The 72089-nt window shown below is 32.2% G+C and overlaps 6 protein-coding genes and 2 long non-coding RNA genes across 8 annotated transcripts in view; 2 read left to right on the top strand and 6 right to left on the bottom strand.

Moving 5' to 3' along the window:
* The window catches only part of LOC142637340 (uncharacterized), a 1207-nt gene extending 315 nt beyond the window's left edge, over nt 1-892 (top strand). Inside the window, exon 2 of the long non-coding RNA XR_012844609.1 lies at nt 545-892. This is a non-coding gene — a long non-coding RNA (uncharacterized LOC142637340). The remainder of the gene's footprint in view (nt 1-544) is intronic.
* Nucleotides 893-1845: 953 nt separating this feature from the next.
* Nucleotides 1846-3545, bottom strand: LOC142637043 (uncharacterized). The gene is made up of 2 exons (XR_012844509.1): nt 3156-3545; nt 1846-2283 (listed from the first exon to the last, which is right to left on the bottom strand). It is a non-coding gene; the product is annotated as an uncharacterized LOC142637043 (long non-coding RNA).
* A 913-nt stretch (nt 3546-4458) lies between these two features.
* LOC142636485 (anthocyanidin reductase ((2S)-flavan-3-ol-forming)) lies at nt 4459-7916 on the bottom strand. The gene is made up of 6 exons (XM_075810722.1): nt 7548-7916; nt 6053-6219; nt 5758-5958; nt 5472-5631; nt 5127-5340; nt 4459-4820 (listed from the first exon to the last, which is right to left on the bottom strand). Exons 1-6 carry the CDS (start codon nt 7672-7674, stop codon nt 4676-4678), a joined length of 1014 nt encoding a protein of 337 aa, XP_075666837.1. The 5' UTR covers nt 7675-7916; the 3' UTR covers nt 4459-4675.
* A 9037-nt stretch (nt 7917-16953) lies between these two features.
* LOC142635729 (uncharacterized) lies at nt 16954-18571 on the bottom strand. The gene is made up of 2 exons (XM_075809838.1): nt 18070-18571; nt 16954-17582 (listed from the first exon to the last, which is right to left on the bottom strand). The coding sequence occupies exons 1-2, from the start codon at nt 18569-18571 to the stop codon at nt 16954-16956; spliced, it is 1131 nt and encodes a 376-aa protein (XP_075665953.1).
* An 8444-nt stretch (nt 18572-27015) lies between these two features.
* Nucleotides 27016-30497, bottom strand: LOC142635080 (protein HEAT-STRESS-ASSOCIATED 32). The gene is made up of 5 exons (XM_075809294.1): nt 30243-30497; nt 29047-29238; nt 28745-28955; nt 27470-27693; nt 27016-27374 (listed from the first exon to the last, which is right to left on the bottom strand). Exons 1-5 carry the CDS (start codon nt 30363-30365, stop codon nt 27264-27266), a joined length of 861 nt encoding a protein of 286 aa, XP_075665409.1. The 5' UTR covers nt 30366-30497; the 3' UTR covers nt 27016-27263.
* A 2473-nt stretch (nt 30498-32970) lies between these two features.
* On the top strand, nt 32971-34205 carry LOC142637016 (protein DESIGUAL 2-like). Its single transcript, XM_075811308.1, has 3 exons — nt 32971-33198; nt 33313-33518; nt 33878-34205. Exons 1-3 carry the CDS (start codon nt 33100-33102, stop codon nt 34125-34127), a joined length of 555 nt encoding a protein of 184 aa, XP_075667423.1. The 5' UTR covers nt 32971-33099; the 3' UTR covers nt 34128-34205.
* A 151-nt stretch (nt 34206-34356) lies between these two features.
* On the bottom strand, nt 34357-35201 carry LOC142633327 (putative histone H2A.3). Its single transcript, XM_075807554.1, has 2 exons — nt 34914-35201; nt 34357-34832 (listed from the first exon to the last, which is right to left on the bottom strand). Exons 1-2 carry the CDS (start codon nt 35100-35102, stop codon nt 34620-34622), a joined length of 402 nt encoding a protein of 133 aa, XP_075663669.1. The 5' UTR covers nt 35103-35201; the 3' UTR covers nt 34357-34619.
* A 26675-nt stretch (nt 35202-61876) lies between these two features.
* On the bottom strand, nt 61877-63610 carry LOC142635079 (GLABROUS1 enhancer-binding protein-like). Its single transcript, XM_075809293.1, has one exon. It carries the CDS (start codon nt 63471-63473, stop codon nt 62145-62147), a length of 1329 nt encoding a protein of 442 aa, XP_075665408.1. The 5' UTR covers nt 63474-63610; the 3' UTR covers nt 61877-62144.
* Nucleotides 63611-72089: the final 8479 nt, after the last annotated feature.

Genomic DNA, 72089 nt, shown 5'->3' with positions numbered 1-72089 from the left:
AGATTTTCTTCTCCCACAAAATTTTCTACCATAGGTATTCTTAATTGTTTATTATCTAAAATTTTATTTGCATTTGCTTATCTTTGATTTCCTTTGATAATCATATTCATCTCTTTGATGATTATGGTTAGTATTTGAGGGACTGATGTGTCTTGAATTATTTTTGTACTGGGTATTTTAGAATTCATGGCCAATTGACTTTACAACTCTGGCTCATTCCTTCTATACTCCAATTGTTTGATAAAATTCCCCAATGTAAAGACTGTCATTTTTAAATAATTTTGGTATAGACCTTCATGAAACTTGCTTATTACCGTCAGAAAAGCTTGATTTAATTATCTTAACTCATTCTTGGACATGTTATTGATAGTGCTTAGACATATTGGAGTTCACCTGTGATGTTTATTAATAACTATAAATTTCACTTATGCTATTTTGTATTAATCGTGTGATGAATATATATATATATATATGTGTGTGTGTGTGTGTGTGTGTGTGTGTGTATTCATGCATTATTTAGTTTTGATATTCAATAATTATGCAGAAGAAGTTCGGACTTTAGAGAAGCAAAATGAGCAGAGGTTGAAAGAAAGGTTTCTCAAATACAAAAATCTAGAAGGATATTTCGATGGATAGCTGAAAAATAAGTCTGATGATGCTTGCATTTGTGGAAATAATTATACTTTCTACATTGAAGCCTTGCTGCCTAGCTTTCTTTTAGGAATCCTTTGTTTTTACTTTTCGGTTTTCATCTACCAAAGTGAATTTGTTTTTAGATTGCTTTAGTTTGAAAGAAACTACCTTTTGTACTTACAGATTTACTCAAACTTGACTTGGAGCCCATGGAAAGTTATGTACTAATTTTATATGCTTAGTTTCTTGTTCTCAAGCATTATTTACTTTATACATTTTATTTATTTATTTTTCTTTAAATTAGTTTGTCAACCACATAGAAAAGTTGCAAAAGTAAGACATGGGCAATGGCCACTATGAACTAAGTAAGAGGGTTCATAATGTATTTTTTATTTTAATTGAAGCCAAGTAAAACTTATTATTACAACTGCTCTCCACTTTAAAACCAAAATTGCAATGGTACCAGTAAAAAAATTGTTATGAGAACACTAATTCTTGTAATGTATATGATTTTTGAACTAAAAGAATGTCTCGTCTTATTTGTCTCTTGTAACTTTTGGAAGCATTTGGAAGAAGTGCATATTATTGTAACACTTTTTTGATGTGGAATTGTCCAATTTTAATGTAATAACCTTCAAATACATTTAGAAGATTTGTTGAATTCCATGATTTTTTTCCCCCAATATGGTATAGAAAGTAAATGTGAGAATTGTGTTATTATGGTTAATGGTCTTGCTTTATAGTTATGACCAAGGGAATTAACCTTATAACCAAATCCAATAATTCTTAAAAATAAAGTCAGCAATGAAGATACAAACTCACATTACATTAAGTATTATGAAATGACAAGAATTTACAAATTCACATTGCATATGTACTTGAAGTTACAAGAATTTGTACTAGACATGGAGTAGAGAATTTTGGAAATAATCTGAATGCTTTATTATTCAAATTTCATCCTTAAAAACAATGTTTGTTAGTAATTGTTACAAGCTAATTATCATCTGCATCACAATGACATAAAGGAACCACTCCAACTAGGTTATTTAAGTTGCTATTTGTCTGGATCTTCTGCTGCAAAATATTCATGCCACAAAAATAAGCAACACTTTACAACATTATATAACAAAGGAGGCATAAAACTCAATCCAAACAGGAATGACAAAAATAAAAGTGAAATAATGTAATTTTAATTGACATAAGGACAATAAATTCCATCAACTTATGATTTTGACTAACAATTGATTTTGATACAGCAACAAATACACTGTTATTGAGGCACAGAAATATAATTTACAATACAAGCCCTCAGGTAATTCGCCTGCTTTACATGAATCCCAACTATACCTAAATGGAACACAAGGCACCAATATCACTCTCCATTGATCATAGCTGACTGAAAAGGGACTCTCTTAATTTCCACAAACGTCAAATAAGAATTTTGAGTTTACACAAGGCTGCATGTTAGCACTTGAGTAGTCAGAACTTTACACGAAAGCATAAACAATAAGAATTTTGAGTTTGATGCTGCACCGAAGCAATGTGTTTGGCAGAGATGAGTTAAACCATAACAAAAGATGCATGCCACCCTTGCTTTAGGCCAAATATTTCTAGTAAACCACCATCAGCAAGGGCCTCATCAAAGCCTCTCTGGTAATAAACCCAAAAACAAAAAAAACAAAAAAAAAAAGAGTAAAAGTAAGCATCCAACACTTGGAACCAACACTCTCTGAAAAGTATACTTTCACCAAGTAACCACCAATTTGACATTTGACTGTAGAACATACTTGCATATACAAAGTAACAAAGACCAAGTGGTTGAGAAACAAAAGAAAAGAAATAGGCATTTACCTAAAATATAGCTCCAAAGAAAAATAATAAAAGAACTTCATAACAAATTTGTATAAAAAATAAAATCAATAAAGAAACAAAAGCTAAGCATTGCCTCCTTTCCAAAGGGAGGAGGTGCAATTCGAGTACAACAGAACAGATGCATTTCCATGCATTGTTGTAGCATAAAAATATAAGAAGATACATCCCTGAAAGGGCTGATAAGCTACATAAATTTACTTACGAATTCCAGTAATGCTCTCACATGTACTTAGGCTTTAAATAAATGGAAACTACTAAATCAATATTAGATTCACTGCAAAACAGCAAATACTTCACTCAAAAAAAAAAATCTTATAGCACTGCAAAATAAGGATTTGGCTCTGTCTCGGAAAGCTGGACAAGGATTTGGCTCATTGTGGCCTAAGAAGCATTTAAACAAACACTTTATATGCAATAAAAAACATATCATGAGCCATGCTTTATATAATGACCCACCAGCCACAACTTACACGACAACATTACAGATCCAAACACCGAATTGGGTAACAATTGCAAATCCAAATCACATTACAATCAAACCACCAAACAGTAGATTTATCCCAAAAATATGAGATTCAAATCATCAATATTTACAGTATAAGAAATTTCCACAAAAGATGATTTTTTTTTTTTTTTTAAATTGCACTCACCGCTTACGCCTTTACAAGCTGACGGAGATGAGAGAGGAATAGCCCATGGTACTTGAGCCGTTGTTCATGGGAGAGGAAGAGAGGAATCGTTTGTGAGAGTTTGAGAGAAGGAAGGAGCGCCCCTGTTTTCAAATTAAAAGTGGAACTAAAAATTTTTAAATGTTAACAGAGCACCTGAGCTGCCAATCCCGCTGAGGTAAGCAGGTTTTTATATGCTGGCATGCTCCTATTGTTAGTGGACCATCCAATAGGATGAGATTGACTACTAGAATTGGCCATGGCAGTAGCAAATTGCATTTAACATGGTCACTTTGTCTCATGTGTCTATTGTCACACAAAAATTAGGAAATATACTACCATTTGACAAGAAATTATTAGATTTATGGGAAAGACTTCTAAAATGGTTATCCCAACTAATAAAACAATATCATTATGTAAGTGTGTTAGTCAACTTCCTAATCAATATAAGAAAAAAAAAAAAAAAAAATTTGGGATGCCACATTGCACAGATGGTAGTATTTTATTAGTTGAGAGAACTAACTCTAGTGGGCCTAATAATATCTCCAAGTTGACAAACAGCGTAAAATTTGGTAGTTCAGATTCTATATGAAAGTTTATTTTACCAGCAAAAGTTCCTTTGCAAGCTCTTCTTTCCCCGTTTTCTCTACTTATTCTGTTCTTGCTCGCAGCTATATTTTTATTGTAAATAATTAATATGGAATATGGGGATGGTGATGTGGTTCAAATGCCAATCAACCTATGGAGTCAAAGCATGTTGGGACAATGGTAATCATAGATTATGACTGAGCCGTTTGGCCAAAATCTGACCATCTACATCCTATACAAAATCAATTTTCCTTTTTAATGCAATTTATTGTGCCTTTGTTGGTGAATCAAGATTTTTGTATTTGGTATAGTTGATCTACAAATGAGATGGAATCCCGTTTAATGCCCCCAGTTTAGGCTAGTTTTAGTGGTTTACAGTAAATTGAAATAGAAATATGTGTTAGGAGGAGATAGGTCCAAGCAATTTGAAATAAACTACAACACTTACCAAGCATATGATTATCTGCCACTGGTTTGGTTGGTAAGCAGATGCAATGTATTTCAAAAGCTTGATGTCTTCAAGCGTACTTACTAAATTGCTTTATTTTCCTGACATCTTCCAGCTGAGTTGCTTGATTGTTTTAGATTATTGGTAAATGAACTATTTAGTATTTGTTTGGACACCGTTTATTGTTGAAAACTAAAAACATTGTAGCAAAATATTTTTTAAATGTGTGAATAGTGTCATGGGACCCAATTTTAAAGAAAAAATTTGCTGAAATTCATTCTTGCGAGTCCCATGAACCGTACACGGGACCCACACAAAAAATGCAAAATGCAAATTTTTTTCCCTTTTTAGTGCAATCCAAACGGAGGCTTAATTATTATACTGAACTCAAGCAAATTTAGATGTTATTACACAATAGGGCTAAAAACCAAGCCAGAGCATCGCTGGGCTCCTAATCCATTAGGTCTTATATCTGCAGCAGGCCCTTGGCTTTGAAGTACTCCACAGTTTGGTCATAAATGTCTTCAATCCCATACTTAAAACTGAACCCCTCTTTGATAAGTTTGTCTGAAGATAAGGTCAGCTTGGCCTTAGAGGGGAAATCTCCAAAACTACAATTTCCAAATGACACAAGTCAGACAGCACTTCACCACTGAAGCGAGTCAGAGAGATATCTCAAAACCATAATTGAAATAATTCAGTAACCAATTCAATTCTTCTACAAGCTAATTGCTCATTTGAAGCATGTCGCCACCAAATTTAGCTTTTTGTTTATTCTACATTGCTTCAACCTCATTTACTTGGTAGCAGTTTTGACTTTTATTTCAAGCAGGACCGTTATGCATACAACCTTTTTTATTACCCAATTTGCTAATTTGAAAGACTATGTGCCTTGATTAATAAGATTAGAAGCTTACTCAGTTGGGACTTTGTACTGAGGATATCTTTTATTGAGGAACTTTGCAAGCTCAGGAACACTGGAATTGATACCACAGCATATGTATCGACCAGAAGCAGATTCTTTCTCAGCCAAAAATATATGAGCCCGGCAAACATCCTCCACATGTGTGATAGATATTGAACCTGAAAGCATTTGCATACCTTTCAATGCATTTATGAGGAATTCAGTGCCTGAAAAATTGTCAAAAAAGCCATCAAAACACTAATCTGTCAATTCAGGTATGGTGCAAGCAATTTTTCGTTCCAGCCGCACAGCCTAAAGTAGAAATTACAACATATTATGTAGTCCAGCTTATTTATACCTGTAATTAAAGACATTGCTAGACCAATACTGCTAGGGACGTCTGGAGTGAGAGATGCACCAGCCATGAGAGTCGGGATCACAGTAATGAGATCAATATTATTTTCTTCAGCAAATTTCCAAGCTGCTTTCTCAGCTAATGTCTTGGAGGCAGGATAACCCTGAAAATTAATTCAGAAAATATTTAAATCGTATTGTTAAAATTGCTTTGACATAGGCCGTTTTTCTTGCTAGAGCTTAAAGAGAAAACATTTATTCTTAATGATTTGATGTAATTTGGCGATTACCCAAGTAGGTGGCTTCTCAGTACTCAAAAACTCAACATCAGTCCATTTGCTTTCATCCATGACTAAACCTGTCCCATTGAGCTTGTTGATTGTTACAGCAGCTGCTGAGGATGTCAAAATGACACGCTTAACAGTTTTTGCTCTCACACATGCTTTCAACACATTATGTACCCCTTGGATTGCTGGCTTTATCATATCATTCTATACATGTCACAAAATTAGCTAACTTTGTTATTAAAAATTCAAAAACTGTGACATTACTGAAATTACTGATGCATTTCTTTATTTTTTTTACCTCTGGATCTTCTGAAGCAAAGTTAACTGGTGTAGCAATATGGAAAACAAGGTCACATCCTGCTATAGGAGCATCGAAGCTTACTTCATCTGTTAGATCTGCTCCAAAAATTTTTAGTTCCCCCAAACCTTGTAGTTCTATGAGGTGAGAGGTCTTTTTCTTATTTTCTGCACATTAAAATACTTTCTTAATATAGTTCATTCTCATCTATAATTTAAAACATAATGCACCTTGTTAAAGATATTATGATTTATGAAGAGGCAAATTCATGCTAAGCCAATTATCTATGGTAGAGACAAATTGGCCAACAAGTACAAATTCATTGTAGATCCCTCAAACCTGGTAGTAAAATAAAAATTATTTACTTTTACTTAATAACTAGTCGGTAACCCAAGTAATGCACGGAAAATTTAATAAAATATGTTTTTTTTTTCTTTTTCTTTTTTTGGTCTAAATATGAACATTAATAATTACAGTTATTATGAATATATATTTATTATGATCGTATTTGTATGTGAAACTATATATTATACTATTTAAAGAAAATATAAATTCGAAAAAAAATTTAATGGAATATTTAAATATAAATTATTATTTAAACTCAATTAAAATTTTATAATATAATAATAGCGTGTAAAATTATGATCTCTCATAATTTTACAGGTTATTATTATACGATTAAAAAAATTAAATATCTTCAATTTTATATATATTATAGATAAATATTATTGTTTGATGATACTATTACTGTTGGTGTTGTGAGATTATATTATGATGCATTTCGCTGATTTGATGATTTGATTTAGAACCACAAATTTGCCAACAACCTCGCAGTCTAAAGTCTCATCAATTTAAATGTTCTGTGAAGTGCAACGCATGTGGGCTAACCAACAAAAGTGGGCTCTATGTAACATATAAGACAAAAGTTTCCCATTTAGGAAAACAAAGCCCCTCATTTTCCTTCTGTTGTTTCATTTTCAATCTATATATTTTGTGACTATCAAAGTTTTATTTTTATGGGGCCAATTATACCATTTGGAAATATGTAAACCCTTTAACTTTAATTCCTATATTAAATAAGGAAAAAAAAAACCTTTGATTTGCATATATGTTTATGAAAATGCCGTTTAATCTACTTTATTTTGTGGAGTTACAGTATGACGGCAGGATGACTTCATCACTTAGCTTTCATACATAGGCATTCAACTTTATAAGCAGATATCTCAACAAAATGCAAATAGCATGGGAAGCAAATACAAATCACTCACATGCAGGTAAATATATGTAAAATGTAAATATGCAATAGTAAAGGGACCAATGCAATCACAAATAGGTGGTGTCAGGTGTATATGTTGTGGAAGACAAAAAGTATATATTTATAACATAAAAAAGTTAAATACGGAGAGCACGAGTGTCAGGGTATACAAAATAAATGAATAAAAAATGATAAAATTATTTTTTATTAAAGAAAAAAGGGGAAAAAACAAAGACTAACCAGGGTCTCTAACAGTGGTGTTGACAGCATAGCCTTTCTGAAGCAAAAGCTTAATAAGCAAAGAAGCGACGAACCCGGTGCCGCCCACAACACACGCAGTCTTCTTTCCGAGGTTTTGGGTGGCCATTTTCTTTGATTTCAGTGACAGTACTTTCGAATTTCGTTACTCAGTTTTTGTGTATATATGAGAAGCCAAAGGACACACTTATATATGGAAAACAAATTTAGTGTTAGATAAATATATATAGTCTTTAAATTTGAGTTGTGGGGTTTGGCTTTTTAAATGGAGTTACTCTCGTTGATTTCGAAATTGGGAAAGAAGAAGAAGAAGATGAAGAAAAAGAAGCAGGTGAGCACGTGATACTGCTTGTGCGCCACCAACTACCTTGAAAACCATTTTTAAGGAGTCTAGAGAATTTTAATTATCACTATTTTTTTTTTTGATAAATTAAATTATCACTGTTGAAAAATTATTATATACTCTTATAATATCATAAATATGTATTTTTTTTCTCTCACATGAATGATAAATCCTCCTAATTAAACTTATAATAGAACCTATCATTTATGTAAAAGAAAAGAGTACATATTTAGTACTTAATAATTTCCCATCACTATGGTATTGTCTATCTCACTCACTGGAATAATCAAAACACCGTTGACTTCACCAAACAACTTGGGATGGGTAGATAAAGCCTTGCACATTATTTTAGACATTACCATCCACATTGCAATCTTAAATAATATATGTATATATATATATATGAATGGTCTAATTCCCAATCCCATGTTTTCATATGTTTGATTCGAAGAATCTTACATTAGATTCTTTTTTTTTTTTTATGCGGACCAAATAGTAAATTAAAAACCCCTTAAGAACCCTACAGAGACAAATAAGACGTGTACAAATTGAGTGATTATGTGAATTTTCATCAAGGGTGTTAACGTAAATTAAAAAGATTATTTTACTTTCATAGGTCCAATATTTCTTTTTCTTTTTCTTTTCTTGGTGAAAAGAGAGGAGGTTTTATCTATTTAATTAACCAGCAAGTACAAAAGATGGTCCCTCTAGTGCTCCTTCAAAATGAAGATTTCTTGTTCTCGATCCCTTTTATTTTTCCCTACAGGATTGAACTAATTAATATCTCCCATATTATCGCATTAAAAAGGGGAAATAAGAAAACCCCCATAAAGAATAATAATAATAATAAAAGGAGGATGTTGAGGAAGTGAATTTAATCATTTAATTATAATTATAAAAAGTGATTTTGAAAATCAGTAACAAACAAGGTGTTCTTAAGCTAAAATACTAGAGTTACTTTCTTCTCTTTTTTCTTTTTTTTTCTTTTACATAAAGTAAGGGGTATAGACATTTGGGTTTGTTCTATTTGGATATTGTGTTGATTGATTCATGGACATGAGCTTCCCATTAGAACAAACTGGTATTAGAGCTTTTGTCCTTTTGCTATCATAATAAACTGGTATAAAAAATTTTATTATAACAACAAATTCTCACAACATAAAACACCAAGAATTGAACTCTGGCCCTTCCCATAGGGAAAGGCCAAAAGTACAAACGAGCTTTTGAAGCTCTTGGCATTATAGTTGGTTAGTCCTTTCACCAGCTTTAACTAGGAAAATAAGTTCAAGAAACACAAAACTTTTGATGCCATGCTAGAAGCCTAGAAGGTACAAGCTCACCCAAATTCTGGAAAATAAAAATAAAAATTGAAGCAATATTAAGACCACAACTTTTTTGTAACTTATTTTATAATTTGTAGAGATGATAAAATGTGATTGATGCAACAATACTTTCAGACCTACCCATCACTGACACCACTTTTCATAGAGTAATACTACAGTCAAACTATTTTGCAACGTTTTTACAAAATATTGATATGACCAAGTTCTTATTGGTTTTCATTTAGATTCATCATTAATATCACATTTTCATTTACCAATAATCACTCATCACATAATCATTTTATAAAAAAAAATTGTAAAATAGTTTGTATCTCTAGCATTATTTCTTTTCTTATATGCCAATAACAACATATCACTTTAATAATTATGAGAATAAATGTAAAAATTTGTGTCACTAAATCTATGGGTTTTTTTTTTTTTTTTTTTTGGCTACAAAACAAGGCACTAAATCTATGAATTCATTAACAAGGAAATATTAGGTATAATTGAACATATCTGCTGGAACATTACAAAAGACTTTTTTTTAATTTGAAATGAATTAATTTATAATTGATATTAGATATTATAAATCTAAAAATATATTGAATGTTTTTATTATATGATATCATGTTTTATTTAAAGGTTGTAAATGATGGAAAGAAAAATGAAGTTAGTGGTTGGTCCATGTAAATAAATATGATTGTCTATCCAACTGTGGATAAATATGATTGTAACCAAGCCAGAGCTCGAAATTAAGTAATTAGCACTAAATTCTCATAACCCAACAACCTAGCTTAAGCTGAAATAAACCAAAATTAGCAAAACCCAGAAGCCAAAAACCCTAAAACTGTGACTTTCTATTTCAGTGAGCTACTTAAAAAACAAGACCCCCAAACTTATAAACAAACATAGACTCATCAACAGTGATCCTCGGGTATGAACATATTCCAATAAAGCTACTAACTTTATCCTACAAAGAAAAACACTATTAGTCTATTACCGGAATCCAAGGGAGTGAAACAAGGAAAGCAAAAAAACAAAAAGCAAAGTGACCAGATCTTGTCACAAAATTCCAAAACGAAAAGTCCACTTAAAACTCTTACTACTTCAAAGCCATCAACACCACAAGAAATATCAAAAAAGAAAAAAAAAAAAATATATATATATATATATATATATATTTTTCTCTCTCTGAGATATGGGTATGTCTTATCCTTTACCTTTGGCTCCAAAAGTCAAACTGGTTTTTCTCACTGGGTTGGATGGGAGTGAGTGAGTTTTCGGAGTGAGTGTGTTTTGATTTGTTTGAGATTTGATTTTTTACATATTTTGTGTTAGAGTAACGGCTGAGGGAGAGGTAGGTTACGGCAAAGTAATGGTGGGAATCACAGATCGGTAAAGTGTCAAAATTTAAATCACAAATAGGCACATCAAATTATATGCAAACTACATGTAGGTAAAGTGTAATTATCTTTAAAAATAAAATAAAAACCACAACATATCACTTTAGCAAGTTACAAAAAAAAAAGTTGTATTTGAAACAAATTGTAAAAATTACAGCAATATCACTTTAGCATATTGCAAAAAAAATTGTATTTATAACAAAATTGTTAAAAATTACAGCAAAATAATCTTTCGTAGCAATAGGGCTAATGCATAAAACAAAAAGATATCTGTAATTGCTTTTGAAAAAAAAAAGGTGTTAGTTGGCTTCTGCAGCTGGTGCATCACGTGCGGCACCTGTTAGGTTGGTGCTGGAAACTTGCAATACAACGTGTCCTTTTATTCTCTAATGAATGCAATTGCTTGCAAAACTCCACGAGAGAAAGTTTCGACCCTTTTGAATTGAATGGTTAGCACACATTCTCATCAAAAATCTTAAAAATTTTAGCATTGAGTATTTAAAAATCAATTTTATAATATATAACACATCACTTTACAATATGTCTTATATCAAAACTTCTATTTTTATAACACTTCATTTAAATATTCTTACTTTATTATTTTTTATTCTTCCTCTCTCCGTGTCTCTCTCTCCTCTGTCTCTCTCTTTCTCCTCAACTCATTCTCAGCACCATGGACTACCACAATACCAACAGTCACCACAAAACCCACCACCCACCAAAAACCCACCACCCATACCACACTCACCACAAACCTACCACCCATGCCACAACTAACACACAAAAAAAACCCCCCTCCACATCCACCCACCACATGGCCTCAACCCACGGCACAACCCATAACAACCAACCACCAAAACAATCAACCCACACCCATAAGCCAAAGCCACCCCAATCAACTCACACCCATGACCACAAAACCCCTCAAGGTTGCCGAAACCCACCCACAACCCAGATCCGATTCTTCGACCCAAACTAGATAAACCCACACCCACAACCACAAAATAACTCAACCACCATAATCGTGATGGACAACCTCACCTTTACCGATTGCGGAGGCTTGCTGAGTGAGCTGAGTATTAGCAACCATCCGTTGATGGTTTCGCTTGAGAGGATTCAACTAGAGAAGATGGGGTGGGCCAAGGCGATCTTAAAGAGTGCGAGGTTTGCAGTGGCTCCGGCGAGGCAAATTGTTACTACAAGAAAGAGGGAGACGAAGAGCATAGAGAAAGAGGGAGACTAAGAGGACAGAGAGGCAAAAGAGAAAAAGAAAAAGAAACCGGAGAGAGTGAGAGTAAAAAAATACTTTTTTTTTACAATCATGCTACAATGAGTTGTTATTAATGATAGCTCACTGTAACTAAATGCTAAAATATTTAGCATTTAGCATCTTTATTGTAGGGATGTTTTTATGATTTGAGGTGTTAAAAATGCTAAAAAATAGCATTTAGCATTTTTAACACCTTGGATAAGAATGCTCTTAAATCATCCACCAAAGCATTCTCATTGGTGGAGCCATAAATTTAGCAATATACCTCTACAAAAAACTACTTTATCTATAAATCTATATTTTTAGCTAATTAATTAAAATAATATAAAAGAGATTTTATATTATTAAAGAAGTGTGAACGTAGAGAGAGGACAAATGTAGTGAGAGGCAAAACGGAGAAAAAGAAAGTAAAGAGAAAAAGAGATTTTTATTACTATTATTATTAAAACGCAATGTGTGAACACAACATTTAATAATATTTTTATTTTTACGTATGAGTTATAGTACACAACCAAAAGCAGTTGTGCACTGTAGTTGTAGAGCCAAAAAATATGGCTTTAGCTCCACCAATATAGCCACATTTTAGTATTTGATGGTATTAAAAAGCTACTAAAAATAGCAATATAGCTTTTTATTAATAAGCTACTAAAAAAAGAGATTTTTTTATATTAAAAAGCAGTGTGTGAACACAACATTTAATAATATTTTTATTTTTACATATGAGCTACAGGACACAACCAAAAGTAGCTGTGCACTATAGCAGTAGAGCCAAAAAATATGACTTTAGCTCCACCAATATAGCCACATTTTAGTATTTGGTGGTACTAAAAAGCTACTAAAAATAGCAATATAACTTTTTAGCACCACCAATACTAGTGCTCTTACCTTATTTATGGGAATGAATTTTTTTTTTTATCTCTTTCGAAATGTATGTACGAAAATATGACTCCAAGACCTTGAACTTGTATTGGTTTGAGCAATAGTCTAGTAACAGTGACATTTTATTTTATTTTTTGGTAATGTTTCATGTTTGTAGTTCAAATCTCGACTTCTTTTTTTGTTATTTATTCATCTAAAAATATATAAAAATATCTTTAAACTCATTTGAGGGTAGATGGAAAGGCTAATGAGTAATGGAAATGTTTTTTCTTAAGATTTGCCACAATAGTAGAAAGCATATATTTTGTTAACTTATAAATCTAGCCTTCTAACTTTGGAATTGATTTGTTTTGTTCTAGAACGTGAACTTTCCAAATTACACTATGAACATTTTCTTATTCAGCAAAAGAAAATATACTGTTGTAAACCTTTTCTTAGTCCTCTTTCATTCAATTCAGTGAGCATATACATGATGCAGGGGTGGACTCACTTACCCCTAAAGTTTTCTATGTTTATACAATTACCCCTAACGTTTTCTAAATATTTCAAATAATATATGGTTGGCCGCTCCAGACTTCTTAATTATTAGATTTTGACCCCTAAATTTATCTAAAATTTTCAAAAAAAAAAAATGATTAGCCCCCAAACTTTTCATATTTTTTGTATGACACTATTAAATTGATTTGATTTTATATTTATCATTATTTTGGACCCCCATTCATAAAATTCTAATTCCGCCCCCTGATATGATGATCATTTTGGCTAAATAGTTAATATAATCTTGAATATATAGGTGTGAAAACTTATATTAATTAAGACACTAAGAGAGATATCTTGCGTACATAACAAGCATATTAACATCACTCTTGTACGAATGTCAAAAAAAAAAAATCACTTTTCTATGCTTGTGGGAGTGGGATTCATGTGAGTCTCATATTTGTTGTATAAGGTACAATGTTGAGACCACAAATCTCTCCCTTTCTTAACATTTGATTAGCAATCTACTTGTTCAACAATTAAATTTAACCATAAATAATCCCTCCAAAAAAAAAAACCTAAATTAGTCTACTGACTTTTTTACCTTTTCACTTTTCTAGTCTAAGCACTATGGTAAAAAGTTATTTTTAACTTTAAATCTCATCCTTGGTTGCTATTGCACCCAATAGGGCCAATACAATATCGTAAGTATTACACAAAATATAAATTCATTAATTGTTGTGCCAACTATTAAAGTCTTTCTTAAAGAATTGTGTTGTTCATATAATTAAATGGATAGACTCTCTTACTCATGGAAGTGGTAAAACACCCTCTAAGGCTCTAACCCTTTCAAGGCAGGTTCTCGGGTTAGACCATTTAGGCCAATATTGATTAGAGGTCTCATTAGGAGGGGGGAAAAAAGCCCCAGATTTATAGACCAATACAGTTTTAACAGGGGGAAAATAGTGGGATATGTACACTATTTCCCATTCCCCAAGAATTACACTAAAATTGTGGGCAAGCAAAAACCCAATCCAATCGATATTTTAGTACTTAAAAATAAAATGTTGTGAATATACCAAATCATAATTAAGAATAAATTTCCTATAACTACCAAAGGCTTCAATGGGCCTGGACCTGCTGTCTATTAGCATTTGAGGTTTATATTTTAAAGATAAGAAGAAATAAAATTGATTTTGCTACGCACGTATTAGTTGGCCACTTACATTACATGTTACACAGGAAATACCATGTATATGTGTGTTAATTCATTCTCGATATACACATGTTGATATATTTTAATATTTTTGGGGAGTGAAACCAACAAGAAATGCAATATTATATTTTTACTTGGCCACTTAAAAGTGAGACAGGAAATACCATGTATATGTGTAATCATACTCTATATACATGTGCTAATATTTTAATATTTGTAATGAGTGAAAGAAACAAGAAATAATAATAATAATAATAAATAAATAAAACACAAGAAATAAAATATTATTTTTATGTACAAATAGATTGATCAAAAAATAATAATATTAAAATGTTGTCTTTATGATTTATGTGGCAGACAAAAATAGCACCTGAAAAGAAACCACATGGATGCTGATGTGTTATTTTTGCGCACACAATATATTTTTAGAGGTGGAAAGCAAGATCACCCTTTTAGTACCCGACTCCTACACAGCAAATAATGAACAGTTCAGTTTATAGTATGTGGATTTCAAATTGAAGAAAGCAAGAAAACCCTATATTGGTTAAGTGTTTATCCTCGGATTTAGTCCGAGGAGGAGCTTTACAGTTGGCCAATTCACCTCTTGTTCCCCCCTCTTTCTCTCCTATTTCCCTTTTTCTATCTCTCCTTTCACCTCCCTAATCCAGACATTTTTTGGCTTTATGTAGTTAGCCAGAATGCATTTGGACTCTACATTTGGAGGATTAGGATTTCACTCCCTTGATACTTGTTCCATCAAAGGCTCACTAGCAGGCCTATACACTGAACTTTTAGTTGTGTGGTCACTGTTCCAGGTCACTTCCCTATTAATGCAGACAGGCAAGCAATGCATTTAATGCGAAAGGGATGGCTTTTGTGTCCCTCTTCTTTCTTCTTTTTTTGGTTCAGTGCTAGGTCACTCAACTCTCTTTCCAGGCTGCACTGTGCTCCCCTTACCATGGGTCCTCATCCCCCTAAGGTGAGGTGGGAGTCCTCGGAGCCTTCGTTATATGCAATAGCTTACCTCCTCTACAAGCCGCATAAGCTCTTCTTTAAGGAATCTTCACGAGGTTTACATCCTCGGAAAATCCCTTGTCCATTGGATTTAACAGCTTTAGACCCTCGTCCCCCCACAATTTATGTAGAGGAAAAAAGAGAAGATAAAATAACGTTGTATCTATGATTCGCTAGATGAACCAAAGACGCTCTCTGAATATTGTCAGTCAAACGATAAATCACACTTTCTAGTGTTCTCCAAGTTGAAGTGCAAATGTGCTAAAGTTAGATCAAAATTTCAAGGCAAATTACAGGCAAAAAAAGAATGAAAAACCTTGTAAATGTAAATGCTGGCTAACAAATATTATTATTCCTGGTTGACAAAAAATTAAAATTAAAAATAAGCATTCCTTGGTAATAGTTCAGTCAATGCCGCTAAATACAGTTTGCGGTAAAACTTAATAACTTTAAATTAACATTTTTATATTTAAATAATATGTATTTTTTTTTAGAAGAATTTAAATAATATTTAGTTAATATTCTATTTTTTAAAATTCATTATTCTTACTCTTAAAGTCTTAATAGTCAATTCACTTAATGTTATTAATTTGGGTCGAATTTCTATTAATCCAGAATTTGTTTTTGGAAAAATGCTAAGTTTACTACAAATGCAACCATGAAAAGCTTTTAAATGTAATTGATGACACTTCCACAATGAGTATTGTAGGGATAAAGGGCCCATAAGTGTATATTGAGTCATGGGCCTTGGCCAAGGACGTCTATTAATCCGAGGACGAGGAGATAACAGGGAAGAGGTACAAATTAAAGCGTCACTAACAGTCTTTTAATGGAAAGACTCAGGAAGGTAGTCCGAGGAGGAGTGCCTCCTTGGCTAAATAAGGCAGAGATCAGATGGATTGGTCTACCCTTAAGAGAATTGGTCTACCCTTAAGGGAAACATTTCGAAGGGTTCTGTTGATATTTGATAAGGATAAACATCAGGGAAGCAAAAGACAGAAGGAAGCTAAGAAATATCTAAGGAAAAGTTGCTACCACTGCATTGAATGTTCTGCAGCTAACTCTCTGGCTAAATTATCACAAAAATATGTAGCATTTCTAGTATCACTCAATTTTTTGGGCCTTCTTACAAGTGGAGGAAAAAAAGTACAGCTCAAATATTCTTTTTATTAAAAATCAATCATTTATTTCCCCCCCCCCCCCCCCACACACACACCAAAAAAAAGAAAAAAAAAAACCAATTTGAGGGTCAAGGTCTATGCCATGGCATAAGTGGTCCAGGCTTAGGGCCAACCCTAAGTTTAGTTGTAATTTCTTTGGAAAATGACTAACAAATTATATACGTTGTGTAGGATTAGTTTAGGGCAGTGTTAATTACACACACACAAAAACAACTAAAAACATGTGTGTACGGACGTGTGTGCGCGCGCATCAGGCTTTAGACTTAGCATAATCCCTTCTCAATCAGGGTTTGTAGATTGCCACAAAGCAAGGGAGGATAGCTATGGGATTTAGTACATAGAGCTCCTCAATATTCGAATGACTACCCATTGTCCCATCCAATGAATCGAACTTTGGACTAGACAATTCTAGAGTTCTTTTTAAATGTCCGTGAACACTTCCAGCCACTACTCTGCACAGTATTAAAGCCTTTCTTAGAGACTGATCTTCTTCATATAATTCAATAGATTGGAATGCTCTTTTACTTGTGGAAGTGGTAAAAACTCCTAACCCACCATTGAATTCCTTCTTGGTGAAGTATCCATGTCTTAAAACTTGACATACACCACAATTATCCAAAGTGCACAAGCTAGAAGAGCCATTCATGCCAGGAGAGCACACAAAAGTTGTGCCATAGAACCTCAAAAGCTCATTACCATCAACCAGGCAGCGTGGATGCGTTTTGATTTGTTTGCTAGCTTCACTCTTCACCTTTTCTCTATATTCTTCAAACAAAGCAATGGTTTTTTTTGTGTTGTGGACCTTCAAGACCCTCTCTATCCTCCTGCAACTGTTCTCAGACTTTAACCAACTCTTTTGGCAAATCAATTCTACTATCTTCCTTGATGAGTCTCCTTCACCAAGTTCAATTACTGCAAACAAGATACGACATTGTGAGATCTCTTTAGAAACTAGGCAACCTCAAAATTTGTAAACATTTCTCACCAATATGAAAACAAGAAGAAATTAATTACCTCTATGAAAACCATTTTTAAGTTTGGATATTGAGCTATATGAAGGAAACAAAATATCTTTTCTTTTTAATTGCAAATTTAATAAAGATTTGAATGCAGATAATGACCTATATGAAAATCATTTGTAACTAAAAATGGAGTATGGACATGATGAAAAATAAACTTGATGTAACATAACAACCAACTAGTGAAACAATGATGAAGCCTAGATAGTAACAATGACATCAACCAGGAAAACAATGAGTGCCATATTAAATTAAACAAAGGAATTTTTTTTATCGAAGGTCCTTTATTTAGTTAGTGAAGCATGATTAGGCCTTAAACAATGGCACAACAATTACATTAAACTTATATATGAGATGGAACTTTGGATATTGGCGTTCACCTGAAGGCTTGGAGAGATGTTGTGCTCGAATAGCATCCAATTTTCTGAGCTTTTCACCACATATCTGGCAAATTAAATTTGAAGAACAATAACAACCTGTCTCAATAGATGTCCTTGATGGAATATCACTGCTACCACCATCATAAAAGATAATAGAGCCACCATGGGTTTCAATGGGCCTATAATGGTGCCCCGAATTGTGGCCTCTATTATCAGTGGTCTCTGGGCTTACTTTGCCCAAAAACATTGGATCATCCTTTTCTCTATCTTTGCCCTTACTGCAAAATTCACTGCTCCCTAGTGATTTTGTACTGCAGCCTAGTGGCTTCTCTGTGTCTCTCACAATATCTTTGAAATTTGATGTGTATCTTGAGCGCCTTAACCTTTCTCTCTTTATTGTCATAGTGCTTAGATTACCATTGGCCTTTGGATCAAACACATCTGATTGTACTCGGGATTTGCAGTCCCACGAACTCTTAAGACCACAGCAAACTACTGGCATTCTGTATCTCTTTCGTCTGTCTTAGTATTTCTTTGGTATTATATATGACTTCAATCTTCAAAAACGCTTTAAAACTTAGATAGGAAATTTATTTTTGCACCATTGGAATATAAAGACAATAAAACAATCAAGGAAAGCCAGTTTTTGCCAATAACATTGTTCCTCTTTTGGCATACTATACTGAATCAAAAATTTATTTTCTTCCTAGCTTAGCCGAACAAAATCAATTATAGAAACATTAAAATAATCTCATACCAGATACACAGTACATACAGGTTATAAATTTGCATTCTTACCTCTAACTCGAATCACTTCCAAGTTTGAATTGAAACACTGTATGCAGACATGGATCATGTCACTTTAAAAATCTCAAATGGGTAATAATTTTTGAATGTGACATGATCCTAAGAAAAAAAAGAAGGACCATGTCACATTGTAAAATGATTTCCCAATAGAGATTTCTAAATAGTTAAAAAAATAAATAAAAAATAAAAAATGTTTTTCCATCAGAAATGAAAGTTTTTATTCATATAATCATACAAAATTACAAATATATATATATATATATATATATATATATAAATGATTTTCCGTGCAAGCCAAAAAATGAAAAATGTTTTTGACTTAATTTGAAGGTCACACATAACAAGTCATTCTTCAAAAAAAAAAAATTCATCAAAACATAGGAAGAGGAAAGTTCATTATTGTTGATGAAAGTGGAGTGATGGGTTTCCCACATTTGACTTTCATGGAAATTTTTTAACCAAAGAAAAAAAGTGACTTACCATCTATGCAATGAAGGAAACTAAGAAATTATTCAATGCATAAACGATCATATCAGCTATGTTTAATGATTCTCTAATGCAATAATGCATCGCCAATCATTCTCTAACACAATAATGAATGACATATTTTTTAATTAGTGGACTCTGATTGTTCTTGTGGATAGAGAGATAATTCGACCAGTGATAAATAAATTTGTCCTTGAGAGAGAATTGAAAGATTCAACTGGAGGGATCCTTTCTCTTCTACAGCAACCACCATACTCATGCAAACTAATTTTCCTAAAAAAGTCGTTCAAAAAGTTCAAGATTTATCTTGGATGCTGGATTTATTAGGATAAGGATTTATTTTATCAATTATAAAAGAAAAACCATAAAAGGAAAATAAACTAAAAGTAGGTCAAAATTTTCACCAATTAAATTTTTAATATCATTTTCTAAGATTTATTTGAGAAACAATTGAATTTTTTGTTATGTGAGAAACAATTGATTTGAAATATGGTATTCTTGCTCAAATTTACTTGTTTTTGCAACAATTGAAACAATGTCTAACAAAAAAGAAAAAAAAAACTAAATAGATATATTAACACACAATCAATAATTGAAGGATATTTGCATTTTTTAGTAGGCATGAAACATGCATATCTATATTAGCTACTATATCATACAATTTTCAATTTGTAAACACACACATATATATGTATGATAAAATCACCATACGCTACTCTTAGTGTCTTTCTATGTTTTTTTTTTTTTTTAAATAACTACGCTAACTAGAAAATTTTCTGTAAAGATAGTTTTTCACATTTTCCAGTATTTGGCAACATAAAAAAAAAATTGATTAATAGAAAATTATCTTTAATCAATGAAAAATTCTAATAAAATTGAAGCTTATTTTTTATAGGTTTTTTTCCAAAAATAAAAAATTGAAAACAGTCTCTTTTTTACACGGCGCATAACTCTTATAAATATTATCTTCTTCTAGCCATGGGAAACAATATTTCTTTTTGCACCTTCAGTCTTTCTCAGGGTAAGCTCTCTCATTTATTCTCTTTCCTTTTTTTTTTCTCTCTTTTCACACCTCATTGTCTATTGCAAAGATTACAATTTTTTTAGAAAGAAATTTATTGAAATTTTTTTTTTATATATCAATATTTGGGATGGGGGATTTGAACCCTGGATGTCTCTATTAAAAACAATAAAAGGTGCCAACCTGCTAAACTACAAGATTCTTACCAAAACTTATTGAAATATTGGAAAAAACTAATAATAAGTTACACCACACATTATGCAAGAATTCATCTAGTTAAAATAAATTATAAAGCATAAGGGTGTGTTTAACAGTATTTCTCTATCCTTATTAAGCCAAGTCTTAAAAAAAAAAAACAAACAAACAAACAAACATTTACTCATGCTTTTTGCTTCCAGCTATAATATTTTGAATCTAATCACTACAAGAAAAAATGCTTGTTACAACGGGAAAAATCATTGCAATAACTACAAAGTCATTGCAATAAGGTGTTATTGCAACGTTGAAAAATTTGTTGCGAGCCGTTGTAATAAACTTCGAGGCAATAAGTTTACACAACACAAAGATCTTATTGCAATAAATTCTACATATTGTAACAAACAAGTTGATGCAATAACATCTTTATTACAACAAATAACTTTGTGGCAATAGTTTACTGTTTCAAAGGTTTTGTTGTTATATGTCATAGCTTATTACAACAAACAACCTTATTGCAATAGGTTGAGTTTTTTTATTTATTATTAATATGTCGATTACCCTGTGTTGCAATATACACACAATAAGACAATCTAAACATTATATTGAGGGACTACAATAACAAATTAAAGATACAAAATAAAAAATACAAAATTCAAAGTACTCCATTAAATTAATATGTCCAAAAACACAAATTTATACATAACATGTTGAGTTTACGATCAAACACATGTAACAACTCTTTTTTCACCTATTACAACAATACATTTTGATGTGAAATAAGTGGTTACTTATTGCAACAACATATTTCAATATAAAATAAGGTTTAGTTATTACAACAACACATTTAGATGTAACAAGGTAATTCTTGCAACAATCTTAATTGATGTAATAATTTTAAGTTACTATTACAACAAAAAACAACCCATAGATGCAATAGTATATATATTAACCCAATTATTTTTGTTGTTACAATATTACTTGTTGTAACAAGTCTTTTTTCTTGTAGTGAATGTCCTTGGCTGTAAGCAGTATTGTACAACAATTGGGATTGAAAAACCGAAATGAAGGGGAACCAAGCCAATATGGCCAGTGGCAAAAAGAGGACCAAGCCCATCAGCATGTCCTAAAACAAAGCAAGTGAAACAGCCGCTTTCCACATTCGAAGGTGCATCTGTGATGTCCTACTTACCAGCAATATCTATTCATATAAAAACAAAGTTAATAAAAAGATTAAAAAAAAAAAAGGGATATGTAGAGATTTAAATATAACCCATTTTAAATGGTAATTGAGTGAAACTTTCATAAAAAGTAGACCCCTAAAAGCAAATTTCAAGTAGGAGTCATCTACCAGTAGAATTGCTAATAATGTAGATATGAAGGCACATACATGAGGCAAGACAAAAATGATTGACATCATAAAGTGGAGAATAATATGGATAACAGTTCTCAATATCTCTGAGATATTCCATTAAAGATAGATCGGGAAGTTTAGGAGAAGATCCAAAAAACCTAATCAAAAGAAGTGGAAAATCATAAGAGAAACAAGAGAAACTTTGAATCAACAGTTTACTATAGTTTAAACCAACTAATATCATACCAAAAAGCTTCTCAAAAAAAAATATCATACCAAAAATCAGACGAAGAACAGAGCTTGTGACAAATATGCTAGACAAATCATACAGAACATCTCATCCAAAAAAAACAATAGCTTATTGCAACAAATCATTGTAATAGTTTTATATAAATTATTTTATAACCTATTGCAATGATATCTTAATTTATTGTAATAAGTGGATTCTAGTTAGTTCAACTAGTAAAGTCTCTGATGGTTGTATAAGAGATCTAGAGTTCAATCCCCGCCTATAACAAAACTTATCGGTGTTTTGGTCTGATGATGAAGAGCTATCATCAGGAGCGAACGCCATAGGTTGAAACTCTCTCAAAAAAAAAACTTATTGTAATGACAATCATGAAATAATTATCTATTACAATAAATATATCATTGCAAAATTTGATCTGAAATATTTTTGTCAATTGTTATAATTTTCGATTGCAATAACTTATAATTATCTATCACAATATAGGCTTTAATACCTTACTGAACTATAAAAATTTGTTGCAATAACTTAAAATGAAGAAATCATTCAATAACTTTATACCAATTATTTTTGCAATCTATTGCAACGAAAATATTGAAATGATAGCTTATTGCAATGAGATTATTATTACAATAACATTATATAAACTATTTTACAATTTATTGCAATGATATCTTAATCTATTGAAAAACGTGATATAATTATCTATTACAATAAATATATTGTTACAAAAATTTAATCAGAAATATTTTTGTCACTTATTTACAATCTATTACAATAAGATTCGTGAAGTAATAGTTTATTAGAGAAATTATTGTGTACTCTTAGAGTACTATAAATGTATACTCCCTCCTCTCACATAAATGGTGGGTCCCACTAATTAAATTCATGGTGAGACCCACCATTCATGTGAGAGGGGGGAGCACGCATTTATGGTACTCCGGGAGTACCTAATAATTTTCCTAGTTTATTATTACAAAATATTTGAAACAGTAAATTGTTTATTGCAACAACATATATATTATTGTATCAAAATTATCATTGATTTAATTTTTAAGAAAAATAATTAATCAAAAAAAAAACTTCATGTCATACTCACATTGTGAAACAAAAAGTATAGGCACTCAAGCAAGAACATAAGATTTGCTACCTCTCCCTAAATTAAAAAGTATAATGATAGGTACAAAGTTTCCTCTTTACATGATTCTCCCCCTCAAATTGTTGCAGCCTATCAAAATTTAATAATATGTTAGTTGCAACAATTTTTTTATTTTCTTTTCTTGAAAATTTTCAGCATAAACACAAATTTTTTTTTTTTTCCCCTTCAAGCCGACATTATAATCTAGAATAAATGTAAACTAAAATGTGTAAAATGGATAAGAATTCTCAGATTACCTTAAACTTAATTCGGGGCCTAAGAACTGGCACCATTGCATGTAGTTCTCCATTACTTTCTCATAGACACCCTCCATAGCCCTTAGATCAATCTGTGGCCAAATAAATGTTGTATTTTTTTAATGTATGTATGTATGTATGTATGTATGTTTGTATGTATGTATGTATGTATGTATGTATTATTATTATTATTATAGAAACTTAATTAGGAGATTTTATTAATAATTTTTTGTTTGTAATCTTTTTGGGTGGACAATTTTCAGATTTTGCAAAGAAAATAATCTCAATAGATTATCAACAACAAATTGTTTCCCTAATTGGTCTAATTAATAATTTTTAAGCAACGATTGATACGACATTCTGTTTTGCAAAGCATCTTCATATGAGTATGTTTTGATTCAGTATATATTTATAAATGTATTAATGTAAGCACTGTATTCAAGAAGAAATATTATGATTTGACTTTGTATACTTTAAAAGAAATAGATTGGTTTATGATTAAAGATAAGTTGAATTTTTTTTAATGGTGGAAAATTTTTATTTTTATCATTCATTTTTAACTATCGCCTTTAGAAAACTAAAATCTATCATGTATTCTGTCACTAGCAAATTAGCTCATAATATGAATAGATGAAAACATAAAAAGAAAGTAAAAAATATATATAATTTTTTTTATTTATAAAGAACACAAAATTCAGTATTTAAAAAAATAAAAGCAATATGACATTTTTTATTTTAGAAAAAAAAATCGTTGCCCTTTGTTGGTTTGGTAAGGCACTACAAAAAAAAGTTCTATAGCCGCATTTTAAAAACGCGACTATAGCTCAAAAAAACACGTTTTCAACCGTGGCCTCAAATCCGTAACTATAGGCTGAGGGGTCTATGGCCACATTTTTTTCAAATGCGGCTATAGGACCAGCCCAATGGCCGCTTTTTTATAAACGTGGCTATTGGAAATACTCTAGCCACATTTTTTAAACACAGCTACAAATCCTCAACCTACAGCCGCATTTAAAAAACATGGCTATAGACCCTTATATTTTTTTAAAAAAAATTTTGATTACCAAAAATTAATTTTCAATAATCAAAATTTAAAAAAAAAATTTAATTTTAATTTTTAAAATTAATGCTTTCAAACTTTAAAATTTAAATTTTAATTAAATTAAGAAATTCAAAACAACAATACAAACTCAGCAAATTCAAATTCAAACAAAAATCTAGAAAATTTCAAAATTAATCAAATACAACATACTCTAAAATACAAGAAAACAGTGCAAGAACACAAACAGAACATCTCCTTCAACAAAAGTACAAGCTCAAAAATACAAAAATCCCTATAACAGAAAAAAAAAAAAAAAAAAAAATGGACATGGGTTAGAGAAAAATTAAGCAAACAGAGATAATTTTTTGAGGCACTTTAGCTTCATTGATTTAAAATCTTCAAGTCTATAGTAAAGAGAAACTCAACCTTCAGATCTACTGCAAAGAGAGACAAAGCTAAAGGGAACAAAACTCAAAGAACAATGAACAAAACCCCATATTTTCACAAACCCATTCATACAGCATCAGTGGGAAAAATGGATTAACAGTGTGGGTCAGCACTTTTTGGATCTCCGGCATCATAGATCGATGACAGCATGCACATATGAGAGAGAGATTGAGAGAGTTGTAAGATTAATATAAGAGAGTTTTTTTTTTTTTTTTTGAATTACTGAGAGAACTTTCATTTTTTTTCTTTTGATGAGAGGGAGAGTCTAAGATTTCATAATTTGAAATCGTCAGATTCCATTTTTTGTTTACGCTGAAGTCAAGCCATTCAGCTAGTTTTTTTTTTTTTTGGAACATTTTGGAATACGCCATAGAATATTCTACGGCATATTTCATTTTTGTTTAGGCTGAAGTGAACTCGTTTGGGTTTTTTTCCTTATAGCCACATTTAAACGTGGCTATAGGTCCTCCTTTAAAATATATATATTTGGCTGGACTTATAGCCACGTTTATGACCGTGGCTATAGACTTAACCTATAGCCACGTTTTAAAAAACGTGGCTATAGGTCCTCCTTTAAAATATATATATATTTAGCTGGATCTATAGCCACGTTTTTTTTACCGTGGATTTGGACTTAACCTATAGGTTAGCTATAGCCGCGGTTTTGCAAACGCGGCTATAGACCCGCATGTTTTGTAGTGAGGGGTTATAAATAAATAAACATTTCTTAATCAATAGCAAAACAATTTATTATACTGAATCAAAATTTATTTTGTTCCTAGCTTTTAGCCAAACAGTGTCAATTATAGAAACGTTAAAATAACCTCATGAGAGATACACAACATATACAGGTTATAAAGTTGCATTTTTACCTCAAACTCGAATCACTTCCAAGTTTGAATTGAAACACTGAATGCAGACATGAATCATGCATGCCACATTAGAAATCTCAAATGGGAAATAATTTTCTAATGTGACGTGATCCTAACCAAAAAAGAGGACCATATTATATTGGAAAATTATTTTCCATTTGAGACATCTGAATAGTTAAAAAAATGTTCCTCCAAAAAATTAAAAAATATTTTTTATCAAAACATATGAAGAGGAAAGTTCATTATTGTTCATGAAAGTGGAGTGATGGGTTCCCACATTTGACTCTCATGGAAAACTTTTTAAACAAAATTTTTAAAAAAAAAATGGTAACCTACCATCTATGCCATTTATTTAATGAAGGAAACCAAGAAAATTTAACCACTAGAAATTGGTTGATGTAAAATATCCAGATTTTCAATGGATCATTGCGTAAATCCGCCCCACGCCTCTTTTCATAGTGGGCTTGGTAATGGGCCGTAGTACAGCACAAAAACATAAGTGATTTCGTTCATTTGTGACCTCGACAGACACTTTGGATTTGTGAAACACTCAATCAGTTGGACCAGTCTAGGATCTGAAAGAGTTTAATTTAATTTGATTAGAGTGCAATAAGATGAGTCAAGCAATTTTGTTACTAAAGTTTATAGAGAATTACCAACAATGGGTTTTTATATTATCAGGAGAGGTTCAGAACAAAATTAAGCATCAAGGTTGGCACCCTCAGCATTCTACTGGTCCTCTCTAATGCAATAGTTGGTTAATTATTCCACCACTTTCATTACAAGCTCACTAGGCCATCATACAGAATTCAAGCTTAAGTTCACTTATGAGCCTCATCTCTCCCTCCTCTCCCTTTTACAATTAGTTAGCACACACACAAACATGTATTCGCCATCCCTCTTCCTTGCCTTCTTGCTTCATCACTTCATTGCTCTACAGTCTCCCAATGACATAAAGTAGCTGCAAGCTACATGTTGTTCTACTTGCCTGGTTGTGATACAATGCAGGAAAACTAGATATAGAGCATGCATTACATTCTCATATGATGATTCAGACACATTCAGTGGTTCACGAGGAAATGAATGAACAAAGATAAGCTGATTATAGCAAATTAAAGATTAATGATGAACACAGGTCCAAGAACTTACTGAGCACACACAAAATTTAAGTTTCATAGCTATGATGGGCATTACAGCCCGAATTACTTGAGCTATTACTCATTGGTGGACTGAAGATATATATATTTAACCTCAAACGGACATACAACAGCACAAATTACAACATAACCAGTTCATACAAGTGATATTTCTCTACAAGTAACACCAGTTCAGAACAGAAAATTTGAGGAGCCAAGGACAGATGCATGGTTTTTCCCCAGGTTGTGTCCCCGAAGGCATTCCAGATCCAGGACTTGAGAGTGATCCACATAGAGGTTCACCTGGAAGAAGAGGGCATCAGCAAGGATTTTAGAACATCCAATGCAAGATCCCAAATTTCATAATGAAGAGAAGGGTGAAATAATGAGCATCATACCTTGGGACCATACTGTTTTATAAACCACTCAGAGGTTCTGGGATTTGATGCTTCAAACATGGTCTTCTCAAGACCAAGACGCCCAATGACCTTAGCAATTATGTCTGCCCGTACAGAATCAGCATACTTGCAGACATCATCTGCATCAATCATTATCATGTCTGCTCCAGCTTCTAAGCATCTCTCAGCCCGTCTGATCAAAAGATCCACATCTTCAACAAATTCTGTGAAAGCAAAGAGAAAGCTCATTGTTATAACAATAGAAGGGATCCTCTAGTACTACTTCCTCCTTTCTAGTTTAATCAAAAAAAGTCCAACATTTCTCATTTGTTCTCATGTTCAATTGTTTCTATGTAGTATGGTATGTACTGAGCAAAACAATTTAGAATGTGGGTTAAAAGAATGCAGCACTTAAACACCAATGTACTCCCAACATTGGTATCCAGGTTAAAGTAATATACAGCAATGCCACAGAGCAATGCTCATAATTTCAATTTAGGTCTCCCTAATGTAATATCCATGTTGCACACACATAATTGAACAGAAAATGTTAACATAGGAAATTCATGAATTATAAAAATAATTTGACTCCTTCAACAAATGAACCAATGTTTTATGATGAGAAACTACAAATTAAACATGCAGATAACCTTCTAACAATGTATAACTGCCATCCCAAATGTATAGTTATAAAACAACTAATTTTTTCACAAGTTATGAGGTCATCCTACAAATAAAAAGACATAACAACATGTTTCATGTATGGTCCACCAGCTTTGGCTAAAGAGACAAATGGTGTTTAAGAACTATTTTAGTAGTAGCATTAATCAGTGCAGTTAAACAGCCACAGATACCCCATCTGGAACACAAATGCCAATCAGCCTAGATTATACTTAGTTTCACTAATACAATTTATTACACATTAATCCAAGATGGTCTGAGATAAGGATGTTAAATGCGTAATTTACCAACCAAGCATTTCTGGCTCTTAAGTTTATATGGACGGCAAAAAAAAGTGCCCATATCAGATGACCTCATTAGTTCATCAACTTTAATCTTGAATATTATATTCATAGTTTATCCTTCTTTACAAAAAAGACTAGATTCTTTGTTTGTTTTATTTTGTTTATTTGTGTAAAAGAAAATTTGTCATTAAAAAAAAAGTATAGTTAAGAAATAAACAAAATAAGCTGATGCAAATAAGCTCATCCAAACGAGTAGGGATTCATGATGATAAACCATATCAAATTTATATCTAGTAAGCAGCTCATATACCAGATGACCGAGGTCTTGGAACAATATAAGCTCCAAATGCTCTATCACCACCTATGGGAATGTCAGACTTGTTAAACTTCACTGCAAATTGAGGCTTGGCTTTCAGACCACCACTCTTAATCAAGTGCACAAATCTTAGTAGAGTTTCTTCAGGGACTTCAAGCGATCCCACATTCAGCTCAATTGTGTCAAACCCCAAGTGCTTGCATTCCTAAAGTGATCATAGCAGGGCATGAGTAAGAACTGTAATAAACATTAAAAGAAAAATAACTTATAAATATAGAACCTCTAGCATGCCTCACCTCCACATACTCTCTAAAAGCTGATGGACCTCTGCGAAGCAAATGTTCAGCCCAGTCACCCGTGCTAACATATATATCATGTTGGTGAGCCATGTTAGTCACTTCTTTAATGAAATCCTTTGACATCAGGCTATGAGATCCTCCAGAAAACTTCAATCCATCAACAAACTGCCCCATAGACTCAAAAATATCCTGCAAAACAGAAATTTGCAATTGTAACTTATCAGGAAACCCCATCTGCTCCCTTCATCTTCCAAGTGCTGGCCTTCCATATCAAATGAAAAAGGAGGAGAATTGTAACAGTTCTAGACTATCGGTTAGCCCACTGCAGATGTATGAAAGTAGGTTGACTCACAATGTAGCTTTGAAACATATAAAACCCTCATGCAACTCACTCCTTAGCAGTATGGGACGCACGGTCAAATAAGATCCTAAAGCTTGGGGTTAATCGCACTTTCCCTCTTAATGGTGAAGTTGCAATGTTCCTATTCTTTAAAACTGAATAATTTCCCTACTTAATAAGTACATTTTCTTTTTCTTTTTCTTTTTTTCCTTATAAAAACGATAGCATCTGAAATCTATGACATCCAATCAATGATGATCACTCTTTATCATCAAGTCAAGAAACCAATGGATTTCTTTTTGGGGTAAGTGGGATTTGAACTCAGGTCCCATATTCGACAACAAGAAACTTTACTACTTAAGTTAACCGAAACCTATAACTACTCTATCCTCCACTGCTAAAATTTTCTTTTTGAAAAATATATCTAACAATAATTTGAATTTTCTATTATTCGACCGGAATCCTACTGACAAAGTACTTATTACCAATTGACAATGGTTAAATTGAGACACTGCTCGGTTACAAAATTATGGTAAATTGTAAAAGTACCACATTTAGAGGGGAATAAATGATGCTAGAATTACTACAATTTTATTTCATAATGCTTATAAACCAAGGTGTCAAAAATTATAAAATAAATCAGTATTAGTTCCAAAATTATCTTCCCCTTCAGTTTCCAAGTTTGTACTCATCAAATTCTATAAACTCATTGTCCCTTTTTATTTCATTTTTTAATTTTGTTTGTCTTTTACATGCAAAGTAGTATTAATTTGTTACGACAAATAATAAAGATGATCATAATATTCAAAAGGAATTTTATTTATGAGAAGAAGAAAAAAAAAAAAGAAGGTACCTGAAGAACATTTTGGGTTAAGAGTGTGTAATGGGGGCCTCTCATCTCGGTGACTCCATAGCGTCGAGGCTTGTCGGGGCGATCCTCGTTCTCCGCGAAACTCTTCCATCGGAGCACCGACATATTAATTCCGAACTGAAAATAATACTAGGATCGATTTCCTGGGCTGTCCTTTTGATTAATTTGATTTTTAGATAAAATGTTTGTTTCTCGAAAACTTTAGAAGGAAGTGTTGGACTTGGACATGTTCCAGTTGCTTCCAGACAATGTTTCACAGTTCATATTAAATTCATCTCCTGACACGCGTCCTACACCCAACGTTTACTTATGCCCACGTGGACGCATCCTCTCGTTTCACACAAAATAAAGGTTATTTGTATCTTTACTTTTTTACAAAATTTACGTTATAAACACAGGTAATTGTTTTCTTTTTTCTTTTTTGGCTAAAAGAATTTTATATTTATATTTTTTGCAAATATATATAATATTTGTTACTTTTTACGTGTTTATAAATTGTTTATAAGCCAAATTTACATTGTATAGTACAATGTAAAAGAAAATTTTTCCTAAAATAAAATTCTCAATTTGTTTCACCTTAAAATTTTAATTTTATATAAGTGTCCATTAGATTAACTTATTTACCCATTTGTTTATTTCCTGATAGGGAAAATCACAACACAAATGATCAAATTTATTATAATAATTTTTAGTTTGCAGATATTATATAGATATTTGTTGTTCGGTGGATTTCAATTAGTTCAACTGGTAAAATTTCTTATAGTTGAATAAGAAATAAGTTCAATCCCCGCATATATCAAAAACCGATTGGTGTCTTGATTTAATAATAAAGAGCTATCGATAAAAGCAAACACCATATATTAAAACTCTCTTTCAAAATATATATAAATATATGTATATATACACACTCACACTTGTCTTCATTGACTAATATAGCACAAATATTATTATCTTTTCCAAGAAAACTAAATGTTATTCAATGATTTTTTTTAATTTTATTAAGGACAAAGTTTTGTTACAAATTTAGTTGTAACTTAATACTACAACTCACACTAATAAAATTAACATAAACATATTTTTAAAATTTAACCATTGAGTTACATTTTTTTTTTTTATGTTCTTAACACACATATCAAATTTCGCTCTAATCGGATCTTATTTCTTGTACAATCTATAAATTTATTTTTTATGCATCATTTTAAACTATACAAATTTAAAATTTAAATATTTGATTGATAACAAAGATTTTGATCTTTGATCTTCTAAAATTTTTACAAATATGATTGATATAAGAAAAAAAACGTAATTTGATGGTGGGTTTGTCAAATTCACATTCAATATAAAAAATAAATAAATAAATAAGTAGAATTGTAAAACTTGCCAAACTTGCCAAACTTTGTCCTTTTATTAATACCCTAATATAGCCTAATTTTTATCCTTATGGACCAACATTCAAAGTCGTCAAGGACCAAAGCTATATAGGCCTTCCCTATCAAAAAAATTTAATATAATTTATAAAAATAAAAATAAAAATAAAAAAACTATATAGACCTCTAAGATGGAACTCGTGACCTGAGAAAGTTTATTACAAGAGAACTTTAGACAAAGACAACACATTCGTAGCACATCCCTCTTTCAGCTATTGCTATAACCAGCTTTAAGAGCACAATTTTTTTTTTTTTTTTTTTAAAGCAGCTTAAAGAGCACATGAAACTGCAAAATGGGCTGCATGAGGCTAGCCCAAAAAGAGAGATCCCTTCTTCTCGTTCTCTGGAATCCAAGATTGGACGTGAATGGTTTTGCCTTTGCATCTCTTTACTTATATGATCGCCAATAACATCTTATCATGTTTAATTGCTGCATCAAAACAGCCTTTGAATTGGGATGGAGTTCTAAAGTTAAACAGTAATATTTTTCACTAAAATCTAGCTCTATAGGAACAAACGGTTAAATTGAGCAGGATACACTCTGCACTTCTTAAACAAAATTTTATTTCTCGCCTCCAAATCCAAATTCGATTACACAATAGCCCTGCAAGTATTCAACATTTTTATTAACATTGAGACTGAAGTGCCACATGAATTCTTATTAAGATTTACATAAATAAATGTTCAATATCGATGCCATATGTAGATTCCAGGGTGTATGGAGGCCATTTCTAAAGGAATAAAGTACTAGTACTTGATTTACAAAAACCTGCTAAGGATAGATTCTAGGCCTTTTTCAAAGCAAGCAAATTGCATTTAAGTATGTTGGTACCTCTAAAACTCGTTCGGACTAGCTACGATTCTTTTCTTTCCCAATACTACTAGAACTTTCAAAGACCTAGCTAATTATGTATAGGAGATCATATATTCCATTGTGAATTAGACACCAACGGAAATTCGATCACCATAGTATTACATAAGCAACCTGATTCATTAACACTAATTGAGTCATGACCAATAAATTACTGAGAAATCAAATAAGAGCTCAAAACCATATGACTTTGGAACTTAGTGTGGGATCTATTATCAGCTGTCCATACAATGATACATCCTGCTGGTGATACTCTGCTTTCCTTGTTCCCCATGAAAGGAATCAAACTTTAAAATGAAAGGTTGAGGCAAAATAAGAATAAAGAAAAAAAAAATGTGAAAACAAAAGAAGCTTTAACCCTGAGAGCACAGCTAATTCTTCTTATATATAAGTTATTCGTATTCCCTTCTTCATCCAAACCTCATAAAGAATTACTAATAAAAGCGTGGGAAGTTGCCTATAAAATTTGAATCACTCCCTTCTCCTTTTCCACAATCACCGCTATATATCAAAGCTCTGAATTCAGAGAAGGGGGAAAAAAATGGCCAGAAACTATGGCTTTCTTGTCTGCCTCTTGATCATGATCATGGACATTGTTGCTGGGATTCTTGGCATTCAAGCTGAAATCGCTCAAAACAAGGTGTTTTTAAGTTTCTAAGTTCTAACCATATAATTGAATTTATAGTGACAATTTCAATTTCAAGTTTAATTAATAACTTTATTGTTTTTCTCTTTTGTTGTCTTTGTTTCATAGGTGAAACATTTGAGGATGTGGATTTTTGAGTGTAGAGACCCAAGCTATCAGGCTTTCAAGCTAGGGTTGGCTGCAATTATACTTCTACTCCTTGCTCATGTTATTGCTCAGTTGCTTGGTGGTTGCATTTGCGTTAGGTCCAAGGCGGAGTTCTCAAATTCCACACCAAATCAGCAATTAGCTATTGGTTCTCTCATTTTTGCTTGGTATGTGTTGCATGCTCAACGTTACACAATCCCTTCTACACCGAGCAATTATTCAATATCCCGGAAACAATACCCTCTCTTCCCATTTTATCATGATTCATGATAAGACTCGCTATTAATCATTCAAAAAGGAGAGAGCATTATTTCCGTTATATTGAAAAATTTCCCCTCCACAGTCTACACTCCATAGATCTCAGTTCCCTTAAAATTGCAAAATTACATGTTCAAAATAATGGGGCTTTGATAAATGTGCTCATTTTGTAAGAATATATATATATGAATTTGGGAATAATATTTGTAAAGATAATTGTGTAGCCCGAACAAGAGCGTCCTAATGCTTAACCTTTGTGACATATCAGGATCATATTAGCCGTCGGATTCTCACTGCTCATAATAGGAACAATGTCAAATTCGAGATCAAGAAAAGCTTGTGGGATAGCACACCATAGATTCCTGTCTATAGGAGGGATTTTATGCTTTGTTCATGGACTATTTGCAGTTTCCTATTATGTGTCTGTCACTGCTGCCCAAAGAGAAAAACAGAGACAACAACAGCAAAGAAACCCTGCTGGAGGTGTTGCAGGCCCTACACACACCGCCTCTGTTTAATTTTACAGTACTATGTTGTTCTCTTTTTGTCAAGTTTGAATTCTTTAATTGAAATAAGCTTTACATTATCGTTTGAAATTTGAAGGGTTCTCTCTAAACTTCATTTTTATTGTTATTCAAATGGACTCACATTATCTAATTTACTCATCGATAAGAAACCAATGCAATCTGTTAAAACATCAATCTTTACTCATTAAAGAGTCCAAGCCCAAAAAAGCACATAACATAATTTGGACAATTGCAAAGATCATTCGCATTTCAATTTTTGCAAATCATTTAACAATCAAATTCAAACCTTGAACTGTCAAAAAGCGAAGAAACAATCTAAAAATCCAAACAGAATAACAATAGAAAATCCTAATCTAATCAAATCAAATCATATTCCTACCGATTCTTACAATCACCAAATCTAAGAACCACAATTCCTATCTATACCACTGTCCACAATTCTTTTTCTTTTCTTTTTTTTTTTTTAGAGAAAGCTCCTCCGGTCTAGTCATCGATTGGGCCGCTCTTGGAACCGGCACCGGTTTTCTTAGGCAAGAGCATGTTGTGAATGTTGGGCAAAACGCCACCGTTTGCGATGGTCACCGACCCGAGAAGCTTACTCAGTTCCTCGTCGTTCCTCACCGCCAACTGGATATGACGTGGCACTATACGTGTCTTCTTGTTGTCTCTCGCTGCATTCCCAGCCAATTCCAAAACCTAAAATAAAAAATGAACAAACATTTAAAAGAAAGAAGCGAATGTAACAGAATTTGTAACTGTCAAAAACTGTAAACTGACCTCGGCGGCGAGATACTCGAGGACGGCGGCGAGGTAGACAGGGGCGCCACCGCCGACGCGTTCGGCGTACTTGCCGGTTTTGAGGAAACGGGCGATACGGCCGACGGGGAACTGGAGACCGGCTTTGCTGCTCCGAGATGTGCTCTTCTTGGCGGTGCCTGCGGCGAGAGATTTGCCTCTTCCGGCCATTGAAGAAAGTGAGAGACAAACTTTTGGGAATCGAAAGAAGGTTTTGAGAGGGAACTGATTGCGTTTGCGTGTGTGAGTTTCTTTGAATAGTGTGGAATGTGAGAGAAGATTGGTTGGGGTGGTTGGGTTTTTATATGGGGTGGAGAGTTGTGCGGGCCAATTAGGTTGAGTGACGCGGATCGTGATCTTGGACCGTTGGTTTTTAATTGCTTGGACGGTTGGATTGTGGTTTTGTGTTTTCGTTTCAATTTTACGGTTTTTTGGGTTTTGTGAGAAGCGGGAAACGCAAAATTTGAGTGAAAAGAACGAAACAGTTACCCACGCATATTCGAATTTGAGGGAAAACTTAAAACAGTGAAAAGTAAAAACATAGTGAGGTGATTTTGTTTTTACTGCATTATAAGAAAATCTTTTAATTGTAAAATGTTTTTTCTTACCCAAAAATAATAATAATAATAATAATAATGATAAATTCCAACAAAATAATAATAACTTTTCATCCTTTTATCTCATTCCAGTGCCGGCTCAAGGCCTAGGCCCTAGGCAACTTAGGCCTAGGCCTAAGGCCCCACAACCCAAAAAAAAAAATACCCTACTAAAAAAAGGCCCCATTTTTATGTGTGAAGGCCCAAATTTTATAAAAATATAACATTTTTTAAATAATTAGTAATTTTTTTTAAAGTGATGTTAAAAATACCACAAATTTTACTATAGGTTTAAGTTTAAATTTAACTAACATGTCACCAATCACATAAAAAATTAATTCTAACACAAATAAATTAAGTTGTTAAATTTCATCAATTACAATCATTATCACATTATATTGTGAACATTTTGTAGTATCTTTAGTATTTTTCTTTTTCATTTCTAACAAGGCTTCCAAAATAGGAGACCAATAGAAATTAAAACCAATTGAAACCTTAATATGTTTCAAAAAAAATATTGCAAATGTGATAGATCATCAATGATGACTAATCTCCTCTAATAGTTTGAGATCTTAATTTTTGTAAACTAATATTCTACAAAGTCACACACCAAATAATATTTATCTATCTCTTTCTTTTAAAAAGAATATATAAATTAGAGTTTAGGTTACAACTGTACTTAATTATGCATAGTTATATATCCAAGTTAAAGTAAGTTTTTTTTTAAAAATATTTTTTCTAGTTCTTTTTGTTTAAATTTATGGTTCAACTATAATATTCAATTCTCTGTATGAAATTAACCTTAGTTTAATTATTATTATTCATCAATTTTTGTATTTACATCAAATTAGTCTTAATTTAATTAGTATTATATATATTTATTTAATTAATGTTTATATATAAAAAGGCCTTATATAAAATTTCCGCCTTAGGCCCCAAATTTTGTTGGGCCGGCCCTGTCTCATTCTCTATATTTTTTATTTATAAATAATTAAATACTATAAAGAGAAAATATCTCCTACATATGAAATACATTTCTCACTAACATATAAGGAGAAAATATCTCCTACTGTCATATTTCTCACGTGAGAAATATGTATGAGAAAAATATAGAAGTATATACTAAGGAAAATAATATATAAAAAAAATATTTTATTCTGAAATTAATTGAGAGTGAAATGTTGAACTTACTACCAATATGCTTCTCAAAAAAAAAAAAACTTACTACCAATATAACACACGTGATGAACAAAAATAATTAAATTTCAGAATTATAAATTGGTTGAAGGTTTTGACTCTCATAAAAAAATAATAAAGGTTTTGACTTTCCTATTACACTAGGTGATAGCAATATATAGAGTTTGTTTGGATAGAACTTATTTTGCAGAAACTGAAAACTGAAAACACTGTAGCAAAATAATTTTTAAATATGTGAATAGTGCTGTGAGACCCATTTTTAATGAAAAAGTTGCTGAAAAGTGAAATTTGTGGGACCCATGAACAGTATATTTGTGCACTGTTCATAGCTGAAAAGTCAATACTTAGGACTTGTTTCCCAAATGCGTGGCTGTGAATACAAAGTCATGGAAATTAAATTGGTTTCATGCTCTTATATTTGTCACCATGTAACAATATTACTCACAGGCTGAGATCAAGTACATTCGCCCGCTATTGCATCAAGCAATTGCAAATCAAAGGTTAAACTTAAAAGTTTCAAAAGTAATTCTTAATCTCAGCTCTTGAATAAAAAATCTTTTACCCTTTAAACTTTTTATCATTTTGCTTTTATACTAATTTTTTTAACTTCTCTTTCACAAGTTAAGGTAACTTGTGAACTGCACAGTGCAACCGTGCGATACCTATTGCAATTTGCACCTGAAAATTGGAAAAGATAAGGTAATGTTTTATAAATAGCTTTTATGAACAATTCATAAGAAGTTGACCATTTCGCTCATTGGTTCTATAGAAGGCGGAATGATTTGATTTCACAGCCTTCATTTTTGTCAATTGAGATACAATTCAGTTCATTTTCTGCCTACCTAGCAATCGAGAGACGACCCAGCCCATAGGCTGGCCTGGCCAAGAGAAACACTAGTATAGGCAACATCAATGGGTCTAAAGCTAATTGGAAAAGCTTGAAAGAGATGTCGCAAGTTTATTATGCGAAGAAGCCATTGAACTTGGTTCAAAATCAATGGGTCAAAGTAGTGGTAAATGGTAATGTTTTTTTTTTCCCTCTTTTCCTTTTACCCCATAAAAACTTATTTTATCTATATTAGTATTTAAGAGGCTTCTCTTGTTTGGATTTCTCATTTTTTAGTTCAAAAATACCTTTATAGTCTTATATTTAAATAGAGACAAAATTAAAGGTAAATCTGGTAAAAATGCAACTCTAACTCTACTAAAACATTGTCTAAAAAATAAGATCACTCTCCTACTAATCCATTTATTCATTTTCCTCTCTTCCACCTCCCGCTAAGCTCAGTAGTTATTATTTACTAACCTCTTAGCACACGCTTACGCACGTGCCCATCTATATTCTATACTACTATTTAAGAGGCTTCTCCTGTTTGGATTCCTCATTTTTTTTAGTTCAAAAATGCCCCTATAGTCCTATGTTTAAGTAGAGACAAAATTAAAAGACAATCCGATAAAAATGCAACTCTAACTCCACTAAAATATTGCCTAAAAAATAGGATCACTCTACTATTAATCCATTTATCCATTTTCCTCTCTTCCACCTCCCACTAAGCTCAGTAGTTATTATTTACTAGCCTCTTAGCACGCGCTCACGCACGTGCTCATCTATACTACTATTTAAGAGACTTCTCCTATTTGGATTCCTCATTTTTTAGTTCAAAAATGCCCTTATAGTTCTTTGTTTAAGTAGAGACAAAATTAAAGGACAATCTGGTAAAAATGCAACTCTAACTCCACTCAAACATTGCCCAAAAAATAGGACCACTCTCCTACTAATCCATTTATCCATTTTCCTCTCTTCCACCTCCCACTAAGCTCAGTAGTTATTATTTACTAGCATTTTAGCACACATTCACGCGCGTGCTTAGAGGCTCTTTCTATTTTTTTGGATAAAGATTAATAATTTGCATCCATTATAATTTGGAATTGCTATATTTTTCAATCACAAAATAACCTAGAGGTGTGATGAAGAATTATTTCACCATACATAATACTCATCACACCTGTAAGGATACAATTTACACTCAGACCCAACCGTGTGAAGGGTGCAGGCCCAAATAGCCTTATACAATGAAATTTGTAGAGCGTGGGCTTAAAATTTAGGTTTTATGGCTATTAGGTAACAAGTATGGTGGGCTAGATCGCCAATACATGCACAATGAAATGGTTTTATGACAAAAACTCTCCTTGGACATTAGTTGAGGATGAATTATATTCCTTTTTACTCTTTCCACAATAGATTGTATTTGAAGGTGGTATGTACAGTGTTTTTCTCTTTCTTCTCTCAATTCCCCTCCTTGAATGTCATTCTTTTCCTTTTATATCATCTTCCTTCTTCCTACCATCATCCATGTATGAACCAGATCACCAATCTAAATACTTGTCCCATCCACTGTCTTCTTGAAGCCCTCGAACAACAGCTGTAACACTGTCCACCACTGTTTAGAGGTCATTTCCCCATTAATGCGGTCAGAGAGGTAGGTGTAGAGTTTTTAATGCGGTGGTAGCAGGTTTCTCTAAGATATTTCTTCTTCACTCCATCCTGTGCTCATGTGGAACATATCTTCCCTCATCAGACCTTCTAGAAATCCCTTACGTACCCCAGGATGTATGACACGACATTTATTTCATGGAGCCGTGGAGATCTCTCTCCTCGGACCATTTCCACCAATTTCTCTCGTAACAATTTGCTTATGGGCCTTTATATCCAGTATAGTCATTATCACTAAGACCTCCTCGATGAGTTAATATCATTGGATCAAGCCCAAGGCCCATAAACACACTCTGACTCTTCTGCCCCCACAACACCTATAGGTTTCTTTTTTTTCTTTTTTTTTCTTTTTTTGGTAATTGAAAACTGTAGCAATCCCAAATTATAATGGATGCAAATTATTAATTTTTATCCAAAATAATAGAAAGAGCCTCTGAGCACATGCATGAGCTCGTGCTCAGAGGCTAGTGAAATCTAATAAATTTGTGCGTACATCAACCTAAGAAAAAAAATTAACATTAAACCAAGCATTAAAAAAAAAAAGAAGGAAACTTTAATCAACAAACTATAAATTTACTATAAATTCACTCTTTTTCTATCAACTTATTGTGCGTGTCATTAATGTGCATTTGAGCATTTAATGACATTTGAGTATTACATATAATGGGTATGTGATTTAAATTGAAAAAATAACTCAAAGGCAAAACAAATACAATGTGTCTATAATTCATTTTGATTTAGCTTTTTGGAAGAATTTACCAGAGAAAGTAGTGATGGTCTTGGTCAAAACTTATCCACCATCAATGATTCTGAGATACTTTATTAGAGCTTGTGTTTGATTAGGAAACCAAGTAGTAGTGTAATCCCTAAAAAAAATAACATAAATTCCTAAATATTAAAAAAAAAAAAACTAAACCTAGTAGCGTAAATACCCTTTATTTTATCTATCCTCCTTCCTTTGGCTTTTCTCTCCCCATTTCTTCATGCCTATCAAAAAAGATTAGATTTAGGAAAGGATTATAGTTATCTAACTCTACCATGAAAGAGTCAAATGACTATCATCCTATCTCATACTAGTATTTTTCCTGTACACTACCCACATTAAAGAGTTCAAATCAAACACAAACAAATAATACCATAAATTTTTGTGTGGAGTTAATTTTTTTATTGAAATGGATTTAAGATTGTTTACATCCATGGCTAACACAACAACAAAATACAATGAACATTCGTAGCATTACATTAATCCTGAATTCGGCCAATTGATGAGACATTCTAGAAAAAATTACTCTAGAAAAAATGTATGAAGTGAAAGCATAATGTGATCAGGACCATCAGACACCCTTGAATAATAACAACAACAAAAATGTTTCAAATTATAATTACTACAAATTGAAAGGTGTACTGATACCCTTAATAATGCTTCTAGCAAACAAAGTATCATAATCTCCTAAACCCACAATCGCAATCTATCTAGCAAACCAAAAATAGAGGACCAACAATGACCAAAAACACCACATTGGAGTCACTATTAGAGCCTTTGCCCATTTCAAATTCAAAGGCCTACCATTTTGACATCAAAACTTGCAACAGTTTATAAATAGGATTTGAAGAAACTGTGAAGACTTAACAAAGTAAGAGTGAAAGATGGTGGAAGATGATTGGGTGGATGACGGAAGAAGAAACTGAAGGAGAAGGATAATATTGTGGTGGATGTGAGAATTTTTTTTTTTTTTTTTTTTTTTTGATAACGAACGTGGTTTTAATAGGTGTAGCAATCTGACTTTTACAACTACCTTCAGTTTTTTTTTGAAACGTAAGATATATTGGAGAGTTGTTTCTCAAAAAAAAAAAAAAGATATATTGGAGAGTTGGAACTAAAATTTAGGACCAAATAGTTTGTAACGGTAAATGTGGTTTTTTTTTTTTTTGGTACAACAAATGTGTTTATTTACAAAGAAACGTATATTTGTTTTAATTTTAATTTTTTTTATTTTATAAATAGATAAAGCAATTGGAAAACCATCAAAAGAGTAATCATATTTTGTAGGCAGCGTTTTAATGGGAGTTGAAGATGTATCTACTTATATAAAAAAAAAAAAAGGTGTATATATCTATTTAGTTTTTTTTTTTTTGATAACTATTTAGTTTTTTTTTATATTTAGTTTTTTTTTATATAAAAATTAAACTAAATAGATAGATATACACATTTTTTGGATAAACTTAGGGTGTTTTTTTAATAATAAAAAAGTAGTATTAGAAACGTAGGATTTTTTTTTTCCAAAAGAAACATAGGTTTTTTTAGGAAAAAAACAACAAAAATGTAGGTAGTTTAAATAATTTTTCTATTATAAAAAACAATAAACGTATAATTAATTTGAAGAAGTGGGTTGGTGAAAGAGTTTTTTTTTTAAATAAACATATAGTTGCTTTAAAGAAGTGGGCTAATGAGAGAGTGTTCCTATTTTGTAAGCAATGTTTTAGTGCAAGTTAGACATGTATTTTTACCAGACTATCCTTTAGTTTTATCTCCACTTGAACTTAGGGGTGTAGGGGTATTTTGGAAAAAAAATCCAGTCCAAACAGGGGAAGCCTCTTAAATAGTAACTAGCCTCGGAGCACGCATTCACGCGCGTGCTCAGAGGCTCTTCTATTTTTTGGGTAAGGGTTAATTTAGAGCATCTATTATAATTTGGGATTACTACATTTTTCAATCACAAAAAAAAACCTAGGGGTGTGATGACTATTATGTGCAGTGAAATAATTTTTCATCACACCCTTAGGTTTTTTTTTTTTTGTGATTGAAAAATGTAGTAATCCTAAAATATAATAAATGTTCTAAATTAACCCTTACCCAAAAAATAGAAGAGCCTCTGAGCACGCGCGTGAGGCTAGTATTCCGTAACTATTATCCATTTTTACCAATTTTATTTATGCAATAATCAACATATTATTGATTGGAAGATGATGCAATAATTTAGTATTAACCTTTAGGAGGAGGAAAAAAAGATCCTCTGAATAAATCTTATAAATAGTGCATATATTGAAAATGCATAATAAAATTGTAACAATAAAACTACTTACAAAATACATGTGATGACCTTTACAAAAGCTATTATGAAGAAGTTGATGGATCAATGTAGAAAACTGAAATATTTACATCAGGTAAAACTGTAAAATAATGCACTACATTTGAAACATGGAATAGGTGAACTTATTAATATTATGCCGGCTACGGCGAAGAAGTTGGTGGAGCAATGCTATTTGTTCCACATTCTAATTGCTTTCCAGCAGCATTTGCAATGAACCTATGATACAAAATGTGTTAGTTTGTGTTATTAATTGAGACTTTAAAACGTACACAATAATAATAAGCACAATAAATATGAAGCATAAACTTGTAAAATGAAATATTTGAATTGACCTTGTGATGATATTGCATAACTCCATGTATGTGAAATGGTTTACTTCAGCTTGGGACTTGAAGAACTATCATTTGATTACCAAAAATTTAAAAAAAAAATTTATATAAAAACTACGTAATTAAGGTACGTAACATTTTCTATGGAATAGTAAATTAATAAGATTTTTGTTAAAGAAAATGTTCCTAAAAAGATCCTAAAATTTAATAACTATGTTTAAAAAAATCTCATGTTCTATCCATGTACTATTTTAAAAAAATCTCACTTTCTATTCCTCGTTTAAAAGCTACCCAACCACCTGGTACATGACTTGCATTTTTGGATTGGGATTTGGATGCTTCTACTAATTTTTACAATAGCTGAGTATCCAATGAGTTTAAAATTGACAAACTATGATTATTAATACTTATATTGCATATTTATAAGGTACATAAGTAAATTAATAAGTTTTTTGTTAAAGGACAGACTATAGTACATCACACTATTTAAAATTTCAAATGATATTTTATTATAACATTAAATTTGTATTAATTGATATGATGATTTATGATATGATACTTGTGCATTAGTGCTTGCTAGAGATGTAATGAAACGTGTATTGTTGTGTGAAACAAACGAAAGAATTTGTAAAATCGACAAAAGCAAATGGGACTGAGGATAAGAGTATATTTTCACGTGGGTTATTGGTGGATTAGTGGGAGTAGATAGTTTTAATGTTTGAGTTGTATTTGAACCGTATTATACTATTTTTAGTGTTAGTGGTTTCCTACTGTGGGCATAAGTTTAGGAGATGTGGTTCCTTTATTTTAGGTCTTTAATGTTACTTGAGAAGTTACTACTTAAACAGTTGAAGTTATTTTTAAAAAATCTTCACAGTTCCTACTTCCTAGAGGTCAGGATTAATAACATTTATCAATTTTTGTTTAATCCAAAAATTTAGTTTTAGTCCTAAAAGTTAGCCACTTACTACACATCCATAACAAAAGTTAAAAATAGTTTAAATTTCAAATATATCAACAACATCAACAACCTTTAAAACTGAGAAAAAGGTACGTAACATTTTTTATGAAGTAGTAAATTAATACTTATGAAAAAAAAAATTAAATTGAATTTGACATAGAATTATACAAATGATAAATATAGTTTCTATTACAAAAGAAATTTTTTTACAACAATTTCTTATATAACAACCACTTTATGTGAGGTTTAATACATATAATAATTCTAGTCTCTCAGCCGAACTTATCTAATATTCTATTCCAATGACTCCTCAATGCAATCCAAAAAAATTGTGCGTACGTGAACCTGAGAGAGATAAAAGAATTAGGGTTAAACCATGTATTTTTTTTTTTATAAAATTAATCAACAAACCAAAGTTAGAATTTAACTCTATCATGGACTCTTTAAAATCTAATCATCAACTATTTAAATAAATAAGTAAATAAATAAAAAATTTAACGCCTTGAATAGAACTGGTGAAAAACACTAATAAAGGTGACAATTTTACAATGAAACGCATAAATGATTATGTTATGGAATTCAAGATACAGAGATATGCAATCAAAGAAATTAATCCTTCAAATAGAGAGATATATGCAACGCAAATAGAGAGATATGCCATCAACAACCATTTAAAATAAAAACAAAGATACTTATTCAAATGGGTTTCTCAGAAGAAAAAAAAAAGACACAAACGTGAGCAAGCAAGAGCAAGCAATTCACACACCTGAGGATTGAGAGCGCGAGAGAGAAGATGATCTTCTTCTTCTTTTTTTCAGAAGTCTTCCCTGGGATTTGAGAGAACGGGATAGGGAAGATCAAAATTACATTAAAAAAAAAAAAAAAGAGTTAATGTTATACATATAAAAAAAAAAAAAAAGTAGAGCTCAAAGAAAGACAATCGTAAACCAAAGAAAAGAAAGCAAAGAGAACTTGCAAAAGATATAATCTGAAAATTTGTTGGAGTTTCTGACAATAAATTTCTTTAATCTGAAGAAAAAGAAAGGAGGATGTAGAGCTAAACTAAATGTCTTCAATCTGAAGAAGAATGAGAGATAGAAAGTGAGATAGAAACTGCAAAGCGTACGTGAATTTGTAAGTTTTAAAGTGTAGAAGTTTTAATTTACATATTTATCTTCGTTAGTTGAAAACTTGTAAGTGGATATGATGAGGGTACTTTAGGCATTCAAAATGTAAACAGGGGAAGCCCCTTAAATAGTAGTATAGATATAGAAAATTACTACTAAAAACTGAACATTTATATTCATCATTTTTTTCCACAAAAAGTGCCAAAAATTATTAATTTGATAAAAGAGAAAAATGGTACTCCATAGTTAATCCACCCTCTCGCAAATCACAATTAGGTAACTCTCTCTCCTCTTGCACTCTCTTACTTTCACTTTCATTTTCAGGTTTTTTTTTTCTTTAGTCATTTTGATAAAATTTTCTTATAGTTATTTTTGGTTGATGCATTTTTCTGAAGGATATTTTTTATTGATGCATTTTGATAAGGAGAAGACGCATTTTGAAAGAGATTAAATGGTACTCTATAGTTAATCCACCCTCTCACATAACCCAATTCAGTAACTCTCTTTCCTCTCATGATCCATTACTTTTAATTTCATTTTTAGTTTATTTTAAATTTTTATTTATTTATTTCGATAGTCATATTGATATAATTTTTTAAAGGTTATTTTTTGTTTATGTATTTTGATAGAGAGAAGATGCAAATTGAAAGAGATTATCATTGAGTAACTAGATTGATCGTGGAATAGTTGACAATGGTGATGAATCAAAGACTCGATACTACATAAGCCCTTATTAAAGAGCCCAGATGAATGCAAAGGAGTATGAGACATCTAATTTTTTATTTTTATATCTTCATCTATTGTTGTTGAATTATATTCTTTGTTGGATTTCGTGAGGAAAAAAATTGTAATTCTTTTTATTTATGAGTTTTTTTTTAAAAAAAAGTTTCCAGAAGGTTGAACTAGAAGATTAAGAAAAAAATTTGGGATCCCTAGCATGTTGCCTTATTTTGAAAATTGAAATATATACACAGTTACAACTTGTAACTTATACATCCCAATCATTCTTCTTAAATATGAATAGTAGTAATCTTAAATAATAACTACTGAGCTTAGTGGGAGTGGAAGAGAGGAAAATGGATAAATGGATTAGTAAGAGAGTAATCTTATTTTTTAGGCAATGTTTTAGTAGGATGTATAAGTTACAAGTTGTAACTGTGTATATATTTCAATTTTTAAAATAAGGCAACATGCTAGGGATCCCAAAATTTTTTCTTTCAATATGAATTTGGCAATATTGTTGGGGCTCCACTAGATTACCAACTAAATGCATCTTCTTCTTTTTCTTCTTCTTCCACACCCCCCCCCGAAATGGAGTTGTTGAACTCTAAAAAAAAAAAATGGAGTTGTTGAAAACTTGAATTTGGGTGGTAATACACAATTGCATAGGATAAGTCTTCACGTGTAGGGAGTTAGGAAGTTTTCTTTTCTTTTTTTTTTTTTTTGAGAGATTTAGGAAGTTAATCATGAAATGTAAAATAGTATTTTAAACAAATTATTTTATAGTGCCCATTTGAGAATTACTTATTTCGGATATATAGTTTATTTGCATATGTGAGACCCAAAAAAAAAAAAAAAAACTGATTTATTTCCAAAAAATTGAAACTTAAACTATTTGAAATAAAGTTGAGACAAAGAATAATGTGAGACTCACAAAAAGTACATAAAATATGTGAAAAATGCTCTCCATATATATTATTTAAATAAATCACACAATTCATTAAAATAGTCATATAGCCAAAATTATACATGGATAATTTTTTCAATTGCCATATAGTGAGTTTGTGAAAAATTCTACCAATTTGATTTGGAACGAAACCATTTCCTAAAATAAAATATGCACTAAGGAATAGATTGATTAAGGAAAAGTAACTTTGAAAACTAACAAATTAATTTTTAAAGTAATATTCCAAGTAAATTTGCATCCAAAACTCAATTGCATCCAAGTGAATTTGCAAAGTAATATTCCAAGTGTTATGTATGAGAGGAGATTATTTCAATAGCTAAGTCATTAAAGTAATATTCCAAGTGAATTTGCATTCAAAACGCATTTGCATCCGAGTGAATTTGCATCCATGTGAATTTTTAAAGTAATAATCCAAGTGTTATGTATAAGACGAGATTATTTCAATAGTTAAGTCAAGAGATGTGATAGTATTTTGCAAATGAAATTGTATTGAATACAAAATTTTATCAATGAAATATAAATTTGTCTGGCACAACTATGCAAAGTAAATATTGATAATGAATTGTATCAAGATTGCGTGGGTTAAAGACTTAAAGGTACAAATTAATTTTAGTAATGCACCAAAAAAGTACATTGATTTAGCTCTTCTATTGTTTTTGATAAAATTTGATAATTTGCATAAATTATAATTACTACATTTTTCAATCACAAAAATACTTAGGGATGTGATGAAAAAATTATTTCACCCATAAACACATAATACTTATCACATCTCTAGGTATTTTTGTAATTGAAAAATGTAGTAATTCTAAATTATAATTAATGCAAATTATTAAATTGTATCCAAAACTTGCCTCTGAGCGCGTGCTCAGAGGCTCTTCTATTTTTTAGGTAAAGGTTAATTTAATGTATTTATTACAATTTGAGATTATTACATTTTTCAATCACAAAAAAAAAAAAAAAAACCTAGGGGTGTGATGAAAAATTATTTCACAGCACATAATACTCATCACACCCCTAGGTTTTTTTTTTGTGATTGTAAAATGTAGTAATCCCAAATTATAATAAATACTCTAAATTAATCTTTACCCAAAAAACAGAAGAGTTTCTGAGTGTGACTAGTCTATTTTACCATTTTATTTTACAACTCACCCAAACATCAGTTTTTATTTTCAGATCCAACTTATTAAAATAATACTAGCCTCTGAGGCTCTTCTATTTTTTTGGGAAAAATTTAATAATTTACATCCATTATAATTTGGGATTATTACATTTTTCAATCACAAAAAAAACCTAGGGGTGTGATGAGTATTATGTGTTTGCAGGTGAAATAATTTTTCATCACACCTTTAGGTTTTTTTGTGATTGAAAAATGTAATAATCCCAAATTATAATTAATACAAATTATTAACTTTTTTCCAAAAAAAATAGAAAAGCCTTTGAGCACGCGCTCACGCGCGTGCTTAGAGGCTAGTATTTTTTTAACAAAATATCACAAATAACTTAACATGAATTTATGGAATTCGTCAAAATTAATGCTACTAAAACTCCTAACAGCCAACCACTTTATTTGAAAACTCCTATGTGTGACCATACTGAAAGGAAAATACAAATTCAATGGAAAAATATTGTGTGATTCAAAAAGAGCCTATTCTTATGTGTGTACAAAGAGCCTTTTTTTTTTTTTTGGTTTAGTGTCATAATTTTTTATTCATCCCAATTTTAGGTTTATGCATTTGTCCAATAATATTACACATTGCAAACTACTGATACAACCATAAGTGTCATCAGGCAAGCTCCAAAAAACGAACACAAAATTTGTTAATTGATTAATTTTTGAAACATTATTATAATTAGAGTTAGAATTAAAATTTCTAGGACATAAGTCAAATTGAATGGTTCTACATTATGGGTGTGGTCAATCTTCTATTTTTATTGGTTAAATTTCTAGTTACTTTTTTTTTAAGTTACATTTGAAACTTATATTTTTTTCAATGTCCTGACCACAATATATAAGGATATCATAAAGTAAACAATGTCTGGATAATAAAAATGTTTTCTAAAAGCTTCATCCATAGACCATATATATATGATAGTGTATGACAAAGAAGATTATGATTCAACATCTTTTATTAAGCCTTCCAAATGTTTTACACCAACATTTGCAATTATCCTGTTATGTTTAAAGAATTTTCTATTTTTTGTTAATTATTTATTTATTTTTTGCTAATAAATTTTGTAAGGTTATATGTAATGAATAAATAAGAAAAGAGGAAAATTATCTTATGAGAGATTCTCATAAAACCTCTCTCCTACAATATGTGTGGGTTTCCTATATTGTCATTACATATCTCCCACAAACCCATCTAAAATGTTTTTCCTTTTGATATGTTTGTTGTCATTTTGTCTGGAATCTTTTTTTTTTTTTAAAAGCTTCATAAAAGTTATTTGTTACTAAAATTTTGATCCGCCTTATATTTTTCTTTTTCATGATCTCCCTACTAAAATGTTTGGATAATCAATTTTAATGGTTACTAAAATATACTCAGAATTATCTATATCACTCCTAGCTAACTTGCACTATCAAATGAAAAAAAAAAAAATCAAGAATATAATGCAACATAAAAAATGAAAAGAATTCTAAAATGAAAGAAAGAAAATAATCAAACAAAATGGTATATGCCATTCAGTTAGTAAAATGTAAACAAAATGATTTCGGAAAAAAATTTGTGCCCTCTACTAAGTCCACAATCAAAAGGTAGTTTCTCAATAAGGCGAATAAATGGTAAAAAAAAAAAAAGTCAGCTACTTACAATACATAATATTTACTTGAAAAAAAATTACATATCTCATTAATTCAAAGCCAGGGCAGTCAATTGTTCTACCATCTTGCTAATATCCTCATGTTCTTTGCACATGTACATAACATTTGCAAGAATAAAAAATGGTAAGACCAATGGGCTCACATAAAGCACAAAATGGTGTTGTAGAGTAGAGGCTAAAGATGCAAATGTTCAATCCAAAATAAATCCAAATAAATTGTGCAAGCAAAGGAATGATCAAGTGGCACAACCATCCATTAAGTTCCATTGATTTTCTTACGAAATCAAAGAATTAATGGGATTTTGAGGGATGCTCTACATATTGGGTTCCACGGTTTGCTAACAGCACCACATATGGTCTTGCCAGGCTTGCAATTGAGATTAAATCCATTTAAATTTTTGTTCAAAAAAATTCTAAAATAAATTCATTACAGCATAAATAAAAAAGCAACCCTACTCACCTGAGATTCTATATGACAATGGTTGCAACCCAGGGCATTAAAAATTGGATAACAATGAATGGAAGTCAAAAGAAGACACGTTGAGAGTAAAAACAAATACAATATTTTAAAGCAGCAATTGAATGTAAGAAATAGAAAACTAAAAAAAAGGATAAGTAAGAGAAGAATATTTGCTTATATACTTATCCGGATAATCTTGGAAGTCAAGTAATCAAGTCTTTTGTTATTCCAGTGCAGTAATATTGTATTCGGTTTTTTTTTTTATAATTTTTTTATTTCCAGAAGAAGAAGAAGATGAAAAGGAAGGGGGATATAACATGAAACTTAAATAAAATAAAATAAAAACTGGATAAGCAAAAGAAGTTAAAGAGGAGTTAAATTTTTTAAATCTGATAGTAAAGTAGTTTCTTAGGAGGAAAACATGGGAGAGTGGAATTCAAGCAATTTGTTAGGAGTAAAATGTGGGAGTGGAATTCAAACGTGTTAAGGTTTTTTTTTTTTTTTTGGAATTTGAAAAAAAAAGGGTTGGTAGGGGTATTTTTTTTACAAAATGTAGGATTTTTTTTTTACAAAATAGAAACGTGGTAGATAATTTTTTTGATACAATGTGGCTTTTTTCATTAGGTTTTTTGTTTTCAATTATAATCAATTTAAGATTTTAAACCATTTCTTATGATTTAGAGATAAAGATAAGTTTATTAAATTAAGGGTATTTCATTCGTTTTCAAAAAAAAAAAAAAAAAAATTCAAGGTATTTCATTAGTTTTTTTTTTACTGAACGTGAGGTTTTTTCTAAGAGTAAAATATTAGAAATTTTACTACTTAGTTGTGTTTTTTTTTTTTTTACTCAACCGTGAAGTTTTTTTAAGAATATAATATTAGAAACGTGTGTTAGAATAAGTGGGTTAGTAGGAGTGTTCCTATTTTGTAGGTAATATTTTTTCAAATTTATCTAAAATTTAGGACTTTTTAAATTGACAATTTTACATGTCTAACTCTACTATTTAAGTTTTACAAACTGGTAAATTTGAGGATATTTTGAGCATCAAAATTGAGGAATCCAAATAGGAGAAGCTTCTTAAATAATAGTATAGATAGATATTTAAACACCCATCAAACCGTCCAAATAAAAGAAAAGAAAAATAAAATCCATCAACCTTGATTTCCTATAAAATCCATCAACGTTGGTTTCCTATTTTCTTTGCAACTTCAGGCAAAAAAAAAAAAAAAAAAACCCATCAACGTTGGTTTCCTTTTTTTTTGTTTTTTTTGTTGCAACTTCAAGCCAAAAAAAAAAAGAAAAAAGAGAAGATAAGGTAAGATAATGATATAATAAAAGAAAAAAAATAAAAGATAAGATAAGATAATGATATGAAAATGATAATGTTAACAAAGTGGAGTCCTTTTAGTATCTAAATTACGATAAAATAATATATTTTTGCTGGAGATAAAACAACCATTTTTTTACAAATTAAACCATAATCCAAGACTTTCAAAAAAATGAAAATAAAAATAAAAATGTTACTTACCTGAGGGAAACAACCTTCAACCCTAAGCGTTATGATGGCAAGGCATTAAGCTTGGTGGCAAAAAAAAAAAAAAAAATCATACTTAAAAAATGAACATGAGGGAAACAAACTTCATGCATACAGAAATAAAACTTGTTTTCAGTTCGTGTAGTCAACATTAAAGACAAAAAAGTGAGATCAGAGAGAGAGAGGGCTGAGATTTGATATAAGAAAAAGCTTACCTCAAATCTGTCATGTTGTCGTTTGTATTGAAATCTGAAGCAAAGAGGTGGGTGAAAGGAGTTTGAAAACACAAAATTGAGAGAATTGCATAACTGAAGAAGAAGCAATTTGAGTTTGAAAACTAACGTAAGTGTAGTGGAAGTGTGCTCCTATTTTGTAGATAGTGTTTTACGTAGAAGTTAAAAAACTATTTTTACCAAGTTTTGCCCCTACTTAAACATAGGTTGTAAGAGTATTTTAGACAAACAAAAAATCTTTTACTAAATTATCATTTACTTTTGTTTCTACTTAAACTTAAGGGTATAAAGGTATTTTAGAACGAAAAAAAATCCACTCTAAACAGGTGCAGCCGCTTAAATAGTAGTATAGATAAACTACGACTGAACCAAAACACCATCACCACCACTGAACCGTAAGCTTCCATCTATTTCTCTCTACCATTTAAAAAAATTAAGTGACAAATATGCATAGAATTGATGTTATTAAGTTCCAGCTGTAACAAAATTTTGTTAAAATCGAATTTTAAAAACTGAGATCTTTCACTAAATAGTTTCAAAATAGTATATCTTACTGCATAATTTGTAAATCAGGACGAATGCCATATTTAGTTTTTCACCGTCAGCCCACAGAGCACATTCCTTTCTGGTGTGTGTGCATGTCGGCATGTGCTTTGCCAGAACAAACCAGCACCACCATAGACCATCATAGACCCACAACGCAAAAAACCCGTACCAAACCAACTACCACCACAACACCACCGATCTACATCGATTCAACAACATCACCTACAACCAATCTCCACACTGATCTCAAACCCCATCTCCACCATGACCTATACTCAAACCTGATCTCCATCGTGACCTATACTCAAACCTGATCTCCACCGTGATACCCAGCCAACACCCAAACGACCACCACCAATTAGAACCCAGCAACCACTGAAACAACCCACCACTTTAAACCCATTAACCACCGATTCAACCTAACCAAAAACAGCTGAGAAAGAAACAAAGAAGAGAGATACAAAATCGAATATAGAGAGAAGAGGGGAGAGACAGAAAGAGAGATAGAGAACAATGGAGGTAGAAAAAGAGAGAGTTAGAGAACAGAGAAGAGAGGGAGAGAGAGAATAAAAAAATTTAGATTTTAAGTTTACAACTCGTGAACAGTGGGTTGTATATTTAGGAACTTACTATTCACGGGTTGTATAATGTTTCGCATATACCAACCCAGATGGAGCATGTTTTTTGGAATTTTAGTCGTAAGATAATAATTGGGAGCGTAAATGGTTAAGAGCATTCTTATCAAACATTCTAAAAAATTTAGTGTTTATCCTCTCAAAACCTATATTTATAGCATATAACACACCACTTTACAATACAATCTATATCAAAACTTCTAATTTTTTTACAATTTCCTTTAAATATTGTTTCTTTATTATTTTTCACTAATTTTTTATTTTTTCTCTCTCTAAAAGTAATATAAAAATGGGCCCTACGAAATAAAAAAGTAATATAAATTTTTACAATTGATGAATAGTGTCATTTCATATTTGAAATGGCACTATTCATCAATTGCAAAAATTTTACAATATGAAAGTTTTGATGGAGCAGGCTTAAACCTTTCAAATGCTAAAAAAATAAAATTTTTAACATTTGAAAAATTTGATAAGAATGCTCTAATGCTCTTAGTAAAGTTGATTAACACTTTAACAGTCAAGAATTACATTTAACAGTTAGTACATCCTGTGAAAAGTTTATCAGTTCAATTTTTATGTGGCTTTCCTCAGATAAAGAAACAAAATTCAAAAGGATAAAGATCGATGTCATAAATGTTTGAGCTATTCTGCTTCTGCTAGTAAACATATCCATTCAATTAAGTTGTTAGCAGATTGGGTCAAAATACTACATTACTGTTCCTTAGTTAGTATGGCATCTAACACGGATCTTTATCTCAATTGAAGTAAAAGAAAGTGCATTTCTACAAAGAAGTACCAATGACAGGATACCAGCAAATGCTTCCTAGCTTCAAGGAAGGAGTGGAAATGAGAACACAGCAAATGTGAAAAACAAAGAAGGAATTTATTTGAATCACAATTGAAGTCTGGGTCCATGAAAAAGGTCCCAAACTCAAGATTTAAGCAGATTTATTACAAATAATATTTGAAATATGATCATAAATTGTTGAAATATGAGCATAAATTGTTAATATCACACACAGCTCAAATCACAGTAATAAGATCGAGCCACAAATCATAGTATACCAAATAAAGCATTCTAATCAACAACTGATTAGATGTTCATAAATCATGTGGAATACATGAAATAGACTTAATTAAATGACAAAAATACCCTTAATTCGCAAGGGTTACAGAAATTACAGTTTACCCTAAAAACAAAATTGGCATTAAAACCACACGACTCTTACTTCAATTGTCTTCACATGTGTGCCCCCATAAACTAAATCTTGAATAGATTAATTTGAAGGATAGAATGAAATTATCTTTAATGCCTGCATAAGCTAGAGCCCATTGGCTTAGCAAGACATCCATCCATTATGCCACAGCTTCTAAAGCAAAATTCTAAATCACAAAACCTTAGGTCCTTATTTCTTGTCATTTGGTGTCACACTACAATTCAAGGTTGCATGTCGAAAATTCCTGGGTTGAAATGAAAACACAATCTATTATATACATGATGTACCTACCACAGCTTCTTAAACAAAATTCTAAAACCACATAGCCTAAAACAAAATATATTAGAGTAAGGTCCTCATTTCTTCTCATTTGATGTCACAAAACACTACAGTTTCACATGTCGTAAATTTGTGCGTTGAAATGAAAACACTATCTTTCATGTACATGAGGTAACTAAAATGGCCTAATAACTGTTAAGCAATAACGTTGTACACTTATACTACAAATTGGTCTCTTGCAGCATCAGTATGCTACAGCCTACAGCCTATATTTAGTATTGGTGTTGCACTACATGCCAAATCTACAACAGATTGTATCTATACTTGATAATTATATTTGTTAGGTCTGTTAAGTATGTTTCTGTTGACCATTCATTTCTCTTCATTAGTAACCATAACTAGCTGGTTTGCAATTCCTCAAAAATAAATAATAATATAGACAAGACTAATTAGAATGTGAAGTCTAACCTCCATCTAAATAGAAATGAACTCTATCAGACACATTCTACTCAAACCACTCATATACAACCCAAAGATCTCTAACACTATCTATGAATGAGACAAAATGCTTCAAGACACAAAATGAAAAAAAGCTTGATATCAACTGTCAGCCAACACCATAAAACAAAACTCACTAACAAAGACACAAAATTTAACCATACCCACAACTCATGAAAATTGAACATCATGTTAGATTGGCTACAAGAAGAGGAGCCATCATATCAAATTAAAACTTGCATCCAATTATTAATGAGTCACATTTCTAAAATTTTTTAATCATTTATAAGGCTAAGATTTATGAAGCATTTTTCCCCCAAACACATGGGCAAGAAATCAACAATTAAAATCAACATTATGTACTTCATTGCTTCTATTAATGAAGATATCAAAGTTTAATCAGTGATAGAGTGATGATTTAACTCTAAAGTGTAAATTTTTCTATATAAACAAACATGAACTTAAACATAAACATATGCATATACATGAAAAAACACATTTAATTCAACAATAAATGCATACCCTAGTGACTTAAATTTAATTATTTATATTAAAAAATTCATAAAGAAGAGCAATTTTCATGAGTTATGAAAGATAATAGTAATAACATTTTTTTATCAATTAAAAATCAATATTTTTTTTTATTATCATTGTATAGTTTTATGATTGATTTAATAGTTTAAATTGATGAATGTAAACGTATAATGTGTATATTTATTTTCAAATTTAAATAGTTACATAACAACTAATACATATTTTCACATGTTAACTTAAGAAAAATTATAAATCTAAGAAAAAATATCTGTATATGTTGATGAATTTCAAAAATATATAATAAATAATACGTATATATATATATATACCGAAAATACGATATGTTTATAGATAATTATTTTTTTGTTGTAGAATATCTTTTTTTTATTTTTTATATTACAATCTTTATCTAAACTTTCATTCACATTTTTTTATTGATAATAAAAAAATTACTTTGGTTTGAGTTAACTATTGGCTCTGCTTTAAAGTTGGCTCTTGTTGATAAGCAACCACACAATAAAAATTTAATATGAAAAGTTCTTTAATTATGGTCAAGATCACAATGCTGAGGTAATTAAAAGAGTAAATCTCAGCTGTAATTAAGGAATGCATCAGTGAGCATAAACAACAATATTATTTGCAACGCATTCTCTTACATATAACTGATTGCAGAAAATATCAAAATATAAAGAGAAAGTAAATAACTAAATGGTGATTTGTAATTATACATGCCTCAAAACTGTTACATTCATACGTACTTGTTGGATAGTATGATTTACTTTCCCTAAATTGAAGACAAAAATCAAGGAATTGATTGCTTAGAGTAAATTAAAGAGTTGATGCAATCAAGTATATGGATATGATATTCAAAATCAAATATTCTTGTAACAAATTGACATAGTTCTCTATTGATATACACAATTTGTTTTTTCAAATATGGGTGTCCATAACTTCTAGAACTTTAATTAATTTATCCTAAGCTTAGAATGAATTTTTGTACCTTCTTACTCTGTTTTTATAGTCTGCATCCAATTAATAATGAGACACATTTCTGATTTTTTTTAATTCATTTATAGGGCTAAGAAATATGAGGCATTGTTTTCTTTTCTTTTTTTTTTTCAAAAAGATTTGACTCTAAAGGGTAAATAAACATATACATAACCATAAACATATAAATAAACTTGAAAGAACACAATTCAACAATTAATGATTTACAAAAACAAAAAACAACTCAATTTTATTCTGAAATTAATTGAGAGCAAAATGCTAAAACTACTACCAATATACCATGTGAACAACAAAATAATAAAATTTCATAATTACTTATTGGTAGAAAGTTTTGACTCAAAATAATAAAGGTTTTGACTCTCCTATTGCACCTAGTAATACCACTGCGTTGGCATCCTAATATATAATGATAATTTGATATAATGGTGGTGGTATAACCAATCGAACTTGACAATCCTTTCGCCCAATTTCCATGGCTGTCTCTGATGATACCTCCGCTCCCAGCCTTCCCTGGATTTTCAAGGGATGCACCTTCAGTATTAAGCTTGTGCCACCCCACCGATTGTTTGGTCCATTTGATCAGGACAACAACTTTCGGTGATAGCTGCTTGGATTTGCCCACCTTGTTTCTATTCTTCCAAAGGGACCAAATGGCAAAAGGAAAAAGAATGCTCCAAAGGGAGGAAGATTTATGCTCAACACTGCTCAAGCAGTTGGTCTTCAGCCAACTCTCTAATTTTCTAGCAAAAGAACTGCTGAGAGGCGAGGGAACCCCCAATTTCCTCCAAAAGTCACGAGCAAGATCACAATCTCTGAGGAGGCAAAGAATGGTCTCATATCGACATTAACATAAAGGGCAAATTCTATCACAGTTGATGCCCCTTGAGGCTAGCACATCTCTCAAACAGGTGCTGCTATGGAGGCATAGCCACAGAAAATTAACAGCCTTTGGTGACATGTCAGGGCTCAATTTAGCTATTCAACCTGGTTGTCAGCAATTAAATGTTGAACTTGATGCTAAGGTGATTGTGGATCTGATCAACTTTGATAATAATCCTAAGGCATAAATGCACTTTTAGTCCCTACATTTTGACCCGATTTCTATTTTGGTCTCTATATTTTATTTTTACCACTTTTAGTCCCTAAACCAATTAATGCATGTTATTTTCGTCATTTCTGTCAGTCTACCGACAAAAATTGCTCAGCTGGCTGCCGAAGAAATTAAAAAATTATAAAAAATGCCATGTCACCATGACACATCAGCATATAAATTTAAAAAATTAATTTATTAATTTTAACTAAATAAAAAAATAGAATTAAAAACTAAATTTCACATTAATTAAGATTGTTATTCATTTTACAACTTAACTTGTTCTTCGTGTTCATCATATTCTTCCCAAATCAAACCCAGCAAGAACCCAAACCCAGCACAAAAACACAAACCCAACAACCCAAGAACTCAAACCCAGATCACTAGGACATAAATGAAAACAAGAAGAAAAAAACCCAACCCACCCACAAGCTTAGAGCAAGTCAAATGGAGAAGACTTAGAAACCAATTCCAACACCAACCCATTTCAAAGATGGATCCTCCAACTAGTCCTAACCCATAAATCCCATCTATAATCCAATCCAGTAGATGCAAATCCACCATCTCTTCCCTCCTCTTCTCCACTTTTTCCAACACAAACACCACAAATGAAGCCACACCCACAAACTCCAGCACCAAGAAAAAGAACAACTTTACTTCAGCAACGTTTAGGGGGCTTGGGTGTACGGCCTCAGTTTCGCAGCAAGTGACGGTGCCTACAGTGATTCGAGGGTCAGTTGACTGGGAAGCTAAGAAGAGTAGGAAGAAGAAGAAGAACCCAACCTCGAACTCAACCCCAGCCACCCCAGACTCGATCTCAACCCACCCCACCCGGATCTCAACCTGTCCATCCCACCCCGATCACAACCCATCCCACCCCAAACCCGATCTCAACCCGTCCACCCCACCCGAATCTTAACCTGTCCACCCGGATCTCAAGCCGTCCACCCCACCCCGATCTCAACCCATCCCACCCCAAACCCGATCTCAACCCACCCCACCCCGATCTCAACCTGTCCACCCCACCCCGATCTCAACCCATCTAGCCCGATCTCAACCCACCATAGCCACCACGAGCCACTGCACCACCAGTTACCACGAGAGAGAGAGAGAGAGAGAGAGAGAGAGAGAGAGAGAGAGAGAAATTTTGAGAGAAAGTGACACAAGGATGAGAGAGACAGAAGAAAAACTAATTTAAGAAAATGAGATGGAAGAGAAAACACTAGAGTAAAGATATTTTTTGATCTTAATTTTAGGGATTTTTTTGTTTTATTTTTGTTTTTTATTTAATTAAAATTGAAAATTTAAAAAAAAAAATATATATGTTGATGTGTCATGGTTACGTGCTGACGTGGCATTTTTTTAAATAATTTTTTAATTCCTCTGACAGCCAGCTCAGCAATTTTCGTCGATTGACTGACGGAAATGACGAAAATAACACACGTTAATTGGTTTAAGGACTAAAAGTGATAAAAATAAAATATAAGGACCAAAATAAAAATCGAGTCAAAATATAAAAACTAAAAGTATATTTACGCCTAATCCTAACATAGCTTTTTTCCCTCTTTTTTTTATGACGGCAGAAGTCTTCTAAGTAGGCTTCCTCAGGCTAGGGTGATTTAGGGAAGCTAACAAATGTGTTGACCTTTTGGCAAAGAGGGAATGCACCATGCAGGAAGATTTTGTCTTTTTTGATTACCCCCTTGGTAGAAATTGACTCTTTACTTGCTTCAGGTATGAATGGTTTGTATTATTGTAAGCTTGTAACCACTACTATGGTCTCTGTGGCCATTTAGTTTGCTTTATGTACTATCTCCTTTTAACCAAAAACAAAAAAATAACAATAATAATTTGACACATTATTAGACAATTATTCTTCTAAAAAATTTTATGCGTTCTAAGCGAATAAGCAACGAATCATAGCCAAACAAAAGAAACTTGTGATATGTTTCCGAGGTGCGCGGCTGTGGATAAAAAGTCACGGACGTTAAATTGGTTTCATGCTCTTATTTTTGCCACCTCGTAACAATATTATTCACACAAGAAAATTGGAACAAAAAAATTAAGGTAATGTTTTATGAATATCTTTTATGAACATTTTATAATAAGTTGACCATTTATAAACAATTTTATAATGTTTCAACCGTTTTCTTCTGCCAATAAACAGATCCATTCAATTAAGTTGTCAGCCATGACTCCACGGGATAGCATGTACAGGTTATCATCCAACAATAAAATTGGGTCAAAATATTACATGACTGTTCCTAAGTATGGTAACACAGATCTTTCTCTCAATTAAAGTAAAATAAAAGGCTTTGCTACAAAGAAAGTACCAATAAAAAGATACCAGCAAATGCTTCCTTCATGTGAAAAACGAAGAAAGAACTGGTTTGACTCACATTTGAAGTCTGGATCCCTGAAAAAGGGTCCAATCTCAAGATTTAAGCAGATTTATTACAAATTAAATTTGAAATGTGAGCATAAATTGTTAATACAGTAAGAAATACCACACGGAGCCCCAAAAAAACAGTGATAAATGAGCTGCAAATCATAGTATACCAAATAAATGGATTCTAATCAACAACTGATTAGATGTTCATAAATCATGTTCAATATATGAAATAGACACTCATTGAAGAAATGCACAAGAAGATAAATACTACAAACCTCAAAATTAATTGAACATTATTATCAAAAACTGATAGATTAAAATTCCCCCATAAAAGCATAAAAAACCAATAGATTTGGATTCCCCTGCTAAAGCAATGCCAAGGAAACCATGCACCATAGTAGAAAACATCCTTTCTTTCTTTTCTTTTCTTTTTCTTTTTTTTCCTTTCTTTTTTTAATTGTACTAGTACACACAACTGGTCTGCCTCGACTTCTGTACTCAAGATCTCACACACCACCTTGTTCCTGGATGCACTAATTGAGCTAGTTATGTAGGACAAATTACAGAATTTGTGTACATGTACTAGTGGCCCGTTAAGGTTTAAGAGAAATTGTGGATTTAGGGTTTAAAACTTTACAACATAAGGATTAGGGTTCAAGAATGAGGAGGTTTTGTACGGAAGAAAAAAGGTGAGAAGAATTGGAAATCAAATTTCTCCACAATCAGTGGACAGTGCACTTGAACAATACAGGCTAACAATGACAGCACATCGAAAAGAAGGAAAAGCAAGAGAAATGGAGGGAAGAAGGATAAGGCCAATGTGCAACCTCCTATTCTTTAAGAACATGAGCACAATTATACACAATGACTCTTTGTTGTACTAGTAGCAGCATTAGGGCTTCTCATTTGACCAATAAACTAAAAACCTGATAAAGTAAACACTAATAAAAGACTAACTTGGACACACAGAAAATAAAAAACCTAAGATAATAAGGATCTCAACGAAAATTCAAGACTTAATTAAACTACAAAAATACCCTTAATTTGCAAGGGTTACAGAAATTACAGTTTAGCCCTAAAAATAAATTTGGCATTAACTTGTTAAATAAATATCCAAAAATTCTGTTGACCTTTCATTTCACTTAATTAGTAACCTAAACTAGTTGGTTTGCAATTCCTCAAAAATAAATGACAAACAAAGAAATAATAATATAGATAAGACTAATTAGAACGTGTGGTCTAACCTCCATCTAAACAAAAATGAACTCCATCAGCCACATTCTATTCAAACCACTCATATACAACCCAAAGATCACCAACACTATCTACGAATGAGACAAAATGAGAAAAGGCTTGATATCAACTATCAACCTACACCATAACACAGAACTCACTAACAAAGACACAACATTTAACCATGCCCACAATTCATGAAAATTGAACATCATGTCAGACTGGCTACAAGAAGAGAAGCCACCATATCAAATTGCCACAAACAAGAATAAAAATTGTCACTGTCCAGACCTCAAGCTAACAAGTATCAACCTACACCATAACACAGAAAACTCACTAAAAAAACATAATTCATGAAAATTGAACAACATGATGTCAAAGTAGCTACAAGAAGAGAAGCCACCTTATCACACTGCCACGAACAAGGAAAAAATTTGTCAGGACCTCAAGCTAACAAGTATGAGCAATAACCCAACAGAAGCCTTTATTGGATCAACTATCCCACTTCTCTAGAGCTAAACATCAATTACAAAAATGGCATTATTAAATAAATCTTGGACATACAAATTTGCAAAGTAGCATGAAATTAAATTAATCTTTTATGCCTACATCAGCTAGAGCTCATTGGCTAACATTCATCCATCATGCCACCAATTATAAAACAAAATTCTAAAACCACATAACCTAAGACATAATAGACTAAACTAAGGTCTTTATTTCTTCTCATTTGGGGTCACACTGCAGGGTCATGTCTAAAATTCCTGGGTAGAAATGAAAGCATGATCTTTTATATACACAACATACGTGAAGTGCCCAACTAACAAACCCAGAACTAGTTGATTGGCAATTTCCCAAGCCTGCTAATCAGCATGCAAGATGATACACAACTCATATACAACACAAACAAACATCATTGACACTGCAAAATGCTTCATGGCACACAAAATGAACAAATTATGATACTTACCAACAAAGAACAAAAGGAAACCACACCCACAATTTTTGAGAATTGAGCAACATCATGTCAAACTACAACAAGAGGAGCCGCCTTATCAAGCTTACAAGTATGGGCATAACCCAACAGCAGTAACTATAGGACCAACTATCCCATTTCTCTATAGCTAAGTACCATTTAAGCAAACAACATTATTAACATGAAAAGTGAAAAAAAGTGCAAGAGACTAAAATCAAAATATTACAAACTCCCCAAATCAATGATTATCCCCATAAAGAACCACAACTTTACCTCAGTGGTCCTTGTATGCCTCGAGTATCAACCTGGCCTGGTCCTTAATCAACTCGGTCCGCTTCACAAACAATTCCAATTCAGCCAACTCCACCTCCTTCCACCTCTCCTCTAATTCCACCTTCTTCTCTTCATCAATCAATTTGAGCCCACGCTTTATGACCCTCTCGTCCAACCACACACTCTTATCAAACCTTAACATCCCATTCAAACAGCTCCCTGAACCCAACCCTGAACCCGAATCCCCATCAATCTCCATCTTCTCGCCATACTTGTACAAAACCGGAGACGACTCCATCAATTCCTCCTTCAAACTCCTAATCAAATTGCTACCTTTCTGATTCTTCTTATTATTGTTGCTGTTGCTGTTGCTGTTGCTGTTGTTGTTGTCCTTAGCCTTAGCTTTCCCATTTTTGTTGTCCTTAGCTTTAGCTTTCCCATTGTTGATGTCCTTAGCTTTCTCAGCCTCAGTGGCAGCTTCAACGGAGCCCCAAATCTTCTTCGACAACTCGTAAGTCTTTTGTTCGTGGGGTTTCGAAAAGGTCGGGTCTTTGCCTTTCTTTCCTCGTCCGGCATTGTTGTTGTACTTCTTCCTTAACCTCTTCATCTTGTCCACCAGCTGGGCCTTCGTGACCTCCACGTGGAGGCTCTTCTTAACGAACTCGAAGAACGCGGCGGCATCTGCGGCGGGATCCGCGCCGCGCAAGGCGGTGTAGTCCAACATCCCTTTCAGCAACTCGATTTCGTTCTCGTCGCTCCACAGCCTCTGGAACAGCTTCTTCTCGTCCCCCCCGCCGCCGCCGCCTTTCTTCGAGTCCTCCGAGGGCGAAACGACGGCGTCTTGGGATTTCGGTTCCGGGTCCTTCTTCTTGACCCGCTTCGACGGCGTGGCTTCGGCTTCGCCGTTCGGACGCTTCTTGGTGGCGGCGGAGGATCTCGCGGAGGAAGGCTTGGATCTGGGCTTCGTCGCCTTCACCGGAGTCGGGTCGGGCTCCATGGGTTTGGAGGCCAAGGGCTTGACGTTCGGGTCGGGTGTGGATCCGGATTCGGTTTCGGACTCGGATTCCGACCCGGACGAAGAAGAATGGGTTTGGGGCTTGGAATTTGAGGTTGGAGCAGGAGGGTCAGATTTTTTGGGTTGGGGTTTCACTGGAGTGGATGGTAACGAATCAATTTTAGCTGCTTCAGCTTTGTGTTCTTCTTCTTCAGATGAACTTTCTCCTTCTTCTTCTTCATCTTCTTCATCTTCAGAGGAAGTTTCTTCTTCTTCTTCTTCAGAAGACGAAGCAGCTGGTGGATCGTCCAGATGAGATGGGCGTTTCGGAGCCATTAGAGAGAAAATAAAAATTTAGGGTTTTGGGGAAGGCTGGGTTTTGGGAATCTGTGAAAGTGTATTTGACGATGCGTGAAAGAAGAAAAAGGCTAAAAAGGGTTTAAAAATACGATGAAAACGAGGGTGTGGAATATAATACAAGGAGGAGGAGGAGTTCTGGCCGTCTGATTGTTTATAGTTTTGGTGATTAGATTTATTCTTTGTTTTTTATAGTGATTAGATTTATTCTTGACCCTTGGATTAGTGGAATCTGAAATTATCGAAATTGGGGTGTGAATTCTTGTGATTGGTTCGGAAGTCAACGTGGAGTTTGGAAGCCTTCACTGGCTGGAGTGTGATTTATTATTATTATTTTGATATAGGCGTGTGATGAATGTTCAATGCAACTAAATTGACATGAGGGCATCCCACAGTCAAGGCACATTGAGACAGACGTCACGTACACGAGGGCCCTTCAAGAAGCACTCAAAACTTGGACCTGAGTAATTTCTTTCGTCTAACACCCGTCCAAGTGGGCCTAAAACCCAAGCCCAACGCAAAACCCAACTTCTCAAACCGATACATGTTGAGCCCAGGCCACACTACTCAAACATCCCAAGCCTATACACCAAATTACTTCACAGAAAACCTAAGTTTTACATCGCCCCCAATCTCCTCACCTCAGACCACTGAATCACAACTAAGACCAAACACTTGCTCAGTCCTAGAGTCACAGGAGCATCAACCTACTCAATTATCCTCGCCGCCACCCTCATCCAACCCCCTAAGGTCTCATTTGGGAGGAGAGAATGAAATGAAATAGAAATGAATGAAAAGAATAATTTAGAATATTCTTCCCTTCTCTTATTTGGGAGTTTTAATGGAGGAAATGGAAAGTCCATCCCTTTGTTTGGAAGTTTAAGTGGGAGGGAATGAAATGGGTAGGAGGGAACACTCATTCCTCTCTATTTTCTTAACACCTCAAATTTTCATTCCCCTTCGAAATTAGGAGGAATGAGAGGGAATGGAATTAGATTTAATAAATTTTTTACTAAAACTCTCAAAATACCCCTATATATTCAACCATTTATTTTAAAATAGGGGTCTAATAGTAATATTGTCATAAAATGATTCCATTTCATTCCCTCCATGTTACTCCCAAACAAGATTGCTTACATTCCATTAATTTTCATTCCTTTCCATTCCTCTATTTTAAAACATCCAATCAAGGTTACTTAATTCCATTCCATTCCATTCATTTCCCTTCCTTAAATACATTCTATTCCATTCCATTCTTTTCCATTCCCTTATGATCATTCCAATCCATTCTACTCCATTCCCTTCCCTTATGAACTCCCAAACGGAGCCTAAAGAAAAAGGTCACAGACAAGGAGTTTGAGGTTTTTTTCAAGTGACTCAAAAAGGCAGTAAGTAGTCCGAAATCAGTCTACTTTGATCCTGAGAGAGCCACACTTATTCCATAGTTGAGGTTGGAACTCTTCATACTGAATGAAAGGCAAAAAATATACTTGTAAGTTTTTCTCCCCTGGTTACTCTTCCCACAACACACCCAATTCTGATCATCAATACTCTCATAATTCTATGGCCAAGGAGGCGGGCCTTATCATGCCCCCACCATCCATGAAGCTTCTCGATTGGAACTGTCAAGGCATATGCAACGCCTCGACAATTCGAGCCTCAAAAGGTCAAATAAAAAGGGCTAGGATCGATTTAATTTTCTTGTCTAAAACTAAGGCTCTAGCCAGTAGGATTCATTTTGTTAAAAGCTCTATTAGATTTAATAACATGTTAGTTGTTGAAGCAAGTGGAAAAGCATGTGGACTCTGTGTTTTGTGGAAAGATAGTATCTCGATCAGTGAAGTGGAATTTAATAAAAGCCTTATTGCAGTCTGGGCCTCATATTCTGTTTTTGAGTGGCTCATGGTTGGGTTCTACAAGCCTCCTTATTTCTCCAAAAAGAAAAAGGCTTGGGAAAATCTCAAGGCGCTTCTTGAGTCCCATCAAGGACACTGGATGTGTATAGGCGACTTTAATTTTGTTCTCAACAAGGATGAAATTTTAGGGGGAAGGAAAAGTGCTCATCAACCAACAATTATTTCAATGAGTTGATGTTTGAATTCGGAACCATTGACCTGGGGTACATTGGAAGTAAATACACTAGGGCTAAAGGCAGATAGGGAAAAGCTTCAATAAAGAAAAAGCTGGACAAAGGCATAGCAAATATATCATGGAGGTTGGCATACCTGAGAGCTTCAATCGCCTATCTAGGAGCAATCAGCTCCAATCACACACGAAAACTTCTCTACACCAATCCATAAACTAGTTTTGCTCATTGCCCTTTCGAATTCGAAGCAACTTGGCTTAGAGATGAACGATGCTACTTTGTCATGGAAACCGCGATGAAAGAGCATGTAAAAGGATCAGAGTTCATCAAACTTTACAAGAAGCAAGCCTTAACCACGGACGCCCTTTGAAAGTGGAACAGAGAAGTATTTAGCAATTGTCATGATAAAATTAACACTTCGTTCCAAGCTATCAGGCCAATCCAAGAAGAACCACCAACAGAGAATAATGGAGTTCTTGAGGCACCTCTTCAATCTGAACTCTTGGAATGGCTGTCAAGAAGTGAAAATATTTGGCGCCAAAAATCTAGAGAACTTTGGCTCAAGCTCGGAGATAGAAATACCAAGTTCTTCCACCTTTCCACAATCATCAGACGCAAAAGAAACAATATCGACACTATACACAACGATAATGGCTATTGGATCACAGAAACCAACTCCATAAGAAATTTATTCTTGGATAGCTACAAGACCTTGTTCAAGCAAGAGGAAGCCAACTTCCCTCCCTATCTTGAGCACCTGGCTCTCCCGTGCAAAACCGAGGATGAAAAATCTAAGCTTTGCAGGATCCCCATCCCAAATGAAATCAAGTCTACTCTGTTCAACATGCCATATCTCAAAGTTCCTAGACCTGATGGTTACCCTGTAACATTTTACAAGTAGCTCTAGTCAGCCATAGGAAATGATGTCATCAAAGCAGTCACATTTTTCTTCACCATTAGGACTATGCCCAAAGGGGTAAATTCTTCTCTTATTATTCTCATTCCTAAAATTGCTAATCCCTCCATCACTCATCATTTCTGGCCTATAAGCTTTTGCAACGTTGTGTATAAAATCATCTCAAAGCTTCTTGTTGTAAAGCTCAGACCACATTTTGACAAAATCATCTCCCTTGTGCAATCAGTGTTCATACCCAATAAATGGATTGCAAAGAATCAAGTCATTGTCCAAGAGACTTTTCATAACTTCAAGACCAGCAAAACCAAACCAAGGTTGATGGCAATCAAGCTAGATCTCCAAAAAGCTTACGACAGGGTTAGCTGGAAGTTTATCCACGCCGTGCTCCTACCTTTGGGGCTCAATGAGGTTTTCTCTAACTGGATCCTCTCTTGCATCTCTTCTATTACTTTTGAAATCATAGTCAATGGTGGCAAATCTGAGAGTTTCAAACCTTGTAAAGCCTAAGATAGGGTGACTCACTCTCCTCCTATTTATTCATTCTAGGTCAAGAAATTCTCTCAAGACTACTAGACCAGAAGCTTAGGCAGAAAAATATCAACGTCATCAAGACTAGTATAAGCGGACCAACAATCACTCATGCGATATATGCCGATGACATCATTTTGTTCTCGAAAGCCACCAAAGAAGATGTAACTATTTCTCGGGTCCTAGATAAATACAGTCTCTGGTCTAGGCAGCTTGTCAAAAAAAGTAAGTCTGAAATTCTTTTCTCCAAACACATGCAGAGATCCTCCCGAAAGGCTATAAAAAATATTCTCCACATCAAGTCCCTCAAGAAAGATGCTAAATACTTAGGAGCACCTCTCTTGCTATCTAGAGCCCCGTCAAAGGACTTTGCCTACCTCCAAACAAAGCTAGAAGCCAAGCTCCTAGGTTGGAGAAGTAAGTACTTGTCCTAGGCTGGAAGGAGGATTCTTATAAACTTGGTTGCTCAAGCCTTACCCAACTACACCATGTCCACATTTAGCGTTCCCAACAAAATCTGCAACAATCTTGATTCCTTTACTAGAAGATTCAGGTGGAAACCCAAAAATTAGGACTAGAAATTCCTTGCGTGGAGATCTTGGGACAAGCTCTGTTTCCCAAGGAAGCAAGGTGGTTTTGGCTTTACAGTCTTTGCATGAGCATATTGAAAGCAAAATACAAAATCTACAGCAACTGGCTTTTCTCAGACCCCCCTAAGCATGCTTCACCTATCTGGAAAGCCATTGAGCAAGCAAAGAAAGTCATAGTTAAAGGGGCATGCTATTCCATCTGGGATGGAATGTCCATAAATGTATGGAAAGATCCATGGGTCCCTTAGATACAAGGCTTCGTCCCTATTCCAAGGAATGGGGACCTTACATAGTTACATAACAACAAATACATGTTTGTACATATTGAAATAAAAAAATGAAAAATCTAAGAAAAAGTCTTTATATATTATTAATTCGATAAATACATAATAAATAATATTTTCCTTCCATGCATTTTTGTCCATCATTTCCTTCATTCTCGTATTTCTGTTGGTGTTTGAAACATATAGAAAAACACTGGAAAATATTAACAATTCAAGAGTTCAAGGGCTCAAACATGAACATAAAATTTAGCTTTTAGAGTGAGGATTTGACTGTAAAAGATAAATTTTACTATATAAATAAACATGAACATAAACATAATGTTATGCATATACATGAAAGAACACACTTAACTCAACAATAAATGTACATCCTAGTGACTTCAATTTAATTATATATATATATATATATATACATGTATGTATGTACGTATGTATAATTCTTAAAGAAGAGCAATTTTAATGATTCTTGAAAGACAATAGTAATAACAGTTTTTTATCAATTAAAAATAAATATTTATCTTTTTATAGTTTTACTATTGATTTATTAATGGTTCAAATTGCTGAATGTAAAATTTGCATGTTAATACACACACAGTGTGTGTATTCATTTTAAAATAATAAATAGTTACATTACAAGTAATACATTTTTGCACATATTAACTTAAGAAAAATTTAAATCTGAGAAAAAACATTTATATGTTGATGAATTCCAAAAATAGATAATAAATAATACATGTTTATACATCAAAAATACAATTCTATTTATACATAAATAATTTTTTTGGTTGTAGAATATATTTTTTTAATATTGTAGTCTTTATCTTATATTTTCATTCACGTTTTTTTTTATTGAAAATAAAAAATTACTCAGGTTTGAATTAACTATTGGCTCTACTTTAAAATAGCTCTTCCAATAGCCAACCATAAACAAAAAAATTTGATAAGAAAAGTTCTTAAGTCATGGTCAAGATCTGTCAAGGTAATTAGCAGGGTAAATCTAAGTATTTAAAATTGCAAAAACAATAATAAAATACACAGTGTATAACACACTGTAAAACTTGATCAGGATCACTTTTCATATATCAATTTATTAGGGTAAGTTATTTAATGTTATTTACAAACCTCGTCATTGCTCAAAGTTTTGTCCTCAATAATAATTCTAGCTCATGCTCCAGGTTGTAGCTAAACAAAATCTGCCTCTCAATTTTTTCCTTTCTAATTTACAATCCCCAACTGATAAGAATTCAGCTCCCGGTTGTAACTAGATGCAGAATTATAACACAAGAAAGATGTATGTGACTAAATGGTGATTCATAATTATACACGCCTCAAAACTATTGCATATATACATACTTATTGGAAAATATGATTTACTTTTCCCAAATTGAAGACAAAAACCTATGAATTGATTGCTTAGAGTAAATAAATGGATTGGTGCAATCAATTATATGAATATGAAATTAGAAATCAAATATTCATGTAACAAATTGACATTGTTTTCTATCGATATACACATTTTTTTTTTCAAATATGGGTGTGCACAACGTCTATTTATCCTAAGGTTAGGATGAATTTTATTACCTTCTTACTTTGTTTTTACAACATACATCCAATTACTAATGAGTCAAATTTCTAATTTTTTGTTAATCATTTATAGGCTTAAGAAGTATGAGGCATTATTTTCTTTTTCCCAAACACATTGGGAAGAAATCAACATCATGTATTTATTTTCAAATAATAAATATTTACATAACAACTATTACATGTTTACGCATATCAAATTAAAAACATTATAAATAAATAAAAAATCTTTAGATGTTGACGAATTCCAAAAATTCATAATAAATAATACATGTTTATACATTTAAAATACGAAATGTTTATACATACATACATCAACACACACACACACACTCACATTTATATATTGGAGAAACCCACAAATGAGAGAGAAATGAGTTTTAACCCACTAAATTTTATATAATCTTTAATTTTTTTTATAATTAAATCTCATAATGAATATATATATTCTCATATACGTTATTGGTAGTACATTATTTGTGTGCGTGTATGGAAAAAAGAATATCCTAAGCTCAAGACCCTTGTGCATTTTCAAAAATCAAGTGGCTATACGTTGTACTACCGCCTGACTCTGTTTATGTAGCTTCCATCCAATTACACATAAGTCACATATGTAGCTTTTTAAAATCATTTATAGTACTTAAGAATTAAGATGATATGGAGGCATTTTTTTCAAACATATTGGTAGGAAATTAACAATCAAAACCACATTATGCACTTCTGCTTCTATTAACATACTAAATTCAACAATTTATGATTGTACAGAAATAAAAAAACAATTAAATGAATAAATAATTAAATATGTATATTAGTAAATTAAATTCAATTGGTTTTATAGAAAATTTGACGAGGAAAAATAAATTTAATAAGTTTTAAAAAATAATAATGAGGTTAATTTATTTTATTTTTGTGTGCGGGTGTTTATCTTTGATTTAAGGTAATCTCTTAATTACCCCTTTTCATTTATCAATATTTTTCTTTTTATATGTTTTGAACCCTACATTGATAAAATAAGAAAGATTTTTTTTTTTCTAAATGAAGTGTGAAACATATGAAAGAGACAATTATGTATGCTTCTAAATACATCAATACGAAAATATATACATATAAGTAAATATACTAAGGAATAGAAAAAAATATTTAATAATAAAAGTCCCAACTACATTTTTAGTCCTTGTACATTTTTCTTATTTTCAATTTGGTCCTTGTACATTTAATTGTGGCAATTTCTTTCATCAAATTTTAAAATCTAGAGAGAATGAACTTAACACAATTAGTAGCTGAAGGACTAAATTAATGCCATTAAATAGATCGGGAAGAAATTGAAATGAGTGCATTGTTAGAGGACCAAAAGTATCGTTTGGGCATGTGCTTTTTTTTTTTTTTTTTTATATATATTTTATAATTCAATAATTATAATGAAAGAAAGAGAATTTAAACCTTAGATGACATGAAAATACCAAAAAATGCCAACCAATGGAGACTCTTGGCTAGTTTGGCTAAGAACATAATTCTCTACAGTAAAAAGGCACTTGCAGGTTGGCCATCTCGTGAGTGTCTCATGAGTCACTCTGATGAACTGAAATTTGAATGCTCCCCGTGTTCCACACATGCCAACTCACGGGTAGCTTCATCTCATAAGCATCTTGCGAGCGTACATAATAAATAATATGCTTATGAATTCTACAGATACATAATAAATAATATTTTCTTTCCATGCACTTTTGTCCATCATTTCCTTCATTCTTGTCTTTCTGTTGGTGTCTGAAACATGTGGAAAAACGCTGGAAAATATTAACAATTCAAGAGTTCAAGGGCTCAAAGTCATTGAAGTCCTCGGCTCTACTACATTTTAATAGAGTATTTGACTCTAACAAATTAATGAAGTTCTCGACTCCACCACATTATAATGGAGTCCTTGACTCCCAAAATTATTTTAAATAAAATGTAAATTCTAATTCCTTCAAATTCCAACATGATTAATTCTTTGAGATTCTTAATTTCTTAATCAAGATTAGAGTTAATAATTCTCAAAATAAAATGATCATAAAAATTGATTTGAGGAAATTTTCCAATTCTCAATTCCTAAAACATGTTCATAAAAAATAAGATTGCTTTAAAAGAGTTTTCTTTCCCTTAATTAAATTTGGGAACCTCAATCAAAATCATTAAAATTCCTACAAAAAAAAGCAAATAAAAGACAGGGAAAATTGCTTGGACATTCAACTTCTTGAAGAGAGAATCCTTGGTTCAATTTCCATAAAAACATGATCCTTGACTGATCGTTGAGATTAAAATCAATTATCTCACCCAAAGCAAAATTAAGTCGATACTTAATCAAACACCAAGTATTTGGCTTAAATGTCCATTATTTAAATTGGGAAAAATCATATTTAAGAATTCTAAATCTAAAACCTCATATTAAGAACTACAAATTGGTTTGATCTCCATCAAGCGTATGTAGGCAACCTAAATAAATTATTAGGTGCAGCCATAAATAAATAAAAACACATATCCCCTTAAACATGAAAATAAATAAACTTATGTACAAAGATGATATGGTTGGAATCAAAAGGTCTTCCCTTGAAACAAGGGATTGTAATTAAGAGA

Source organism: Castanea sativa, chromosome 5 (genome assembly GCF_040712315.1).
Source record: "Castanea sativa cultivar Marrone di Chiusa Pesio chromosome 5, ASM4071231v1".
NCBI lineage: Eukaryota > Viridiplantae > Streptophyta > Magnoliopsida > Fagales > Fagaceae > Castanea > Castanea sativa.
This window is presented reverse-complemented; position numbering and strand designations above follow the sequence as displayed.

Coding starts and splice junctions, on each gene's coding strand:
- LOC142635080 (XM_075809294.1), bottom strand. CDS start 30,365: ATGTCGGTGCTCCGATGGAAGAGTTTCGCGGAGAACGAGGATCGCCCC. Junction 28,956..29,046: donor CTTTTAGAGAGTATGTGGAG/GTGAGGCATGCT, acceptor TGATCACTTTAG/GAATGCAAGCACTTGGGGTT. Junction 27,375..27,469: donor TAAAACAGTATGGTCCCAAG/GTATGATGCTCA, acceptor CTCTTCTTCCAG/GTGAACCTCTATGTGGATCA.
- LOC142637016 (XM_075811308.1), top strand. CDS start 33,100: ATGGCCAGAAACTATGGCTTTCTTGTCTGCCTCTTGATCATGATCATG. Junction 33,199..33,312: donor CTGAAATCGCTCAAAACAAG/GTGTTTTTAAGT, acceptor TTTGTTTCATAG/GTGAAACATTTGAGGATGTG. Junction 33,519..33,877: donor GGTTCTCTCATTTTTGCTTG/GTATGTGTTGCA, acceptor GTGACATATCAG/GATCATATTAGCCGTCGGAT.
- LOC142633327 (XM_075807554.1), bottom strand. CDS start 35,102: ATGGCCGGAAGAGGCAAATCTCTCGCCGCAGGCACCGCCAAGAAGAGC. Junction 34,833..34,913: donor TCGAGTATCTCGCCGCCGAG/GTCAGTTTACAG, acceptor TTTTTATTTTAG/GTTTTGGAATTGGCTGGGAA.
- LOC142635729 (XM_075809838.1), bottom strand. CDS start 18,571: ATGCCAGTAGTTTGCTGTGGTCTTAAGAGTTCGTGGGACTGCAAATCC. Junction 17,583..18,069: donor ACATCTCTCCAAGCCTTCAG/GTGAACGCCAAT, acceptor TCTTGTTTGCAG/TAATTGAACTTGGTGAAGGA.
- LOC142635079 (XM_075809293.1), bottom strand. CDS start 63,473: ATGGCTCCGAAACGCCCATCTCATCTGGACGATCCACCAGCTGCTTCG.
- LOC142636485 (XM_075810722.1), bottom strand. CDS start 7,674: ATGGCCACCCAAAACCTCGGAAAGAAGACTGCGTGTGTTGTGGGCGGC. Junction 6,220..7,547: donor CACCACTGTTAGAGACCCTG/GTTAGTCTTTGT, acceptor TTTAATGTGCAG/AAAATAAGAAAAAGACCTCT. Junction 5,632..5,757: donor CTGAGAAGCCACCTACTTGG/GTAATCGCCAAA, acceptor ATTAATTTTCAG/GGTTATCCTGCCTCCAAGAC.